At 44.9% G+C, this 68765-nt stretch overlaps 6 protein-coding genes across 9 annotated transcripts in view; 4 read left to right on the forward strand and 2 right to left on the reverse strand.

Moving 5' to 3' along the window:
• Positions 1–16553: 16553 nt before the first annotated feature.
• On the reverse strand, positions 16554–22295 carry LOC115153577 (desumoylating isopeptidase 1). Of its 2 annotated transcripts, XM_029699172.1 has the most exons (7): positions 21833–22295; positions 21593–21614; positions 21348–21417; positions 20819–20928; positions 20561–20683; positions 18372–18489; positions 16554–17902 (listed from the first exon to the last, which is right to left on the reverse strand). In XM_029699172.1, the coding sequence occupies exons 1-6, from the start codon at positions 21921–21923 to the stop codon at positions 18396–18398; spliced, it is 510 nt and encodes a 169-aa protein (XP_029555032.1). In that variant the 5' UTR covers positions 21924–22295; the 3' UTR covers positions 16554–17902; positions 18372–18395. The 2 variants fall into 2 exon arrangements, with proteins under 2 accessions (XP_029555032.1, XP_029555031.1); XM_029699171.1 differs by having other exon boundaries at positions 16554–18489; positions 21833–22294.
• A 750-nt stretch (positions 22296–23045) lies between these two features.
• On the forward strand, positions 23046–27998 carry xrcc6 (X-ray repair complementing defective repair in Chinese hamster cells 6). Its single transcript, XM_029699173.1, has 13 exons — positions 23046–23193; positions 23939–24030; positions 24112–24224; positions 24467–24608; positions 24795–25046; positions 25253–25439; positions 25575–25761; positions 26129–26297; positions 26452–26613; positions 26733–26862; positions 27063–27163; positions 27295–27411; positions 27576–27998. Exons 2-13 carry the CDS (start codon positions 23961–23963, stop codon positions 27773–27775), a joined length of 1830 nt encoding a protein of 609 aa, XP_029555033.1. The 5' UTR covers positions 23046–23193; positions 23939–23960; the 3' UTR covers positions 27776–27998.
• A 2337-nt stretch (positions 27999–30335) lies between these two features.
• Positions 30336–34865, forward strand: LOC115153579 (GTPase IMAP family member 4). Its single transcript, XM_029699174.1, has 7 exons — positions 30336–30607; positions 30976–31053; positions 31274–31324; positions 31492–31542; positions 31735–31785; positions 31887–31937; positions 33766–34865. Exons 1-7 carry the CDS (start codon positions 30490–30492, stop codon positions 34509–34511), a joined length of 1146 nt encoding a protein of 381 aa, XP_029555034.1. The 5' UTR covers positions 30336–30489; the 3' UTR covers positions 34512–34865.
• A 224-nt stretch (positions 34866–35089) lies between these two features.
• josd1 (Josephin domain containing 1) lies at positions 35090–40226 on the forward strand. The gene is made up of 5 exons (XM_029699176.1): positions 35090–35235; positions 35705–36551; positions 36763–36891; positions 39407–39601; positions 39909–40226. Exons 2-5 carry the CDS (start codon positions 36262–36264, stop codon positions 40009–40011), a joined length of 717 nt encoding a protein of 238 aa, XP_029555036.1. The 5' UTR covers positions 35090–35235; positions 35705–36261; the 3' UTR covers positions 40012–40226.
• A 516-nt stretch (positions 40227–40742) lies between these two features.
• cbx7b (chromobox homolog 7b) lies at positions 40743–47824 on the forward strand. Of its 3 annotated transcripts, none has more exons than XM_029699178.1 (7): positions 40743–42807; positions 43718–43761; positions 43873–43938; positions 44102–44168; positions 44312–44663; positions 44809–44897; positions 46477–46604. In XM_029699178.1, exons 1-7 carry the CDS (start codon positions 42739–42741, stop codon positions 46507–46509), a joined length of 720 nt encoding a protein of 239 aa, XP_029555038.1. In that variant the 5' UTR covers positions 40743–42738; the 3' UTR covers positions 46510–46604. The 3 variants fall into 3 exon arrangements, with proteins under 3 accessions (XP_029555038.1, XP_029555039.1, XP_029555037.1); XM_029699179.1 differs by having other exon boundaries at positions 44812–44897; XM_029699177.1 differs by lacking the exon at positions 44809–44897 and having other exon boundaries at positions 46477–47824.
• Positions 47825–50146: 2322 nt separating this feature from the next.
• LOC115152698 (histone acetyltransferase p300) overlaps positions 50147–68765 on the reverse strand; it is a 23796-nt gene continuing 5177 nt past the window's right edge. Inside the window, exons 6-30 of the mRNA XM_029697433.1 lie at positions 68459–68692; positions 67929–68034; positions 67540–67674; positions 66371–66488; positions 66003–66090; positions 65644–65721; positions 65317–65399; positions 64824–65075; positions 64049–64525; positions 63313–63733; positions 62999–63117; positions 62618–62857; positions 61715–61803; positions 61079–61159; positions 59236–59292; positions 59032–59109; positions 58880–58947; positions 58600–58750; positions 57763–57909; positions 57362–57641; positions 56973–57140; positions 56611–56772; positions 56122–56403; positions 53529–55544; positions 50147–53444 (exon numbers count right to left, since the gene is read on the reverse strand). Coding sequence (XP_029553293.1) covers positions 52320–53444; positions 53529–55544; positions 56122–56403; positions 56611–56772; positions 56973–57140; positions 57362–57641; positions 57763–57909; positions 58600–58750; positions 58880–58947; positions 59032–59109; positions 59236–59292; positions 61079–61159; positions 61715–61803; positions 62618–62857; positions 62999–63117; positions 63313–63733; positions 64049–64525; positions 64824–65075; positions 65317–65399; positions 65644–65721; positions 66003–66090; positions 66371–66488; positions 67540–67674; positions 67929–68034; positions 68459–68692 — 7055 coding nt within the window. The 3' untranslated portion in view covers positions 50147–52319. The remainder of the gene's footprint in view (positions 53445–53528; positions 55545–56121; positions 56404–56610; positions 56773–56972; positions 57141–57361; positions 57642–57762; positions 57910–58599; positions 58751–58879; positions 58948–59031; positions 59110–59235; positions 59293–61078; positions 61160–61714; positions 61804–62617; positions 62858–62998; positions 63118–63312; positions 63734–64048; positions 64526–64823; positions 65076–65316; positions 65400–65643; positions 65722–66002; positions 66091–66370; positions 66489–67539; positions 67675–67928; positions 68035–68458; positions 68693–68765) is intronic.

Consider the following 68765-nt stretch of genomic DNA (forward strand, 5'->3'; position numbering starts at 1 on the left):
GGAATCCGGCCTCAAAACCTAAACCTATAGGGGAGGGTCCGGGTGGGCATCTATCTGCGGTGGTGGCTCAGGGGCGGGACGCAGACCCCGCTCCACCCCTGGCTCACCCCACTTTGGTGGCGCCTCTAGAGCGGGGTCCCTCGCCGCCGACCCCGGACTGGGGACCCTCGCAGCGGGCCCCGGACAGGCGGGCGACTCTGGCTGCGCCGGACTGGCGGGCGACTCTGGCTCAGGACGCACCAGGCTGGGGAGACTTGCAGGAGACCTGGCTCTAGGAGCAGGCACAGGACTCACCCTGCTGGAGAGACATGCAGGAGGCCTGGCTCTGGGAGCAGGCACAGGACTCACCAGGCTGGGGAGACTTGCAGGAGGCCTGGCTCTGGGAGCAGGCACCGGATACACTGGGCCGTGGAGGCGCACTGGTGGTCTCAAGCGCAGGATTGGCACCACCCGTACTGGCTGGGTGCCCGCTTCCCCCCGGCAAATGCGGGACACTGGCACCGAGCACACCGGCCTGTGGATGCTAGGCCTCGACACCGTGCGCATCACCCCATAGCACGGGGCCTGACCAGTGAAATGCTCGCCACGGTAAGCACGGGGAGTTGGCTCAAGCCGCACTGGGTTCTCCAGGCGAACTGGGGAAACCGTGCGTGGAGCGGGCGTAGGACTCACCGGGCTGTGGAGGCGCACTGGAGGTCTGGAGCGCCAAGCTGGCACAAGACGTGCAGGGCTGGGGAGGCGCACAGGAGGCCTGGTGCGTGGGGCTGGCACAGTCTTCACCAGACGGCTAGCACGCACCTCAGGACGAGTATGGAGAGCTGACTCAGGTGACATCAATTTGAGAACACGCTCCGTAGGGCGAATGTCGTGCCTCATGCACCAACACAGCAGCTCTCTCATAGCTCTCTCCTCCAATATCCCCATAAACTCCTTCACTATCTCTGCTTCGCTCCCTTCGCTCACCTCCAATTTCACCCGACTGGCTCTGGTTCCATTCTCGGCTCCGCCGACCGTCCCGTGTGCCCCCCCAAAAAATATATTGGGGCTGCCTCTCCTGGCCACGCTGCTTGGTCCCTGGTTGGTGGGTAGTTCTATAACAGCCGTTGAAAGGATGGGACCTAGGTGCAGCGGAGAATGTATTCATCTTGACTTTTAATAGAAAGAATGAACACTTTACAAAATAAACAAAAAACGACTAACAACAGTTCTGTCAGGTTATCAAGAACTAAACAGGAAAATAACTACCCACAAACCCCAACGGAAAAACAGGCTGCCTAAGTATGGCTCCCAATCAGAGACAACAATAGACAGCTGTCCCTGATTGAGAACCACTCCCGGCCAAAACAAAGAAATGCAAACACATAGAAAAAGGGACATAGAATGCCCACCCCAACTCACGCCCTGACCAAACCAAAATAGAGACATAAAAAGGATCTCTAAGGTCAGGGCGTGACACACACAGAGACACTCATACTCTCACTCACACACACACAGTCTTGTACAGCTGACCTTGTGGGGACACACAATTCAGTCCCATTCAAAATCCTATTTTCCCTAACCCTGAACCTAACTCTAACACTAACCTTACCCCATAACCTAACCTTAACCCCAGCTCCTAACCCAAACCCTAAATCTAATTCTAACCCTAACACTAATTCTAACCTTAACCCCCTAGAAACTGTCCCCAGTTGGTCAAATTTTTGTTTGTTTGCTACTCTTGTGGGGATTTTTGGTGGGGATTTTTGGACATATACCAATATCATACTGATAACTGCAAAGTCATGCCATGGCACTGTTGAAAAACGTGGGGATTTCTATGGGAATAATCACTGCCTATGTGTTCATATAGGTTACGAACTGACCCCAGTTGTATTGCCACTGACCATGCAGGGTATGAGCAGAATCTGCCCCTATGCAACTCCAGTGCCCCAATTTCCTTGTGGCCCCTGACAGCATGACAGAGGCTGGGCCAGCAGCACTCATTGATGCAATTAGTGACAGTTTTTTTGACCTAGTTTGCCTGTTCCATTGTTAATTAGCCACACCTCATTTAACACTAAAGGCCACCTTCTCCTTCTGTCAAAACAGCCCTTTGCAACAGACAGATCTGGACTGGAAAAGAAGATTTCTCAATCCCAGTCACAAATGTTAGGAGCATTTAAACAGTTCTCTGTCCGTACAATTGACAAATAAAGTGATCTTAATCTTATTACTCGCTTTTCTCTCTCTCTTTCTCCCTACAGAGCACTACCACCTGAACAATTCAGCATTCTATCCAGGAATGCCTCACCCCCACAGCAACCTCAGTGGACTGGGCCTCAACAAGTACACCTCCCTCAGGGCTGTGGGTAAGGCCACACACACAAAGACATGCACAAACATATGGTCCCACTAACTTACCAACACAAACATCCATTGTACATTCCAGGACAAGCTGATCATAATCCATTGAGTTCCCCTCATGGCAGAGAGATATCATAAATGAAAGCAGATATACTACACGCAATACAGTCTCAGGCCTTTACCAGAAAGATGAGGTCCAAGCCATATACAGGGCATACAGTCTCAGGCCTTTACCAGAAAGATGAGGTACAAGCCATATACAGGGCATACAGTCTCAGGCCTTTACTAGAAAGATGAGGTCCAAGCCATATACAGGGCATACAGTCTCAGGCCTTTACCAGAAAGATGAGGTTCAAACCATATACAGGTCATACAGTCACAGGCCTTTACTAGAAAGATATACAGGTCATACAGTCAAAGGGCCTTTACCAGAAAGATGAGGTCCAAGCCATATACAGGGCATACAGTCTCAGGCCTTTACCAGAAAGATGAGGTCCAAGCCATATACAGGGCATACAGTCTCAGGACTTTACCAGAAAGATGAGGTCCAAGCCATATACAGGGCATACAGTCTCAGGCCTTTACCAGAAAGATGAGGTCCAAGCCATATACAGGGCATACAGTCTCAGGACTTTACCAGAAAGATGAGGTCCAAGCCATATACAGGGCATACAGTCTCAGGCCTTTACCAGAAAGATATACATGTCATACAGTCTCAGGCCTTTACTTGAAAGATGAGGTTCAAGCCATATAGGTCAAGGTCATACAAACAACCACGTTCAAGTTCGTTACTGTAGAGTAGGAACTGAAGTGATGTTATGGTACAGATCGGCAGATCTTAAATTTAGAACAAAGAAATAAAGTTGCACATTCACTGTAATTTTTATTTTGTGACTGAAGCAACGTTATGGTAGTGTGACTGAAGCAACGTTATGGTAGTGTGACTGAAGCAACGTTATGGCAGTGTGACTGAAGCAACGTTATGGTAGTGTGACTGAAGCAACGTTATGGCAGTGTGACTGAAGCAACGTTATGGCAGTATGACTGAAGCAATATTTTGACAGTGTGACTGAAGCAACGTGTGACTGAAGCACCGTTATGGCAGTGTGACTGAAGCAACGTTATGGCAGTGTGACTGAAGCAACGTTATGGCAGTATGACTGAAGCAATATTTTGACAGTGTGACTGAAGCAACGTGTGACTGAAGCACCGTTATGGCAGTGTGACTGAAGCAACGTTATGGCAGTGTGACTGAAGCAACGTTATGGCAGTGTGACTGAAGCAACGTTATGGCAGTATGACTGAAGCAATATTTTGACAGTGTGACTGAAGCAACGTGTGACTGAAGCACCGTTATGGCAGTGTGACTGAAGCAACGTTATGGCAGTGTGACTGAAGCAACGTTATGGCAGTGTGACTGAAGCAACGTGTGACTGAAGCACCGTTATGGCAGTGTGACTGAAGCAACGTTATGGCAGTGTGACTGAAGCAACATTTTGGCAGTGTTTTGGGACAGAACACACCATCCACACTGACAGACTGAAGAGAAACCTAGCAACAGAAAGGGACAGGAACCTCTGTCACTCCACAGTCCACTTTTCAGGGATTGAGGGATGATTCACTGAGCAGAGTGGAATTGAAAGTATTCCAAACCCAAAATGCACTTGGAGTTCCTCTCAGAAGCATTCGCTCCAATTCACTGTAATAGATGTCTCTCAGTGGCTCTAATGAGTATCCAGGCATCACACACATCGCCTGGCAGAGACCTGGAGATGATACACACACTCACACATGTAGACACACACACACACATACACATATGCACATACAGTACCAGTCAAAAGTTTGGACACCTACTCAAGGGATTTTTTTTTATTTAAGGATTTTCAACACTGTAGAATAATAGTGAAGACATCAAAACTATGAAATAACACGTGGAATCATGTAGTCACCAAAAAAGTGTTAGACAAATCAAAATATAGTTCATATTTGACATTCTTCAAAAGTAGCCACCCTTTGCCTTGATGACAGCTTTGCACAATCTTGGCATTCTCTCAACCAGCTTCATGAGGTAGTCACCTGGAATGCATTTCAATTAACAGGTGTGCCTTGTTAAAAGTTAATTTGTGGAATTTTTTTCCTTCTTAATGTGTTTGAGCCAATCAGTTGTGTTGTGACAAGGTAGGGGTGGTATACAGAAGATAGCCCTATTTGGTAAAAGGCCGAGTCCATATTATGGCAAGAACAGCTCAACTAAGCAAAGAGAAACGACAGTCCATCATTACTTTAAGACATGAAGGTCAGTCAATGCGGAAAATTTTAGTGTGACTATCATTTGTTTTTCAACAGGACAATAGGAACAAACACACCTCCAGGCTGTGTAAGGGCTATTTGACCAACAAGGAGAGTGATGGAGTGCTGCATCAGATGACCTGGCCTCCACAATGTTTTTTATTTAACTAGGCAAGTCAATTAAGAACAAATTCTTATTTACAATGACAGCCTAGGAACGGTGGGTTAACTGCCTAGTTCAGGGACAGAATGACAGATTTTTACCTTGTCAGCTCAGGGATTCGATCTAGCAATCTTTCGGTTACTGGCCCAATGCTCTAACCACTAGGCTACCTGCCGCACCCACAATCACCCAACTCAACCCAATTGAGATGGTTTGGGATGGGTTGGACCGCAGAGTGAAGGAAAACTAGCTAACAAGTGCACGGCATATGTGGGAACTCCCTCAAGACTGTTGGAAAAGCATTCCATTTGAAGCTGGTTGAGAGAATTCCAAGCGTGCGCAAAGCTGTCATCAAGGCAAAGGGTGGCTACTTTGAAGAATCTCAAATATAAAATATATTTTGATTTGTTTAACACTTTTTTGGTTCCTACATGATTCCATATATGTTATTTAATAGTTTTGATGTCTTCACTATTATTCTACAATAAAAATAAAGAAAAACCCTTGAATGAAATGGAATTGACCCCAACTATGGTGCTTCATTCGAAAGTGAAAGCTACAATCATCTGTGTGAAAGCGGTATTATGACTCAAACCACAGCGCTCTCTCTCACTCTCTCTCTCTCTCTGCAGCGGACACCGCCTCTCGGGGCTACTATAAGAGCTACCCTTTGATGGACTTCTCCCAGTACCAGGCAGGCCCTTCAGCCTTCCAGCCCATCTCCCTGCACCCCAAAGACAAGTCCTACCTACACCAAGACCACCACCAGCTCTCCTCCCAGCACAACCTCCACGCCCCCCTCTCCATCTCCATCCCCCAGAGCCACCTGGAGAGGTCCTGTTTGCCCAAGACCACCAGCCACCCCCTGTTCTCCAGCTCAGCCTTCAAAGCCTGGGACACCAGTGGACGCCACGTCCAGAGGCAGACCTCCCACCCTGGGCACATTTCGGCCCACCGGCATGCCTACTCCACCAGGAGACAGCACAGTGTAGAGAATTTCCCGGAGCTGTTCAACCCCCCTGTGCCGTACAGCCACCCATCCTCCTACCACCACACCAGGCATAAGAGCTACTCCACCAACAGCAAGACGGAGGTCACTGTCTGAGCACGGAACTCTGAGTTCCCCTGTACATACAGAGACACATAAACAGATACAAATATGTACAACGATGCATCAGCATCGCCACTCTAGTACAATAACTTAACCACAGACATCATTACGACATTGATAAGGCAAGAGAAACACTGTCGCTCTCTGAACACCTCTGAGCCTCAGAACCCGGACACTCTCGGTCTCTATGTCCACCACAACTCTGTGTGGCTCTAAACCTTTCGCTAACTAACTACATCTCTCCGTGCATTACTCTGTGGTCTTGTTCTTCCTCCTATATCCTCTATTTCCCACTCCCACAACAACGCCCCAGCCCCCCTCCTCCACCCATAAAAGCAACGTGTTCAGGCCATTAGAGGGATGATAGCACCCCAGGGCCACATTAATTCAACAGGGACAATGCCATTGTCACGTCAGCTCCAATCAGCCTCTGCTCCAGCGCTGGACAGAGAGAAAGAGAGAGAGAGAGAGAGAGAGAGAGAGAGAAGAAGAATCTTCAGAGGAAAGCCGGATGAAAGGACAAAGTATATTTGTACACATTTATTTTCCCCTGGGGGCGGGGGGATCTGGAGACTGTCTAGCCTGGATGCCAGTCTGTTTTGTCTCTCTTGCCAGCTCCTTATGGAATTGTCATGGCTTGACAATGATAGTGGAGTAGGCAAAAGCATAAACCGATCTGGGACCAGGCTAGAGAGTATTTCTGTGTGCAAGTCATATGTGAAATCAGTGGAAGGAATTCACTGCGACTTCTCGCACCCCAGAGTGGCGGAGGTATTTCTGTGTCTACCCCCTGATGAACGGACAGTAAAAGGGCACGGACTACAGCTCTAGAGGTGTTACGAGACTATTTAAATAGCATGGGAAGCGCCCCATTCTACAAGTGGTGCATATTGGTTGACCAGGACAATGATTAACCACTGAAGGACTGCACTAAGAAGAATAGAGAAACATAACTGCTGTTAAACAGTAGGATACTTTTATTAGGGCCTGAGATACAGGTGCAACTAGGACTAAATGCCACATAACAGGCCTGGGACTGGTAACAGTAATACCTCTAGTCAGTGGCAGTAGTTCTAAAACCAAGACGATGGGACGGAAATGTGTACTCAGATGAATCCACTTCCGGAAGTGGAACGCTAATGAAGGCAATGAATATAACTACGCTCTATACATGAGTCATTTATTTATTTAACCTTCATTTAACTAGGCAAGTCAGTTAAGAACAAATTCTTATTTACAATGACGTAGTCCTGTGTGGCTCAGTTGGTAGAGCATGGTGTTTGCAACGCCAGGGTTGTGGGTTCGATTCCCACGGGGGACCAGTACGGGGAAAAAATGTATGAAATGTATGTATTCACTACTGTAAGTCGCTCTGGATAAGAGCGTCTGCTAAATGACGTAAATGTAAATGTACTCCCTAGTCATGATGATCATGCATTACTACCTCGCACATCTCTTCTCTCTATTCCTCGTCTCACCTCCTCATCATCTCTGTTCCCCCACATCTTCTCTATTCCTCCATCTCATCATTGTCTCTATTCCACCTTCTCTCGATACTTCCTCATATTCTCTCTATTCCTCCGCTCCACCTCATCTTCTCTCTATCCCTCCTCATATTCTCTATTCCTCCTCTCCGCCTCCTCATCTTCTTTCTATTCCTCCTGTCCTGTCCACCTCCTCATCTTCTCTCTATTACTCATCATATTCTCTCCATTCCACCTCCTCATCTACTCTATTCCTCTTCTCTACCTCCTCATCATGTCTCTATTCCTCCTCTCCCCCTCAGCTTCTCTCTATTCCTCCTCTCCCCCTCCTCATCTTCTCTCTATTCCTCCTCTCCACCTCTTCTCTCTCCACCTCCTCATCTTCTCTCTTCCACCTGTCCCCCACCTCATCTTATCTCTATCCCTTCTTATATTCTCTATTCCTCCTCTCCACCTCCTCATTTTCTCTCCATTTCTCCTCTCCACCTCATCTTCTCTCTATTCCTCCTCTCCCCCTCCTCATCTTCTCTATTCCTCCCCTCCACATCATCTCTATTGCTCCTCATCTTCTCTCTCCACCTCATCTTCTCTCTATTCCTCCTCTCCACCTCCTCATCTTCTCTCTATTCCTCCTCATCTTCACTCTCTCTATTCCTCCTCTCCACCTCCTCATCTTCTCTCTATTCCTCATCTTCTCTCTTTTCCTCCTCATCTTCTCTCTATTCCTCATTTCCACCTCCTCATCTTCTCCCTATTCCTCATCTCCACTTCCTGATCCTATATCTATTCCTCTTCTCCCCCTCATCTTCTCTCTATTCCTCCTCTCCACCTCCTCATCTTCTCTCTCCTCATCTTCTCTATTCCTCAACCTTCTCTCTATTCTTCCTCATCTTCTCCATTCCTCCTCATCTTCTCTATTCCTCCCCTCCACCTCCTCACCTTCTCGCTTTTCCTCCTAATCTTCTCTCTATTGCTCCTCATCACTATTCCTCCTCATCTTCTCTCTATTCCTCCTCATCTTCTCTCTATTCCTCCTCTCTACCTCGTCATTTTCTCTCAAATCCTCCTTGCATTCTCTCTATTCATCCTCATCTTTTGTCTGTTTCTCCTCATCTTCTTTATTCCACCTCCTCAGCTTCTCTCTATTCCTCCTCTCCCGCTCATCGTCTCTATTCCTCCTCATCTTCTCTCTTTTCCTCCTCATCTTCTCTCTACTCCTCATTTCCACCTCCTCATCTTCTCCCTATTCCTCATCTCCACTTCCTGATCCTATATCTATTCCTCTTCTCCCCCTCATCTTCTCTCTATTCCTCCTCTCCACCTCCTCATCTTCTCTCTCCTCATCTTCTCTATTCCTCAACCTTCTCTCTATTCCTCCTCATCTTCTCCATTCCTCCTCTCTACCTCGTCATTTTCTCTCAAATCCTCCTTGCATTCTCTCTATTCATCCTCATCTTCTGTCTATTTATACACATCTTCTCTCTCCACCTCCTCATCTTCTCTATTCCTCCTCATCTTCTCTCAAATCCTCATATTCTCTCTAATAATCCTCATCTTTTGTCTGTTTCTCCTCATCTTCTTTATTCCACCTCCTCAGCTTCTCTCTATTCCTCCTCTCCCGCTCATCGTCTCTATTGCTCCTCTCCACCTCATCTTCTCTCTTTTCCTCCTCATCTTCTCTCTATTCTTCATTTCCACCTCCTCATCTTCTCCCTATTCCTCATCTCCACTTCCTGATCCTATATCTATTCCTCTTCTCCCTCTTCTCCCCCTCATCTTCTCTCTATTCCTCCTCTCCACCTCCTCATCTTCTCTCTCCTCATCTTCTCTATTCCTCAACCTTCTCTCTATTCCTCCTCATCTTCTCCATTCCTCCTCATCTTCTCTATTTCTCCCCTCCACCTCCTCACCTTCTCGCTTTTCCTCCTAATCTTCTCTATTTCTCCTCTCCAACTCCTCATCCTGTCTATTCCTCCTCATCTCTCTCTGTTCCTCATTTCCACCTCCTCATCTTCTCCCTATTCCTCATCTCCACTTCCTTATCCTATATCTATTCCGCTTCTCCCCCTCCTCATCTTCTCTATTCCTCCTCATCTTCTCTCTATTCCTCATCTTCTCCTCAACCTTCTCTCTATTCCTCCTCATCATTCCACCTCTCCATCTTCTCTCTATTCCTCCTCATCTTCTCTCTATTCCACCTCTCCACCTCCTCATCTTTTCTATTCCTCTCCACCTCCTCATCCTCTCTCCATTCCTTCTCTCCTCATCTTCTCTCTAGCCCTCCTTCTCTATTCCTCCTCACCTTCTCTCTATTACTCCTCTACCTTCTCATCTTCTCTCTATTTCTACTCTCCACCTCATCTTCTCCCCATTCCTCCTCTAACCCACTTCATCTTCTATATTCATCCCCTCCACCTCATCTTCTCTTTTCCCCCCATCCACCTCCTCCTCTTCTCTCTATTCCTCCTCATCTCTCTCTATTCCTCTCCTCCACCTCCTCCTCCTCTTCTCTCTATTCCTCCTCTCCCCCTCCTCTATTCCTCCCCATCCACCTCATCTTCTCTTTTCCTCCCCTCCACCACCTCCTCTTCTCTCTATTCCTCATCTTCTCTATTCCTACCTTCCACCTCCTCATTTTGTCTATTCCGCCCTTCCACCACCTCCGCTTCTCTCTATTCCTCCTCATCTTCTCTCTCCACCTCATCATCTCTATTCCTCATCTTTTCTCTATTTCTCCTCTCCACTGCCATATATTCTCTCTACTCCTCCTCATCTTCTCTCTATTCCTCCTCTCCACCTCCTGATCTTCTTTCTATTCCTCCTCATCTCTCTATTCCTCCTCTCCACCTCCTCATCTTCTCTATTCCTCATCTTCTCTCTATTCCTCATATTCTCTATTCCTACTCTCCACCTTCTCATCTTCTCTCTATTCCTCCTCTCCACCTCCACATCTTCTCTCTATCCCTCCTCATATTCTCTATTCCTACTCTCCACCTTCTCATCTTCTCTCTATTCCTCCTCATCTTCTCTCTATTCCTCATCTCCACCTCATCTTCTCTCTATTCCTCCTCTCCCCCTCCTCATCTTCTCTCTATCCCTCCTCATCTTCTATATTCCTCCCCTTCACCTCATCTTCTCTTTTCCTCCACCTCCTCATCTTCTCTCTATTCCTCCTCATCTTCTCTCTATTCCTCATCTCTCTCCACCTCATTTTCTCTATTCCTCAACTTCTCTCTATTCCTCCTCATCTTCTCTCTATCCCTCCTCATATTCTCTATTCCTACTCTCCCCCTCATCTTCTCTCTATTTCTACTCTCCTCTCCGCCTCATCTCTCTCTATTCCCCCATCTCCACCTCTTCATCTCTCTCTATTCCTCGTATCCACCTAATCTTCTCTCTATTCCTCCTCTTCTCCCCCTAATCTCTCTCTATTCTTCCTCTCCACCTCCTCATCTTGTCTCTCCACCTCATCGTCTCTATTCCTCCTCATCTTTTCTCTATTTCTCCTCTCCACCGCCATATATTCTCCCTACTCCTCCTCTCCACCTCATCTTCTCTCTATTCCTCCTCTCCACCTCCTCATCTTCTCTCTATTCCTCCTCTCCACCTCATCTTCTCTCTATTCCTCCTCTCCCCCTCCTCATCTTCTCTCTTTTCCTCCTCATCTTCACTCTAATCCTCCTCATCTTCTCTCTATTTCTCCTCATCTTCTTTATTCCACCTCCTCAGCTTCTCTCTATTCCTCCTCATCTTCTCTACCTCCTCATCTTCTCCTCCTCTACCCTTTTCTAATCAAGTTTATATTGTCACATGCACAAGTACAGTGAAATGCCTTGCAGGGTTTTTCCCAACAGTGCAGTAATCAATATCAGTAGTATTATTTATTTTTTAAAGTAAAGTATAACAAAAATAAGAACACAAGAAACTATGTAAGCTATATATAGGGTGAGTTCCAGGGTCAGTAGCTATATACAGGGTGAGTTCCAGGGTCAGTAGCTATATACAGGATGAGTTCAAGGGTCAGTAGCTATATACAGGGTTAGGTCCAGGGTCAGTAGCTATATACAGGATCTTATTGGCAGCCTTGCACTTTTTTCAAGTAACTCACAATTTTCCCAAAAAATAAGTTTAAATTGACCAAAGTATTTGCTCTCTACAATATTCTTTAAATCACTATTAATATTACATAACCTTTGTTTTTTGATTCAGAACTTATATCCATTTAAAATCAGAAACTAAACAGAAATGTAACTGACAAAATGATTGACACCCAAGACGTAATATTTGGAAGCACAGCCTTTGGTCAAAATAACTACAATCAAGCGCTTTCTATAGCCATTGATGAGCTTCCTGCATCTCTGTATAGGCAGTTTGACCCACTCCTCTTGTGCAAACAGCTCCAGTTCTCCGAGATTGCTGTTTTCAGTTCTCTCCACAAGTTTTCAATGGGATTTAGATGGACTCATTGCTGGCCACTTCAGAACAGTCTAACAATTTTCCGGGCCTTCCTCCGGGCCTAATATAGAGGTCCCGGGGACTCAGCCCCAGTGATGTACTGGGCTGTCCGTACCACCCTCTGTAGCGCCAAGCGTTCGAGGGCGGTGCAGTTGCCATACCAAGCAGAGATGTAGCCAGTCAAGATGCTCTCAATGTTGCAGCTGTAGTAGTAACCTTTTGATGATTTGAAGGCCAATGACAAATCTTTCCAACCTGGGGTGGAAGAGATGCTGTCGTGCCTTCTTCACAACTGTGTGCGTGTGTTTGGACCATTTTAAGTCCTTACTGATTTGGACATCGAGGAACTTGAAGCTCTTGACCCGCTCCACTGCAGCCCTGCCAATGTGGATGGGGATGTGCTCTCCCCCCGTTTCCTGTAGTCCACGATCGGCTCCTTGGTCTTACTGACGTTGAGGGAGAGGCTGTTGTCCCGGCACCACACTGCCAGGTCACTGACCTCCCCCTGTAGGCAGTCTCATCGTCAGCATTGTGACGTCAGCAAACATGATGGTGGTGTTGGAGTCGTGCGTGGCCACACAATCGCCGTTGAACAGAGTGTACAGGAGGGGATTAAGCACAGACCCCTGAGGAGCCCCCATTTTGAGGGTCAGTGTGGCGGAGGTGATGTTGCCTACTCTCACCACCTGGAGGTGGCCCGTCAGGAAGTCCAGGATCCAGTTACAGAGGGAGGTGTTCAGTCCCAGGGTCCTAAGCTTGGTGACGAGCTTGGAGGGCACCATGGTGTTGAACGCTGAGCTGTAGTCAATGAACAGAATTCTCACATAGGTATTCCTCTTATCTAGGTGAGTGAGGGCAGTGTAGAGTGCAATTGAGATTACATTGTCTATGGATCTGTTGCGCCGGTACACAAATTGGATTGGGTTTAAGGTGTCTGGGATGATGGAGTTGATGTGTGCCATAACCAGCTTTTCAGAGCACGTCATGATTACAGATGTGAGTGCTACAGGGCAGTAGTCGTTGTGGCATGACGCCTTAGAGTTCTTGGTAACAGGAATGACGGTGGTTGAAAATTACCGTGAATATGCCTGCCAGTTGTTCTGTGCATGCTCTGAGAACGCTCCCTAGAATATCGTCCGGACTTGTGAGTGTTGACCTGATTAAAGACCTTACTCACGTTGGCCTCAAAGAGTGAGATCCTCTCCTCTCCTGCTTTCATCTCTTCCTTCTCTCTCTCAGCTCTCTCATCAAGTCTCTATTCACCCCTTCTTTTGGAGAGCTATTCAATCCCTCATTCACTCCCTCCCGTCCCTCATTCCCTCCCTCACTCATTCCCTCCCCCCATTCCCACCCTCTGTCCCCATCACTTGCTCATGTTCTCTCCAGTGTAACTGATAGTCTTTTGGCCCCCTGCTCTGACAACGGCTCCTCCAAGCTATTTCCTAGTCCAAACACTATCTCCCCACAGCCCCTGGATGCAGGCTTCAGTGTGTGTGTGTGTCAGGGCAGTGGGCTGAGGACAAGGGCATATGTACTCTCACAGCTTCCCCATGAACATGACTGACACTACTAGAGACAGTGCGTAAATGACTCCCACACCAGTAGCAGCTATTAAAGCAAATGTTTTGACTACAAGAACAGAAAACAGACTCAATTTCAGCTAGGTTTTGCATTGACTGCTTCCCCTCAAGTGAGAACCAAACAGATCCGATGCAACGCCAATCCTGTAACATTACAGCCTCAAAACTAATTGTCAGACACACCATCACAACAATGACATATGCTACATAACACAACATGAGTGACCCACAGAGCCCTCCAGGGCAAAAAGAGTGCAATTAGCAGGTAATAAAGAGGGAAGAAAAATGTTGAAGCAATATAAATAGTTCTTAATATTTCAGTACTTAAGTCAATGTTTTAAGCACTGAATGAAGTGCTTTCTATTTTTTCTTGTATGACGCCATGCATTTTTTCCAACCCAATGATGATATCCCCTTATACTTACAAGTAATACTTGTTCTTTATGTTCTGTTGGGATAAACATATGATACATAGTTATCTATTCTTGTAAGCAACATTTTATTTGATGGGCAATACACATTACTTACCGATCATACCAAATTATAGGGAGAAGAAATCAGAAAATCATGTTTTCACTGTATATAATGTAGTGTATTATGTGGAGTTGACATTTTTGGTTTGGATAATAGCTTTATGATCTGTGAAATAGTATATTTAAATTGATAGAGTTTATTGAATTGCAATTGATCCGTCAGACCAGAGTCCACTATCGTGTTACCAAATCAGCTGGAGTTTTTACACGGAATGGAGGCCATTGAAAGCCATGTAAGTACCCAGAAAACACCAGTCTCAATGTCAACAGTGAAGAGGCGACCTGCGGGTTGCTGGCCTTCTAGGCAGAGTTGCAAAGAAAAAGCCATATCTCAGACTGGCCAATAAAAAGAAAAGATTAAGATGGGCAAAAGAACACAGACACTGGACAGAGATATGGCTTTTTCTTTGCAACTCTGCCTAGAAGGCCAGCATCCCAGAGTCACCTCTTCACTGTTGATGTTGAGACGTTTTGCAGGGACCATTTAATGAAGCTGCCAGTTGAGGACTTGTGAGTCATCTGTTTCTCAAACTAGACACTCTAATGTACTTGTCCTCTTGCTCAGCACTGGGGCCTCCTACTCCTCTTTCTATTTTGGTTAGAGCCAGTTTGCGCTGTTCTGTGAAGGGAGTAGTACACAGCGTTGTACGAGATCTTCAGTTTCCTGGCAATTTCTCACATGGAATAGCCTTCATTTCTCAGAATAAGAATAGACTGACGAGTTTCAGAAAATAGTTATTTGTTTCTGGCCATTTTGAGCCTGTAATCGAACCCACAGTTTTAGCTGTGCTAACATAATTGCAAAAGGGTTTTGTAATGATCAATTAGCCTTTTAAAATGATAAACTTGGATTAGCTAACACAACGTGCCATTGGAACACAGGAGTGATGGTTGCTGATAATGGGCCTCCGTACGCCTATGTAGATACTCCATTAAAAAACTTTTTTTTTTAAAGAATTAGCACCAGTCAAAAGTTTGGACACAGCTACTCATTTAAGGCTTTTTCTTTATATTTACTGTTTTCTACATTGTAGAATAATAGTGAAGACATCAACACTATGAAAAAACACACGTAGTTACCAAAAAAGTGTTAAACAATTCAAAATATATTTTATATTTGAGATTCTTCAAAGTATCCACCCTTTGCCTTGATGACAGCCTTGCACATGCTTGGCATTCTCTCAACCAGCTTCATGAGGTAGTCACCTGGAATTACATGATTCTATAATGTAGAAAATAGTCAAAATAAAGAAAAACCCTTGAATGAGTAGATGTGTCCAAACTTTTGACTGGTACTGTATATAAACTGGGTGGGTCGAGCCCTAAATGCTGATGGGCTGAAAGCCATGGTAAAGCAGACCGTATACCATGGGTACGACAAAACATTTTTACTGCTCTAATTATGATGGTAACCAGTTTATAATAGCACTGAGGAACCTTGGGGGGGTTGTGATATATGGCCAATATACCATGGCTAAGAGCTGTGTCCTAGCACTCCGCGTTGTGTCATGTATAAGAACAGCCCTTAACCGTGGCATATTTGCCACATAGCACACACACTCGGGCCTTGTTGCTTATTTATATTCCAGTCTCTGACATTGCTCGTTCTGATTTCTTAATATCTGTATTTTTTTGTATTATGCGTCTTAAATGTTTTTGTATTGCTAGGTATTACTGTACGCTTGGAGCTAGAAACAACCATTTCTCTGTACCTGCGATAACATCTGCGTACATGACCAATAAACTTTGATCTGACATTCAGATTCTACAGTTCCCCTTTGGAAATCCCTGATGTGTTGATGTTGTCTGACTAAGGTTATCTTCTGCTCAGTTGTAGATCCACAGCTCAGGCTGCCTCTCACTGCAGCACAGTAACACAGCTGAAGACAATCTACAGCCTAGTTTGAGACAAATGCAACTAGACCAATGCAAAATATATACCGACTTGCGGCAAAATTATACAGTGCATTATTAAAATGTTTAAGATACTATGACCAAATATATAATTATCTAACTGAAGTGTGATACATGTATGATATTGTGCTGAATAAAAACGTAATAATCAAGGATATATTGGACCAAACAATTATATCAAAGATCAACTACTTATTTGTTCCTGTATGTAGTGTATATGATGTTCTAGTTAGGTTTTTGATGCCACTGACTTCAGAGGAAGGTGAAATACGATGGAACTATTGTAAGACTTTTAAATGTCTCTCAAAGAGACGTTCATAAGTGTTATTTGTATAACTTTCCTCTGTAGCTATATTGTCGACATTGAAAATAACCTGAAACTAGAAAACCACCATCCCCCCCATGTGGACATTCTGGGAATTATCATCAAAAGCACTTGTATTTTCCAGTGTACAGTATCTTACACCATCACATAACGCATGTAGAACGCTCTCCCACTGATCACTGGCTATTTTGGTGAAGGGATAACTTAACTATTAGTTCAGTAAACTACCCGTCCTAGAATAGCCATAGACAGGCTGGTAACACTGCACTGTGGTGTGCATTTCACTGTGGAACACCGTCCTTCTCGATCTTTCTTAAGATCGTCGAGTTAACACAAGACACAGACAACAATACTTATAGAGAAAAGGTTCTTTATCAAGCAGTGGCAAGAGTTTCGTAAAATATAAACGGGATCATTTATATCACCATAGTGGAGAGAGTAAGGATGGATTTTTGGGGGGATATCACAACATTGACTTAACACCAATGTGAATGACTGAATAGATTAGCCTTGATGATACAATAGCTTTAACGATATATGACCATAATGACATTAGGGAATTCATTAAAATATTTAACTTGCAAAGACAGCCTTGTATATATATTATCCACATAAATAAATATACCACAAAAGAAAAATCACTGATAATTAATATCAGGGGAAAAGTGAATAGAGATTGGCATGATTCGTGATATGAAGAGTGATTTTTGTATTCCTATGCCGGACCAACATTAGACTGCACAACATTTCAATCTTAGAGAATTCCTGTATATGGTGTATTCCTGCTCATTTGAAAAGGTATGGGAATACAAACTCTGGAAAGATTCAGATAGAACAATGAGCCAGATATTTCACCGACTGTATAAATGTGAAGCATCCGCTTGGCGTTTCCAGTGAGAGGAAGCCCAGTGGCCGGCAGTGGGAGAAGATGGAACGAGATGGATTTTGGTCGAGATTCTGCTAATTTCTCATCAATGAAACATTTGATCTCAATACAGTTCTGTTCCCAAAACTTTAATCTGTTATGAACAGAGTGGACTAAGTTTCCTAGAATTTACCCTTTGCTAAAGTTTTTAAAAAATGTCACTGTTTAGAAGTGCAAAAGCGAATTGAGTTATTGCACACGCGCACTTCACAGAGTAGGTGTTACCTAGCAGAAATATGCGAATGTATGCTAGAACACGCCAAAAGGATCTCGCTAGCTTGTAACTGGCTCTGCCCACCTCCTTGCTTGTTCTGCCCATTATGACTAATTTGTTCCGATTTGAAACGACCGGCTATGGTATCTTTAGTTATAAAAATCACACATTCAGAACTTTGAGGTCGTCGCATGATGACCCTGAGTGTGTGTGACGATGTATTCAAGGGATGGATAAACCTTGACACAAGACAGTTGGTACGAAGACATGTGAATACGCAAGTTCCCAATACAAAGGCAAGTGCAAATCAGAATTTGGCTAGATTTTATCACCACTTTAGCTGTTTCTCTTTTCCTTTCCTTCTCTCCTAGTGGCAACCCAGTCATATCATGGTAATTAAAAAAGAACAAAACAATATAACAGTAAAATAGCTTAATACTTATTTAGTAAAACATAGAAGGTATGTAAAAGGTACCCTACCCCCACCCGTGTAGGAAAGAGCTGCACTTTCTAGAGAGAAACCTTGCAGCTCTCTAGTTTTACATTCAGCCGATCATGGGATCCTACGGAGAGTAGAAGAAAGCTCCATCTTATTATATACTTACGGCCATCTTGATATCCGTGGACATACTAAAATACAGGCACGGATCAGGCCAACTTTATAGTGGAAAAGGGGAGAGTTAGGTATAATCAAGTTACGGCTGGGGATGGGGTGTGCCAGGCTGGGTTGGTGTTAAGGTATTAAAGAGGTCAGGTAGGGTTAGGTTTCTGCCTGGCCCACTGACTGACATACATCAGGCAGCCCATTTCTGATCTTTTTGTCACTAATGGCTCTTTTGACCAATCACATCAGATCTTTTCCCATCAGATCTTTTTCAAAGCTGATCTGATTGGTCATAAGACCAATTAGTGAAAAAAATATCAGAATTGGGCTGCCTGTGTAAACGCAGCCTAAGGGACTCACAAAAGGTGAGCTGCAGATCTCCCACCCCTCACACACAGACTGTTGGTGTAATATATTACTCTGTGCACCTGTGTAATCAGTCTATCTCTGGTCTATCTCTGGCCATAGTGTCCGTTGAAGGTGTTGCCCCCCTGAGGTGCAATATTGATGGAGTCCAGTAGAGGGCGTAGCGCCTGGCCGAAAGGCCTGTGGGTGACAGAGAGTAGAACACCACAAATTAGAATCTGATCAACGGGGAGTAACATGATGAACTCCATACACAGCGACTTGTGCTTTGAACAAGCTGTCCTGATTTATAACACACACACACACACACACACACACACACACACACACACACACACACACACACACACACACACACAGGTCGGAAGTCTACAAGTCGGAAGTTTACATACACCTTAGCCAAATACATTTAAACTCAGTTTCACAATTCCTGACATTTAATCCTAGTAAAAATTCCCTGCCTTAAATCAGTTAGGATCACCACTTTATTTTAAGAATGTGAAATGTCAGAATAATAGTGGAGAGAATGATTTATTTCACCTTTTATTTCTTTCATCACATAACCAAGTGGGTCAGAAGTTTACACACTCAATTAGTATTTGGTATCATTGCCTTTAAATTGTTTAACTTGGGTCAAATGTTTTGGGTAGCCTTCCACAAGCTTCCCAAAATAAGTTGGGTGAATTTTGGCCCATTCCTCCGACAGAGCTGGTGTAACTGAGTCAGGTTTGTAGGCCTCCTTGCTCGCACACATTTTTTCAGTTCTGCCCACAAATTTTCTTTGGGATTGAGGTCAGGGCTTTGTGATGGCCACTCCAATACCTTGACTTTGTTGTCCTTAAGCCATTTTTCCACAACTTTGGAAGTATGCTTGGGGTAATTGTCCATTTGGAAGATCCATTTGCGACCAAGCTTTAACTTCCTGACTGATGTCTTGAGATGTTGCTTAAATATAGCCAAATAATTTTTCTTCCTCACGATGCCATCTACTTTGTGAAGTGCACCAGTCCCTCCTGCAGCAAAGAACCCCCCACAACATGATGCTGCCACCCCCGTGCTTCAGTTGGGATGCTGTTCTTCGGCTTGCAAGCCTCCCCCTTTTTCCTACAAACATAACGATGGTCATTATGGCCAAACAGTTCTATTTTTCATCAGACCAGAGGATATTTCTCCAAAAACTACGATCTTTGTCCCCATGTGCAGTTGCAAACCGTAGTCTGTCTTTTTTATGGCAGTTTTGGAGCAGTGGCTTCTTCCTTGCTGAGCAGCCTTTCAGGTTATGTCGATATAGGACTCATTTGACTGTGGATATAGATACTTTTGTACCCGTTTCCTCCAGCATCTTCACAAGGAACGCATCTCCTTCCTGAGCGGTATGACAGCTGCGTGGTCCCATGGTGTTTATACTTGCATACTATTGTTTGTACAGATGAACGTGGTACCTTCAGGCATTTGGAAATTGCTCCCAAGGATGAACCAGACTTGTGGAGGTCTACAATTTTTTTCTGAGGACTTGGCTGATTTCTTTTGATTTTCCAGTTGTGTCAAGCAAAGAGGCACTAAGTTTGAAGGTAGCCCTTGAAATACATCCACAGGTATTACTCCAATTGACTCAAATTATGTCAATTAGCCTATCAGAAGCTAAAGCCATGACACCATTTTCTGGAATTTTCCAAGCTGTTTAAAGGCACAGTCAACTTAGTGTATGCAAACTTCTGACCCACTGGAATTGTGATACAGTGAATTATAAGTAAAATAATCTTGTCTGTAAACAATTGTTGGGAAAATTACTTGTGTCATGCACGAAGTAGATGTCCTTACCGACTTGCCAAAACTATAGTTTAACAAGAAATATGTGGAGTGGTTGAAAAACGAGTTTTAATGACTCCAACCTAAGTGTATGTAAACTTCCGACTTCAACTGTGTGTGTGTATATATTTATAGTGTCTACACTCTACATGTGAACAGAGACTTGTCCTCCTTCCATATTTTTATCTTTATTTAGACAGTATTGAAAATAGATTTAGGGTTACAGGTCGAGGAGAGACAGCATGAAAGTGTCAGTGGTGGAATTACATTTACATTTAAGTCATTTAGCAGACGCTCTTATCCAGAGCGACTTATCTTACCCATGTCACTCATGAACAATATGAGCTCGACTATCGCTGTGCCATGCTCCCGCACTACACTAAATGTCTGACAACAGATTATTGTTGCTATAGACAGGGGAGGGGAGAGAGGTGTAACTCACGTGGAGAGTACTTCAGCCGGCAGGTCTGTGATGTGGCAGGGGATCTTGCTGCCAGTGAGGAACTGGGCCACTTCGTTACTGAACGTGTTACAGTTCCACTCAAACAGATGGTATTGGTTCCCCCTACAGATAAAGAAGATGTAAGGCAAAGATAGGAACAGAGTAAAGGGAGAAAGAGAGGGAGAGAGACTGCACATCGCCATTACGTGTGGAGTTGAGATCCACAAGGTTGAGATCAACCAGGTACCACAGCCTCACCTGTACGTGGACTCTCCCAGTGAAGACAGGTACTCCATAAAGATCTCCTCAGTCACCTCTGTGGTGCCCAGGTCTATTATGGAGTTGGGTTGTCCCAGGGACGTTCCGCCCTAAAAACACACAACAAATACAAACAGCTTGTAAGGGGAAAGGGGATGCCTAGTCAGTTGTACACCCAACCCCTCTGAATCATAGAGGTGCGGAGGGGTGCCTTAAATTGACCAGGGAGCAGGTGTTTTTGGGGGTTTAACTGCCTTGCAGAACGGCACATTTTTCCACCTTGCAGGCTTGGTAATTCAAACCAGCAACCTGTTGGTTACTGGCCCAACACTCTTAAGCGCTAGGCTACCTGCCACCTGCTTGCTCAGTTGTCCTCCAATAGCCCATATGCAGCCCCAGGATTCGTTTTGTATCACAACTAACAAGATCTATGCTTGGGGTAACTAACTTAGACTTATGTACACCAATAAGAAAGAGATTTACAGGTCTAGTTTATGTTAGGAAGGAATAGAATAAAACGTTGTCTTACAGGTGGGCAGTTTGTGATGCCATCTCCCCCATAAAAAAACTCCTCTCCATGTACAACTATAGCAGTGTGCCTAAGTGAGAGGAAAAAGGCTACAGTTTATTTCACATAAAGACAGATTCCCAATTAACAGACTTAAAAACACTGGGGGAATATAATATAAATATTTAAAGGTGTACATAACTTGACCTTTGTCCTCACTAAAATAAGGATTTCAATCATTCAAAAAAAATACATAATTTACTCACCATATTCCATCAAGCTGTTTACCTGTGAATAGAACAGAATAGTTGATAACGTTATACATTAAGTTTACATTTTGTAGCGAACTTCGGGTACATAAGATACAGAAATTGATTCTAAATTCAGCGCATAGGCCTAAAATGCATCCTCGGCCTCTGCTCATCAATCCAAACTCTACATCCGCGGGTAAAACAATTTATATTCCAAGCAAAACTAGTTAGCTAACTAACGCGTTAGCAACTTACCTAGCATGAGGGGGCTCAGCTGGCGAGCCATTCCTTTAGATATGTCGTAAACATACAGTTTCACAGCGTACGAGGTGTTATTTGGATCCATAATTCAGCTTGATGGTGTAAAATTAGGTTGAGTGCTGTGTTGTCTTCAATGTGTACGAACTAGCTAGCTAGTGTTATCTAGCTAGCTATCCGACTAGCTAACGTAGTGTTATCTAACGTAACTAGCTAAGTTACTATAGTTCGTTCTGGTTCCGCAAATAGAAAAACAAAAAAATAGTCCGAAATGCCTTATGTTGGGAAAAATAAAAAGGCATATAGTAGCTAAGCTTAATTACAACGAATATCTATCTAATAATTGAGGCAAATTCACGACCGTACGAAGCTCTTAGCTAACATGCTAGTCAGCTGTTGCTGTGTCACTGTGACTCAAAACAAAATAGATCTGTCAAAATTTCCCATACATACATATGGCTTAAAAAACAGCCAATGAATGGATAGAGTGAGACTGGGACACCTGTGTGAAGCTAGCAACAATAAGAATTGGCCACAATAGTGGAATGTGGGGTTCGCGTTCAAAATAAAAGTTACCCATTGCAATATGCAAATAGATACAAATAGTGGAATAATGCCATATTTGGACTAGATCATCCTAAACAAGTTTGGAATATTGATATATAAATTCAACAAAAGACAATAAGTTGTTAATTTGACGCCAAAAAGTTTTTTTTAAGTGTTTCAGCATATTGTGTGCTTGATTTGATTTGCTAGTGCTTATTATAAGTATGCCCCCAATGCAATACGGAAGTCAAATTACATCCACAGTCTTTTTTTGAATGTATATAAAAACATTACAACCTTGTTTGGCACCTAGTCCAAATAGGTATTATTCCACTATTTGTATTCATTTGCATGTTTCAATGGGGGAATCTTATTTTGAAGGGAAACTGCAAATTCCACAATCCGTATTGTGGCTAGCTTCAAATAGTTGACCGTGACGACCTACATCGTCAAAGCGTCTGATAAAATATTATGAAATGGACGCAAGAATCCGTAATAAAATTAAGAAATCTTGTGTTTATGCAAGTGAGTTTTACGATTGATATGACATATTTTGACGATATTTGTTTCATAAATCGTCTCTACCTCAATCGCACAGTAGATGGCGCAATTCACATTTGGCTTTACATGAACCCACCAACATTTTCACCATAGAAAAAGTAATGCGCGTTCAGGTCGCAACTGATGACGTAATTAAACTATGTGACACGACTATGGTCTGATATCAACGCCTGCATCAAGACAAAACAAGGCTTGTAGCTAACTATTTCCACCGAAACCACTTTTGTAACAGCATTACATTCGGCCATAAGGTATGCTTTCATTCGGCTGTATTCTTATTTATGCTGATACGTGGATGCTAAGATAACCATATACCGTTTAGAAACTCTGTGATTATATTATATTCAAAAAGTTGTCTGCCGCCTTATTCCCCGACGCTCCCCCAAATGTTCTGTCTAAACGCAAATGCAGGTGTTGGATACAGTTTTGGAAACATTTGGAAGTTAACTTGAATATAAGTGGGGGAAAAAATTATAAATACAAAAGACTTACCGCATGTAGTTTTGGAAAGTTGCACACGGCTGTATTTTTAAGAAACACCGGAAATGTGGAACGTATTGGTGTAATGGAGATATTGTAGCTGAGGCAGTGTGTGAAAAACAGCCGGGTGCAACTTTGCTAAACAGTAAAATTGTGTTTTGTATTTTAAATATTATTTCTCGCATATATAAAAGTTACATTCCAAAGGTTTACAAAACCTTATCGCAAGAGGGGTATTTGCGTTTAGAGTGTCGGGATTGTGGTTCACATGGGGAGGGAGAGTAGCTGTGGTCCATACTATCAGCTAAGAACCCAAAAGGGGGGGAACTGTAAAGTGGGTATACCCCCCTTGAGTTCTCAAGAACTAACTAGCCACTTACCCAAAAGGTGACTGGAGTACCACATTAAATTGACCCCGACATCATCTGGTATTACCTGATCAGAGTTGTATAACCACAGTTCTCTCACACACTGCGTGTGTGTGCACGTATGTGTTTGTTTCCTTGTTATTTTCAGGGCAAGACTAGTACGTGCCCCAATGGCACAGTGGAACGACTACCACCATGAGGATGAAGATGTGGATGGAGAGGAAAGGGATGAGTCTGAAGGTAAGACCAACATTGGTGATTGAATGGATCAATACTGAATAGAATGGGGGTTAGCATATGTAATGTAATCCCTCTCCACAGTGGACTATAAGAGCACAGGCCGTGACAGCCTGGTGTTTCTGGTGGATGCTTCCAAGGAGATGTTCATCAAGGGGGAGGATGAAGAGCCCTCGCCATTTGACATGACCATGCAGGTAATATTTCTCTCTCGCTGTCTCTAATTCCCTCTCTGCTTTCCCTTACCCTTTCCTGTCCTTTCTTCACCCCCTCCCCTGCCTCTCTCTTTCTCTCCTTATCCCAGACATGATCAAAATGACTGAACTCTTAGCACCATGAAAAGTGACATTACTGATGGCCCTTTCCCACTCCTCTCTATATCTCTGTGGTCCTAGTTAGCCCTCTGACAGTGTTTTATTGTGCTACTCTCCCTCCCTAGTGTGTCCGCAGTGTCTACACCAGTAAAATAATCAGCAGTGACAAGGACCTGGTGGCTCTAGTGTTCTATGGGACGGAACAGAGCAAGAACCCCAGGAACAGTTTCAAGCATGTCTATATCTACCATGACCTGGACTCACCTGGTATGTCCCCCTGGCCTGCAGTTTCAGTGTGTGCTCTGAAAGAGTCTTGGATTCTTCTGGAACCCATTTGAACATTTGTTATTATTCTCTCTGTGTATCTCCAATCTACTTATCTTTACTCTTCCTCCTCACCTATCTCTCTGTCTATCCTTTTCTTTTATCTCCTCCCATCTCTCTCTCCTCTAGGTGCCCGTCGGGTGCAGGACGTGGACGGGCTGCGTGGGGAGAAGGGTGCCCAGGTGGCAGGAGAGACCATGGGCAGTGGGAATACCAACCTGGGTGAGGCGCTGTGGTGCTGCTCCAACCTCTACAGTGACATCAAGCTTCGGCTCTCCCACAAACGCCTCATGATCTTCACCTGCCGAGACACACCACATGGGGGAGACAGCGAGCGCGACCGCCAGGCCCGCACCAAGGCTAGCGACCTCAAAGAGACCGGTGGGTCTGGAGAAAGGGGGAAGGCAGTTGTCAAAGAGAGAGAACATACATAGTTGTATCTCTATGGCAGTTGGCCTCCTTGATGTAACAGGGTTGAAGGGGTTTGAAAGGGGCCGGAAATACATCTTGTTCTTGCAAATGTTTAGTTTATCACAAACAATGTTGGATCAGTGAACTCTCTCTCTCTCTCTCTCTGTCACTCACAGGTGTGGTGATAGACCTGATGCATCTGATGAAGACAGGTGGGTTCGACGTCTCGCTCTTCTTCTGCGACGTGGTGAGCCCCCCCGAGGACGAGGCTGAGCTGGGCCTGCAGATGGAGCCTTGTGGGAAATTGGAGGACCTCAAGAAGAGGGTCAGAGCCAAGGAGATGAAGAAGAGATCGGTCGCAAGGTACAGAGTTTCCCTCATCATTGTTTAGGCGTGGCACTGTGTTTTTATAGGACATGTTTAGATGTTACAAATGTTTAATAAAACTGAACAGGGCCCTGGTTGCTGATGGCTCCTCTCTTGTCCTCTGTGTCTCAGGTTGAATCTGTGTCTGGGGGAAGGGATGAACGTGGCAGTGGGTGTGTACATCACGGCCCTACAGGCCAGGAAGCCTAACGCCATCAAGCTCTACAGAGACAACAACGAGCCCGTCCGCACCAAGACACGCCTCTACCACACACAGACGGGCAGTCTGCTGCTCCCCAGCGACACCAAGAGAGTTCAGGTAACTAAGTGGGAATCTCAAATCAAACCAAAGAAATATATATTTAAAGTGTATCAAAGAAAGTATGGGCCTCCCGAGTGGCGCAGTGGCTCTGTCGCAGCCGGCACCGCTACCGGGACACCCATGGCTTCTGGGTTAAGCGTGCATTGTGTCAAGAAGCAGTGCGGCTTGGCTGGGTTGTTTCGGAGGATGCACGGCTCTCGACCTTTGCCTCTCCCGAGTCCGTACGGGAGTTGCAGCGATGGGATGGGACTGTAACTACCAATTTGGATATCACAAAAAAGGGGTATAAAAAAATTTATGATTTCATATTTCTCATTCTGTCCGGTTACTTTCGGTCTAGATGTGATGTGTGTTGTCTGTATAGGTGTATGCAGGCAGGCAGATAGTGATGGAGAAAGACGAGGTGGATGTGATAAAGAAGTTTTCTGACCCGGGTCTGGAGCTGATTGGGTTCAAGCCCATGGAGCGTCTCAAACTGCACCACCACCTCAGATCTGCTGTCTTCATCTACCCAGAGGAGGAACTGGTCACAGGTGTGTGTGAACCAACCTGTCACTATGATGGGAAGAGAAACGGTGACCAGTCAAAAAGTAATCTAGGAAACGTCAGCCCACGTTCGTCCTCCAAGTTCCATTTTCAGTTCCAACTTTAACCCCTTTCTCACCATGTCCTGTTTTTCCATCCCAGGGAGTGCCTGTGTGTTCACAGCGTTGCTGCGCAGGTGTAGTGTGAGGAACGTGTTCGCTCTGTGTAAATATACACGGATTCGTAACTCTCCCCCGCGCTTCTTAGCGCTGGTGCCCCAAAGAGAGGAGGTGGATGATGGCCAGGCCCAGATTGCGGCTCCAGGTACAGTCATTGGGTCCCACTGCAACCGTGGTCTTGCACAAATGCCACACAATTAAAATACTTTTATACGTTCAGACTAATTGTAGTGACGTGTGTGTGTGTGTGTGTGTTTGTCTCAGGCTTCCATGGCATCTTCCTGCCCTACGCGGATGACATCCGTACCCTGGACACTCCTCAGCTCCCCACAGCCTCCGAGCCTCAGGTGGACAAGATGAAGGAGATAGTACACAAGCTGCGCTTCAAATACAGGTACGGCCCTTTTATTACAGTGGACACTAAACATTATTATTTCATACCAGGATTCACATTTTGAAAAGAGTTAAAGCATAAAACATAACAGTGAAAGCATAGCAGAAAACAAGGGGAACACTATTGTAAACGTCCTAGAATATGACCTGAATGAGTCTTGAGATTCCTGTGTTGTCTGTGTTGCTCTTCCTGTGTGCCAGGAGTGATGCGTTTGAGAACCCAGTCCTCCAGCAGCACTACAGGAACCTGGAAGCCTTGGCTTTAGATCTCATGGCCCCGGAGCACATAGAGGATCACACCAGTAAGATGAATACACACACCATATGCTTCTGATTGGCCCACATGCTTCTTTTTTAGCAGTGCTCAAGCTCGCTTTTTCTCATCCATTCTTTCTGTTCAATCTCTCCTTATCTTTCTCTCTCTCCCTCTCAGTGCCCAATGTGAATATGATGGACCAGCGTCTTGGTTCCCTGGCTCAGGAGTTCAGAGATCTGGTGTACCCTGCTGACTACAACCCAGAGGGCAAGACTGGACCCAAACGCAAACCAGGTGAGTTCTGTATGATCTATAATGTGGTGTATGGTTTACTTGCTTTGTGTCCTGTAGGGGAGATTTGGGTCCGGCCCATGGGGTAAGAAAGAACAGGGTAGTAGCTGGCAGTCTCACTGTTGAAATACTAGTTGTTGTAACATCCTGGCCCTGTGTGTGTTCAGCTGAGGCGGCAGGCGGCGCAGAAAAGAAGCCCAAGTTGGAGATGTCTGAGGACGAGCTGAGGGGTCACGTACAGAAAGGCACCCTGGGTAAGCTGACGGTGCCCGTGCTGAAGGACGCCTGTAAGCAGTTTGGGGTGAAGGTCACAGGGACCAAGAAACAGGAGCTAATAGACGCCCTGACTGCACAGCTCACCAAATGAGGCGTAGATGTCAAAATATGTTGACATCTATGCTGTCTATTCTGGTCAGAGGCACTAGATCGCAGGGTTATTGGTCTATCTTTGGGCTTCCATTTCAAGGTTTCTAGTCTGAGATGTCACTGTACTTCAAATGGAAAGTTTCTCATTTGTGTTGCTAGAATAATATTTGTTTCTTTACATGTTTTAAACTTTAATAAAAAATGAAAAGGAACAATTTATATAATTGTCTGTAATTGCTTCAAATTTGACTTGTCTGCAGTTTTTGAACATAAAAGTAACTGCCTAAATAAAGGAAACATCAACATAGTGTCTTAATAGGGCGTTGGGCCATCACGAGCTGCCAGAACAGCTTCAATGCACCTTGGAATAGATTGTACAAGTGTCTGGAACACTTTTGGGGGGATGTGACTCCATGACAAATTCTATAAATTGGTGTTTTGTTGATGGTGGTAAACGCTGTCTCAGACCCCTCTTTCAAAGTCACTAGCTAGGTTTCCATCCAATTGGCAACAGATTTTCATGTGAATATTCCAAAATCTGCATAAAAACGATGTGCATTTTCCATGAAATTGACTTGTTGCAGATAAAAGCCTGTGCGTGATGAGTTAAAGTCCCATGTACTGAATACATTTTTTTTTTTAAGAACTATACTGAACAAAAAATAAAAACGCAACAATTAACAATTTTACTGAGTTACAGTTCATATAATGAAGTCAATAAAATTCATTAGTAAATAAATTCATTAGGCACTAATCTATGGATTTCACATGACTGGGCAGGGGCACAGCCATGGGTGGGCCTGGGCCAGCCAATCAGAATTAGTTTTTCCCCACAAAAGGGCTTTATTACAGACCAGAAATACTCTGTTTCATCAGCTGTCTAGGTGGGCTGGTCTAAAACGATCCCGCAGGTGAAGAAGCCGGATGTGGAGGTCCTGGGCTGGTGTGGTTACATGTGGTCTGTGGTTGTGAGGCCGGTTGGACTTACTGCCAAATTCTCTAAAATGATGTTGGAGGCGGCTTATGGTAGAGAAATTAACATTAAATTCTATGGAAACAGCTCTGGTGGACATTCCTACATGCCAGAGCATGCCAGTTGCATGCTCCCTTAAGTTGAGACATCTGTGGCATTGTGTTGTGTGATAAAACTGCACATTTTAGTGGTATTTTATTGTCCCCAGCACAAGGTGCCCCTGTGTAATGATCATGCTATTTAATCAACTTCTTGATATGCCACACCTGTCATTTGAGCCAGAGATTGTTACATGTGGACTGTTTTTGTCTTGGTCATTTTTGCCATGCAAGACCAAATCCCTTACTCCCTCCATCCATCTGTCTTTCTGTCCTGTAACACAAATATAATATGCTGTCTAGGCATTGCATAGATTTGGGCTTATTTACCTGACGATAACATTTTGTAGCGCAATTATTAATAGATTGTGTATATAAACACCCTGTTTGAGATGTACTGATGATGAACATATCAATAGAAATGTCAAACACACAAACTGAGTGTGGGGATGGTGGAAGAACATCACAGGGTCATATTTAAATGTACTGATGTACTTCAAATAACATTTTTGCAGGAATCTCCAAGCGAATGATTTTGTGGAAGATTGTATCTCTGCCGGCCTGGGCAAACTAATGAACTATATACAAAAATATTGGGAGGCCAAACATTTTAAAAATAGAAGCCCGTTGACACCATCACAACAGGAAGAAAAAAAAAATGCAAAAAGATTTAAAAAATATAGTATAGCAGAAATGCTCACTACCAGGAATTTAAACACATTTGTGTATACAATTTTCGAGAAACGTTTTGAGTATGGAACATTACTATAATTTTTTATTTCAGCTCATGAAACATGGGACCAACACTTTACATGTTGCAGTTATATTTTAGTTCAGTGAGTGTAAGAACCATCACATCGAAGTAAACTTTGAGTCACGGGATGATATGTCGTGTGGTCCTCCCACTATGACTCAGGAAAGCATGCAGTTTATTTTAAGCTACAGATGAAATAAGTTATGATAAACTACAGAGGGTGGTGAATGTGCATGGTGATGAGCTTGATGCCTCTTCCCAATAAATATCGAGGGTCTTATTCTGGTGACATTTTCGATGATTGGCTGCCATTTGACAAATATTCTCACTCTTACCCATAATAATATCAACGTGTGTAGACTATAGCCTACCCTCACTGTATCTGCAAGTTGTTGGCTAGATTGCACATGCAAAGACCAGAGTACATTAAAATGTACGCGAAAAAGTAAATGTGTGCAATACGTCATCACTGACTGATTTTTCTCCACAAGTCAGTTTGGTGGGAAAAAGCGCATATATTTGTTAGAATATTTGCATTCAATTTGTAGACAATTGGATGGAAACCTAGCTACTGTGGTCTCTTCTTGCCATGGTAGCTAAAATAATGGCCATTTTTCTGCATGACCCTAAGCATGATGGAATGTTAATTGCTGAAGTCACTCATGAACCACACCTGTGTGTAGCACCTGCTTTTAATATAATTTATATACCCTCATTTACTCAAGTGTTTCCTTTATTTTGGCACTTACCTTTATTTCCCGTCCTACTTGTATGATTAGAAAAAAGGCGTGTCTCAGTGCCACTCATTCTGCATTATATCGGTCCTTCAGTTACAATAAAGAACACTTTTGTTCCCGACGACTCCTCAAAGTACTTCCACGTAACGAGAGATGGCGCTTTGGTTTTGGCCAGTAGCATACGGACCGGGTTTACCTGTTAATATGGACCAGTGCGACTGCAAACCGGACAGCGATTGTACCTCAACCTACTGTGGAGATGGTAGCACTGGTAAGAAGGATATTCACACCCGATAAATGTAACTGTTAGCCTATCCGTCCGAGATCTAAAAGTAACAAGTATCATACCGACATTTGCTCCGTCTGTGTAACATGCTGACCGGAGTTTATTTTTCTGTTTCAATCTTTGTAGAGGCCGTTGAGTCCGAAATGTAGGCTACATATTATAAATGTATACAATAACGCATTTAGACTAGAAAATCAATACAAAACACAAAAGTATACCAAGCTGATAAGCCCACAGTTTATAAATGGAAAACAAAAAATATCCCGTTTGAAAATGTATTGGGGTTAAAGGTTAAACTCCTGATAAGTGAAGAACATTGATCAGTCTCATGCTTCACTAATCTTTCCCTGCAGGTCTGTGGTTGGACTTCAACAGTGTTTTGACCGGAGCTCTCACTGTGTTGGGCTATCTCCTCTACAGATTCTCACAGGGTCAGTAGTCTTACACCACAACAGTACTATTTCAGCAAATGCTTTTTTGATGTACATAATGTTGTCATATCTGTAAAATGATCCTCTCTCCTATCTGTATGGTTTTAACATCAACTGGTGTTGTGTATCTGATTTGCTTTATAATCAATTTGTTATGCCACCGTAAATAGAATTTAGTTTGACACTGAGTGAGTTCATTTATCTCTTTGGTCCGCTACAGCCCTCCCAGCTCTGATAAGATGGCCCATCCATCTCTTCTGCACACTCACTGGTACGTCGTCATGCCTGGAGGTTGAACCTTGAACCCTATTGCATTATTCCGCCTGCATATCTCATCTTTCATCAACATTTGAGTATCTTCATCTGAGCAACAGATTAAATGAAATGTCTTGTGGATGAAATGCTATTTAAAACTAAATATTATTCCCTCTGTTTTAGGTCTGTCCTCACTGTGGGGTTGGGTGAGCCACCTGATGGGAACTCTTCGTAGTACGTACCGTCACAATTCTTCCCTTTCTCTTATCAAAACCCACACGCAAATAATCATTAACATGTTTACTAAACTCATCTGAATGTAAATATGCAGTAGATTAATTGATTGCCATCGCAGGTTTTAGGTAATTATAGAGTAATGTATGATGTGGTGGTGAACGATTTGTTAATTCTGTCTTTGTGTGTCAGGCTTACAGTACTTACTGAAGTGGCTGTCGCGTATTTGGAGGTTTATAGTTGGTAAGAGATTGCTAATACCCACCCACCCTATAAATGATGTCTTTGATTCATAACTCTAAAATTGTTGATGATGTATTGATATGGTTTTGTTTGTCAATCAGCTTCATTCTCAAAACTCAGCGGGTTTACTGTTATCATTCAAAACAACTCTGGTAAGTTTCTCCCTCTTTTTTCCCTTCTCTAGTTAATTGCAAGTTCTGTTCCTTTTATACAGTACCAGTTAAAAGTTTGGACACCTACTCATTCAAATGTTTTTATTTTATTTTTACTGTTTTCTACATTGTGGTAGTAGTGAAGACATCACAACTATGAAATAACACATGGAATCATGTGTTAAACAAATCAAAATATATTTTAGATTCTTCAAAGTAGCCACTCTTTGCCTTGACAGCTTTGCAAATGCTTGGCATTCTCTCAACCTGCTTCACCTGGAATGTTTTTCCAACAGCCTTGAAGGAGTTCCCACATATGCTGAGCACTTGTTGGCTGCTTTTCCTTCACTCTGCGGTCCAACTCAACCCAATTGAGATGGTTTGGGATAAGGTTGGATAATTGTGGAGGCAAAGTCATCTGATGCAGCACTCCATCTCTCTCCTTGGTTAAATAGCCCTTACACAGCCTGGATGTGTGTTGGGTCATTGTCCTGTTGAAAAACAAATGATAGTCCCACTAAGCTCAAACCAGATGGGATGGCGTATCGCTGCAGAATGCTGTGGTCACCATGCTGGTTAAGTGTGCCTTGAATTCTAAATAAATCACTGACAGTGTCACCAGCAAAGCACCACCACACCTCCTCCATTCTTCAGTGGGAACCACGCATGTGGAGATAATCTGTTCACCTACCCTGCGTTTCACAAAGACACTGCAGTTGGAATCAAATTTTGACTCGTCAGACAAATACAGATTTCCACCGGTCTAATATCCATTGCTCGTGTTTCTTGGCCCAAGCAAGTCTCTTCTTATGGGTGTCCTTTTAGTTGTGGTTTCTTTGCAGCAATTCGACCATGAAGGCCTGATTCACGCAGTCTCCGCTGAACAGTTGATGTTGAGATGTCGTCTGGTATTTGAACTCTGAAGCATTAATTTGGCCTGCAATCTGAGTCTGGTAACTCTAATGAACTTATCCTCTGCAGCAGCGGGTAACTCTGGGTCTTCCTTTCCTGTGGCGGTCCTCATGAGAGCCAGTTTCATCATAGCTCTTGATAGGTTTTTGCAAACGTTCAAAGTTCTTCAAATGTTCCGTATTGACTGACCTTCATGTCTTAAAGTAATGATGGACTGTCATTTGTCTTTGCTTAGTTGAACTACTGTTCTTGCCATAATATGGACTTGGTCTTTTACCAAATAGGGCTATCTTCTGTATACCACCCCTACCTTGTCACAACACAACTGATTGGCTCAAATGCATTAAGAAGGAAAGAAATCCCACAAATTGCCAAGAATGCCAAGAGTGTGCAAAGCTGTCATCAAGGCAAAGGGTGGCTACTTTGAAGAATATAAAACATATTGTGATTTAACACTTTTTTTGGTTACTACATTTTTCCATATGTGTTATTTTATAGTTTTGATGTCTTCACTATTATTTTACAATGTAGAAAATAGTAAAAATAAAGAACCCTTGACTGAGTAGGTGTCCAAACTTTTGACTGGTACTGTATGTGTAATTTAGTTTCCCATACTGTTCCCCTCTGCTTCACATTTGATAGTGAACCTATGTGTGGAGTCTGTCAGCAAACAGAGGAAATTAGACATTTCTATTATGTTCCTTGCTGCGTCTGTATTCCTGCACAAAAAACAGCCTATCAACTGTCCTTTAGTCTTGTGGGTTGTTTTCCTTAATAATAGAACTAGCACTTGATGAAATCATGACACAAAACCCTGTCCATTCATTGAATTAACTGTTCCACTCATGTCTCTTATGTTTGCTCAGACCAACAAATGTGTTAATTATTTATGCACTCATGTCTATTTATTTTCCAGGGGCTTCTAGTGACAGTCCCCCAGGCACAGAGCCCTCTCCCAGCCCTATTTCCATAGAGCCTGGGCTGAGGCTCATCCTTACGGGGCCTCCTGGTGGCGGTCGGACCTCCCTTGCAGATGCCCTGGTTGGCTGCAGCCTCCCTCAGGTTGGGGGGTCCCTGGGGGCTGTGATGGAGTGTACCAAGCGGAGGGTGGTGGTGGACAGGAGAGAGCTGATCATAATAGACACCCCAGACCTCCTGGGTCCATCTCTGGGTGACAGTAAGAGAGCCTTGGAGACCCTCCGCAGCCTGCAGCTGGCCAGCCCAGGCCCACATGCCTTCCTGCTGGTGCTCCAGACCCCTGGCTCTGGAGATGGGGTGGACCAGGATGCTGCTAGCGCCACCAAGGCCCTCCTGGAGCTGGTCGGCGAGAATGCCACAGGCCACATCCTCATTGTCCTCACCCATGCAGACTGTTTGGGTCCGGGCTCCACGCTAGCCCAGCTACTGGAGGATGATGCTGGAGGCCTCAGAACTGCTCTGTATCTGTGTGGTCAGAGGGCTGAGCTTGTGGACAACAACCCAGACAAGCCGGTGGAGGAGAGGAGGGAGCTGGCGAGGGGGCTGCTGGAGAGGCTGGCAGAGATGAGGGCACTGAGGGGACACTACACCCATGAGCTGCAGAAAAGGGAGGACCAAGTCAGGGAGGAACTGCTGATGGACATGGCCTCTGTGTTGGCACGGAAACTGGGACAGGAGTATTGAGAGTTGAAGAGTAATACTTCATTTTGGGTTTAGGTGCATTTTGACTGTTTGTCATTCTTGGATTCTGGGTTTGTTATTGTCTTTGGGGAATTGATCCTCAGGATATCACTGTCTCTGCATGGATTATTGTCAAGTATGTCAGACTTAGCATGGGCTTGTTGGGTCAATTTGTTTTGTGAAATCAATATCATGTTCTTACAGTACTGCTGTTACTGAACAGTATTTAATCCATGTCAATTTGCCTTCATGTACACGAATTGTTTTCTTGCACACACTTGTCTGTCGTCTACATTTGTGCCATGGTTTCATTTTTTTTTTTTTTTTTTAAGTATTATTAAAGTTGCTTCCAAATAAGTGGAGTGACTCGGACTGTATTTCCTGCTAGTGTAACTGCAAGTCAAGCGGCCTTAAACTTTCATTCAATTTGCGGATGTTTTTGCATAAAATAAATGTTTGGTCTCAACCCATTTTTAGATAACTAAACCCTAGATTTAGTTTTTTGTAGTCTCGAGGGAGTGGAGGGACTACAGTTCGCAGATAGACTGCGTCAGCCCTATGACAAGCAAACAAGCTATTGACGTTTTGCGCATGCTCATATAGAGAGACGGCGCTACAAGGAAAAGGTGCTAAAGACAAAGGACTAAACAACCCCAGGAAAAGAAGCGAAACAATTAATTTAACCAGGATTATGACAACCCTACTACAGTATCGGATGAAGCGAAAGGTAAGTGGCAACAGATAAATATACTAAATATGACGGGTTTCGCATCCATGTTTACGCTATCAAACAAATGGCACGTACAGCCAGCTGTAGAAAAAAACATCTAGTCGTTCTTTGCAGCTGCCTTCCTGTTCCACTGGATTTTAGCTAGAGCTATGGATTTGAATACCAGGTAGATTTTACATATTTCGCTAATCTGTAAATATCACTTGTTTTACAGAATACTAAATGATACCAAGACTCTTACGCCCGTTGTCTAGTTATCAGTTTACTGTGATGCCACAAGCATGCCGCTCTTATCGAGTCAGCTGTTAGTATAAATGTTTACCCTGTGTATTGTGTTCCTTCCTGCTGACCACTGCTGAAAAGACGCTTTAGAAAAACACCTAGTTATCCCTAAATTGTTATCTCAGCATGACATTGATTTAGGTGACAACCTCTAAACATGGATTTCTGCCTCTTCCTCCCTCAGCTGTTTTCTTAAGGAGTCGTCTGTCTACATGTCACAGAGCCTCCTGTATCAGGTCCCTCATCTTTTCCACTGGAGCAAACTCTCAGTGGTGGAGCTGTGGTCCTCTGGGCTCTCTAGAAATGGAAAGAACTCCTAAGCTCTCGTGACACTCAAAAAAAAGTCACGATGACACACATCAGAATGGAGGAAGTTGAAAAAAGAGATGCATACTCATGCTTCTCTTGCTAATTTTTATTTTTCCATAGATGACCCTTGTGGTTCATTCTATTTTTATATTGAAGCAACTGGAATATCAATGTCTACACACCCAACTTTTTCTCCACATAATTCAATCCGGGCCTCCTCACTGAACTTGAACACTGTTTGTTTGCCAGCAGTTTTTATTTTATTTTCTTCCAATCGTCCCTTTTGAAACAGCAGGTGTAGCTGAAGTGACCTGGCCCCCCTCAGTATCACACAGTAGACCCACCTCCCCCTTCCCTTGTCACACGCACGCCCCTACAGCAACTGAAAGGTTGCCATGACGATGGTAGTCGTGTCGGCGTAGCGACAGGGTGATGGGGAGTGCTCCATGTTCCGGGAAGGGGAGGGCGAGAGGAGGGCTGCAGGACCTGGGCTGTATTCCATGGAAGCTGAGCAAGCAGAAAGGGGTGGTGGCACGGGGAGGGGTGGGAGGGGAGAGGTCAGACCTGGGAGAGCATGCTCTCTCGACACCTCCGGCCACGCCTCCACCGCCCATCTACCACGAGAAGCAGCGGCGGGAGCTGTGTGCTCTGCATGCGCTCAATAACGTCTTCCAGGATGGGGCAGCTTTCAGCAGGGATACTCTCCAGGACATCTACCAGAGGTGGGGGGTTAAAGTTGTGTCCTAGGGGAGATATTTCTCTCCTCCATTCTCTATTTCTCAAATTCCTTTCCTCTTTCACCCCCCCTCTCTCTTTTTCTCCCCCCCCCCCTTCTGCATCTTTCTACCTTCTGCATCTCTCTCTCTCTACCTTTCTCAACCTTTTTCTCTCTTGCTTCTTCTGTCCTCATCGCTCTCTTGTCCCTCTCCACAGACTTTCTCCCAGCACTCTGGTAACCCCCCACAAGAAGAGCATGCTTGGAAATGGGAACTATGACGTGAATGTCATTATGGCCGCTCTGCAGACCCGAGGATACGAGGCTGTCTGGTGGGATAAAAGAAGGTATACCTCTGTTCTCATCAAAGCTATATGGCCTTCTTCCATATCTAGTCATTTAACTAACATTTTTATCCAAAACGATGTATGTGGCCCATGCAGAAATGTTCAATTCCACAACAAGCACCATCCAACCCACTGAGCCATTGGAACCATAATGCTATGCTCATTTGTGTTCTCCATCTTGTTTGCTCCTCTCCCTTTTTGGTGCGTGTGTTGTCTGCAACTATGTTAGTCGGCTGAGCAGTGCTCAATTTAGTTCACTTCAATCACTGGCCGTACACCAGCTATAGAGTGGAAAGAGGAAGACTTCTTTACATATCCTCTTCATTCTGAATCCCTGTCGAGCACAAGACAGCTACTCCTGATTACCCAAACAGCTACCGAAACTGATATTTTCAAAATCGAAGCAATTGCGACATAAGTACAGTGCATTCATAGGGGAGAGTGGGGTAAGTTAAGTCATTTTTTTACATTTAGCATCACTACGTCAAGGCAAATATAGTTTTCTTTCTAATAAAGATATCTACATATATTTGAGGATGTTGTGTATCCCTGGAAATAATCAGAATTCATGTAAACATTACAGTTTTGAAAACATAGCTTGGGGTAAGTGGGTGATGGGGCTGGTAGGTCAAAGTTGATTTCATGGAATGGGGGTGTGGTATATTTTACAGGAGGTTGGTGGCACCTTAATTGGGGAGAATGGGCTCGTGGTAATGACTGGAGCGGAATCAGTGGAATGGTATCGAACATGGTTTCCAGGTGTGTGACGCCATTCCATTTGCTCCGTTCCGGCCATTATTATGAGCCGTTCTCCCCTCCGCAGCCCCCTTTGATATATTCAATATATTATAGTGTACAAAATATTAGGAACACCTGCTCTTTTCATGACAGACTGTCCAGGTGAAAACTTTGATCCCTTACTGATGTCACCTGTTAAATACACTTTCAATCATTGTAGATGAAGGGGAGGATTTGTAGATGATTTTTAAGCCTTGAGACAATTGAGACCTGGATTGAGTGCCAGTCAGAGGGTGAATGGGCAAGACAAAAGTTTAAAATGCTCTTGAACAGGGTATGGTAGAAGGTGCCAGGTGCACTGGTTTGAGTGTGTCAAGAACTGCAACGCTGTTGTGTTTTCACGCTCAACAGTTTCCCCATGTGTATCAAGAATGGTCCACCACCCAAAGGATATCCAGCCAACTTGACAACGCTGTGGGAAGCATTGGAGCCAACATGGGCCAGCATCCCTGTGGAATGCTTTCGACACCTTGTAGAGTCCATGCCCTGATGAATTGAGGCTGTTCTGAGGGCAAAAGGGAGGGGTGCAACTCAATATTAGGAAGGTGTCCCTAATGTTTTGTGCACTGTGTATATCTTGAATGTATTCCTACATTCATATATAGATATCTTCGTTCAATATGACTTACCCTTCCATTTCTTCACCAGTTGTCTGGGACAGGGATGTTGTTTCGATGTGCCAATTTGTAGGAAAGTTCTCTGCATTAGAGGCTACTAAGCCCGTGAAACTGGTCCGCAAAATTCCGGATATGTTTATGAAGCTCAGACTCCATGTCATCAGATAAGACAACGCTGCTGTTTTCTTTTTTGTCAATGTACCTCTTCAGTGTCACTCAGTCAACTTGTTTCATCCCTTGCTGCTGCTCCAATGGACACGCACCCTTCTCTCACTTCCTTGGCTGCTTCTTTCAAGAACCTTCCGTTTGTAAACACAGGCATGATGATCTTGAGTTCATAAGCATGACACATTGCAAAAATACTATGCTACTATGCATATTATGCATAGAACTGACTAAATGTAATCATCATTTATATGGGGTGTGGTGGCCAATTGCTCAATTTATCCCAAGGCAAACATTTTGGCTATATTAGCCCACACAGCTACAAGGTTACATGTTCATGCAATGTTAAGGACTGCATATTGTTGCTTATAGAGACCCCAACTGATGTATAGAACAATCTTTGAAGTATCTACTTTGGTTTAGATGCAAGCATCAAAATCATTAGAATTTGTGATTATCTTTTCTTTGGACATAACTTGCTTATCACTTTTCCCATGTGGTTTCTTCCGTCACAGATGCCATGAAATTATGACCTCTTCATAAATATTTGGTCACATGATCAAGTTTGTGTATAGTTATCTAGAAACAAAGGGTGGCTTAAATTACCCCACAGACATCATCATGGATTTACAAAATTACAGTAGCTACTGAAAATCCACTCATGGAAGTCTGTGTGTGATTGTGGAACCTTTATTTAACTAGGCAAGTCAGTTAAGAACAAATTCTTATTTACAATGACAGCCTACCCCGACCAAACCCGCACGACGCTGGGCCGATTGTGCACCGCCCTATGGGACTCCCAATCATGGCCGGATGTGATTCAGCCTGGATTTGAACCAGGGACTTTAGTGACGACTCTTGCACTGAGGTGCAGAGCCTTAGACTGCTGCGCCACTCGGGAGCTCGTGATTGACTTGTGTGTTGTGTTCCTGCAGGGATGTGGGCAGTATTGCACTATCCAACGTAACGGGCTTCATCTTGAACGTCCCGTCCAATCTGCGCTGGGGTCCGCTGCGCCTGTCACTCAAACGCCAGCACTGGATAGGGGTGCGGGAGGTGGGCGGAGTCTATTACAACCTCGACTCCAAACTACGTAGCCCACATACCATCGGAAACCCTGATGAGCTCAGGTACTGTGTGTGTGTGTGTGTGTGTGTGTGTGTCATCCCAATTATCCTGTCCAGTCAGTAGATTGAGTCCATCATAATTTGCGTTGTTCATTTTACATACATTGTGGAGCAGCCAAGAGAGAATGTAATTTGTATTGTCTCCACTAGGTGTTGCCACAGTAATAGAAAATCACAGTCTCATTCCCAAATAATAATCAATTCCACAGCCGCCATCCACAATGATGATTGATCCTTGTCTAACTTCTAATAAATAACAAGCTGACATCTTTATTTTCCTTCTGTTTTTTCGATTCCCTCCACACAACAGGAAGTTCTTGCGTTACCAGCTGAGAGGGAAAAATGGTGAGCTCCTATTGGTGGTGTCTGAGGAGGTGGAGGTCCACCAAACATGGAGGTCAGATGGCTGTTGATTGAATGTGCCCGGCAACCTTTTCTCTACCGGAATAGACTTTTCCCAGTTGTTGCTCAGGATAACAGGCATGGTCCAATCGGGACAGATTGAAGAGCAGGTGGGGTTGTGTTCAGCCAATCACACAGATGCACACCGACCAGACATACTTTTTTTTCTCACACCCCCCATTGCTGGACTCTGGCTGATGAGACCTGAAGCAACGAAGGAAACAGATGAATACAGGGAGGTCATGAAGAAATCACGCTACACAACACTCAGATTTCTAAACATTATGTTTGGTGTTTGGGATTCTAATGTGTTTTTATATATACTGATGACTATTTTTTCATGTTACTTTTGATTTTTTTTGTACGTTTCCAAGTGTGAGAGGCATGTGACTGTGTGTAATACTACCCATCTGTCACTCTTGCTCTTGCTAGCTCTCTCGCTCTCTCTGTGTCCTCGCTCTCTCTGTGTCCTCGCTTTCTCTCTGTGTCCTCGCTCTCTCTGTGTCCTCGCTTTCTCTCTGTGTCCTCGCTTTCTCTCTGTGTCCTCGCTTTCTCTCTGTGTCCTCGCTCTCTCTCTGTGTCCTCGCTCTCTCTCTGTGTCCTCGCTCTCTCTCTGTGTCCTCGCTCTCTCTCTGTGTCCTCGCTCTCTCTCTGTGTCCTCGTCCTCTCTCTCTGTCCTCGCTCTCTCTCTGTGTCCTCGCTCTCTCTCTCTCTCTCTGTCCTCGCTCTCTCTCTCTCTCTGTCCTCGCTCTCTCTCTCTCTCGCTCTCTCTCTCTCTCTCTCTCTGTCCCTCGCTCTCTCTCTCTGTCCCTCGCTCTCCTATCTGTCGTGCTCTGCTCTACTGTGATAGTGTACATCTCTTATTTACCTGTCTGTCTTCCTCTGATCATGTCACTGCTCACAATTAGATTTTTTTCACTCGGACAACACTAAATCCCACCTACTTTTTTTAAAAACGTTTGTACAAACACAGAGCTAATGATGACAGCAACCAATGGAATGCCAAGCACTCCATAGTGTGTCTATTGTGTACATAGACTGTAATATAGTTGGTGAGAAGCACGTTTTCTCAATAGCACAGGAGGACGTGTTTATGTAGCTGTTTTATCCTCTCAGTTGCTTCTGAGATCATCCCTGTCTGTTAGTAGAAAACTCTGCTAGTTCATGTCTTCAAATTAGAATTCCTCTTGGCTGAAGCCATGTTAGGCCCATGTATTGACAAATGGCTATATAAATAAAGTAATTAATTAATTAATTAATTGACAAATGGCTATATATTGTATCATGGTAGAGCCAGGATATGTTCTTGACCATGCGGCCTGACCAGGAAAAGCCACAAACTTGTATTATAGGCTAATCAGGGCCCAGAGTTTTTTTCTGGTTAGATCATGTGGTCAAGAAAAACTCCTGACCCTTAACATGTGCAACTGACCATGGATAAATGGTTGTCTGCAAAAATCCACCAGCCAAATATACAGAATTGTGGAATTGGTACAAATGCTAATTATACCCAAGGTTTCCAGTTATTTGCTGGAAATGCACTGATGTTAGATGTTGATCTATCTGAAGATGCCTTGGCTGTAATGTCCACAATGCTGAGTGTGTTGAAGGAAGTTGGTACGTTTTGAAAAGGAAATTGGAGTCAGAGGGAAAAGGTTGACAGTTGAGGGAGTAACGGAAAGAGAAAGTATGTCTGATCGATGTGTAGAAGAGAAAGGGAAAGTTCGGAGAAACCTGTTAGTTTAGAAATTGAGAATTTTTGACAGCTGTTTGAGAGATTTGGTTGATAGATATTTATCATCACAACAACATATTGTGAATTATTCAAGACTTGATAAGGCCTTAACTTGTTTACTGAGGACACAGACATTATTGTCTACCAAAATAGGAGTTGTTAAATTTTGCACCTGGTGGGCTCAATCCTAAAAGCTTTCGTATTCATCTGAGCATCCAATCACATGATTCATTCAACTGATCATTTAATCATTTGCAACAGTCACTAATCATGAGACAAAACAATGAGGTTGCTGGTCTGAGGATGCCCCTAGGGGACTTCAGGTTGGGAAACCAAACTCACTGGTAGAAAATCCCTTTCAAACCAGTAAGTAGTGACGTAGTGGATTTAGCGTTTTGCCATGACAATCCCACCCACCTTCTCCCTTCTGTTAAAGGGTCCTGGTTGTGTTACTGTTTTCTCTTTTTTCACAGAAATAAAATGCCTGTAATGGCACTTTATATGTACACCTGAGGATGTGGCTTAATTTCTTGAGTGCAATTGTTGGAATTTGGATGGAAAATGGAGCGCATTTATAATAAACCCTACGTTGCCTGCTTTGTTTTCCTACTACTGCTTGTTAGTGTCATTTGCGTGCGCGGACCCATGTTACGGGCGCTTCGCTCGAGCTGAGCGTTGTTTTGGCACTGTGGAACGAAGAGCGCGCGTTTGGAAGTACGGGGACGCGCCAAACGGTGCAGATGTGTCGCAGATTTGAGAAGTCACTGTACGTACGGAGAGCGAGTGGAATGGAGAAATTAATCTGGAACTAAAGCGAAAACAAAGCTCACTTTCTAGAGGGAGGGTTGGGGGAGGAGAATACCATTTTTAAACACGACGTCTAGATATTTGTCATAGCCTATACAGTTACTTTGTAGCGGAGAGCTGAACTAACAGCGGTTATTCTCATCTCTACTAGATCAGTTTATTTCAAAGAGTGAGCAGAACGTTCTATATTGGACCAATGGAGCTGTCAGCGATTGGTGAACAAGTGTTTGCAGTGGAATCAATAATCAAGAAAAGAGTTAGAAAGGTAAGGCGTTCATATTGGAAATAAAACGCATGTACCATAATTAGATAATGACACTTTTACGCACTTAGGAGAATATCCTTTATAGGGTACACTACATTGAAAAGCACTTGTACCAGTAGTCTATTTATATCCAGTATCCATTGACATAAACGTTTAAGGGGGCGTGAGAGTGGGGAGTATCTCTTTAACTTTAACATAACGTAGAGCGTGTTGCAATCGCTTTACACTCCGGGTGCCAGTGGTCTATCCTAACGGAAGCATCATATCGGAACCTAAACATTGCATTCAGTCGTGTGCATTGGCAGAAGAATAGACCACGGGTTATGCAATTATTGCGCATTTGTGAAGAGCTACGCAGTTTCGCTTGAGGAAATGTTAGATACAGGTTTGTGGGTTATTAGGGCGCAAAACGCGGCGGTCTCGTTTGACAAGCATACTGCATGATACGAAGTCCTTGTAAGTGTTGGTCTTGCATTGCATTAAAAGTGAATTCGATTCCGTAAGTGCATGAGTCATTGTCCGTGCAGCAGTGGCGGTTCTAGACCCTTTCAACTGGGGGGGCCAAGCTGGGGCCAGTTGTACTGTTAGAGGGGCCAGTTACATTAGACGTTATTGTTGTCATATCGTTTTCTTCACTGCATTGCAGGCATTAGCAGGCAAAATATCATTTCCCGCGTTGCCACTGTCTAATAAAGGATGTAAAAAAGAAAGAGAGCAAAAATGTGTTATGTAAAAATGATTTTCTACTCCACATTTAGGGGGGCCACAAGGGGGTCCAAAATTGTTGTCACAGGGGCACTATGTGCTTGGAGTAGACTGTGAGCATAGCAATATTACCATCAACATCCTCCCACACACACTCTCCTCTTTCTCCCTGATTGATGTTTGTCTCCAACCTTCTGTGTCACAGGGGAATGTGGAATATCTATTGAAGTGGAAGGGATGGCCCCCCAAGTGAGTATCATCTATGATGTCATTATCATATCCAGTAATCCAGGACCATGAGTCATGCAGAGTATTATTGGATGGACGAGGATGAGTAACCACAGCGATGTCTTTGTACAGATACAGTACATGGGAACCAGAGGAGCACATCTTGGACCAGCGTCTGGTGCAGGCCTATGAGGAAAAGTAAGTCCATGAGACACTGTAGAGCGCATTACGTAGAGGCCTTACCTAGCTAATGAATATGATAGCACTGTAGTAGTAGTAGTAGTAGTAGTAGTAGTATTAATATACTGTAGTAGTAGTAAACTATGCCTGTTTGTACTGACTGACCTTACCATTCCACCAGAGACCAGAAGGACAGAGCTCTAGGGTACCGGAAGAGAGGACCCAAAGCTAAAAGGCTTCTACTACAGGTGGGATGGGTTAATGTTAAATGTATCTTCTCCTGTGTCTGTTTAGACAGAGTAATACTAGTTGGCATACTAACTAAAGGGGTAAGGATGTTGGAGAAACACTGCTACTCTATAAGACATCTTTATTATTCCCCTCTCTGTAGAACACTATTTACACCATGGATCTCCGTAGTGCCCACAAGGCGCCAGAGAAGCCTCCAGCTCGCCTACGTCTCTCCCTGACTCGCTCACTGGACTCTGAGGCAGAGGATCCGACCTACGGGGCCTGTAGACGGAGTGCGCACCCCCACCTGGACCACCACAAAAACAAACCCAGGAGGTCACAGTTCGTGCGCCTGGCCTCTCCCCCTGGTCCCCCTACCCCCACACAGGACCCCACACATGAGGACTGGGGAAGGAGGGAAGAGGAAGATGAGGAGGAGGACATGGAGGAGGAGGAAGCTCAACAGGATGAGTCAGAGCGAGAGACAGAGATGTCCAACGGCATTCTGAATGGTAAGTGTGTCAGTCGGTCACAGGAAGTTTCTATTCTGCCTAATCACCAAATTCACCTAATTCTAGACTATGACACTGCTGTGTGTGTGTGTGTGTGTGTGTGTGTGTGTGTGTGTGTGTGTGTGTGTGTGTGTCAACCTGTTAGTAGGTATAGTACAGGAGGCCCGCTGGGCAGACAACCAGGAACATAAGCTCCCCGATCCCATCCAAACTGGGCACAGCAAACAGACACAAGTAATGGCAAGGGCGAGGGTTGACAATGGGGTTTAATGTATGGCGCAGAACAGTACATGTCAATCTTCCTGGTAGAACACAGATGGCCTATGCATAGCCTACAGGCAATGTACTCATCATGCAGGCAATGCACAGTGCTTTTATCAATCTTTGTCAGTGAGTTCATGATATCAGGAACGAAAGACAAATGAGATACACAATCTAGGTCACCATAGAAACGTAACTTAATAATACGTTTGTTCTTGAATTGCGGTGGCATTTGCATCTCCCAGCTTTGCAACCATGAAAAACACTTTAAAATGACCAAATAGTTACAAATCATACATGTTTTTTTGTTTATAATGAACTAAAACATAACGGATGATGTTTATATTGCAAAACCTTACCTTAATACATTGTATAAAGTACCAAGAGCAAGCAAACTGGTTTGTCCCTGTAGTGATGTAGAGTTGTAGTGATAACTTTTGGGCGGTAAAAACACCTATATGCACAAATATTAATATAATAACCATCACATCGAAGTAAATTTGGAATCACGCGATGATATGGTGTGGCCCTCTCACTACGACTTGGGAAAGCATGCAGTTGATTAGGCTACAGATGAAATAAATGATAAGGAACTTCACAGGGTGGTGAAAGTGCACGGTGATGATGAGCTTGATGCGCCTTTCTAATAATTTTCGAGGGTCTTATTCTGGTGACATGATGATCGATGCTTGACTGCCGTTTGACAAATACAAATATTCTCGCTGTTGTCCATAATAATCTCATCATGTAGACTAGCCTATCTGCACTGTAGCCTATCTGCACTGTAGCCTATCTGCACTGTAGCCTATCTGCACTGTAGCCTATCTGCACTGTAGCCTATCTGCACTGTAGCCTATCTGCACTGTAGCCTATCTGCACTGTAGCCTATCTGCACTGTATCTGTGAGGTGTTGGCTAGAGCGCATGTGCCAAGACCAGAGTAGGCACATTTGCTAATTAACACAACAGTTTTTCATAAAACTAAGTTGAAAATGCGACGCAAACACATGAAATCTTAAGCAAAAAGTGCATTTTGTGTGCACTACGTCATCACGCACTGATTTTTATCCTCAACAACAAGTCGATTTGTGGAAACATACCACTGGAGGGAAAATGTTCATATTTTCTTTACACTGATTCTAGAATATTCTCATGCAATTCTGTCGCCAATTTAATGGATACCTAGTTACTGTGAGCAAAATCATTCAAAATATAACTTTTGTAAATTATGTTTAAATGGTTAATAACCTTAGATGTGTCCATCTGTGGTCTCCATGCCAAAAATTCTCAGTTAACTAGAATGTGTCATTGGTGTTACCATCATTGATGTTACAACTCCTACTGGAGGCACAGTGTTATTTAACCTTTATCATAATGATAAAAACTGTTAAAAGTCATGAAGCTGACATATCAGTTGATTTAGAATGGTAAGATGTACACATACATTCAATACACATGATAGACTTGATGAAATCCCAGCAAACTTACCCTCTCCTGTTCTCTCTCCCGCTTTCCTTTGCTCTCACCCCCCCCCCCCCCCCCCCCCCCGCCAGGGCAGAACAGGGCAGAGGACTGGAGCTCCGTGATTGGCTCAGAGGAAGTGACCGTGTCAGAGAGGTCGGCCGTTTGGAACCCAGTGATTGGCACAGGGGAGGTGACCGTGACTGACGTCACCATAAACTCTCTCACAGTAACTTTCAGAGAGGCCTTGGCAGCCAAAGGCTTCTTCAGAGGCTGGGGCTTAGAGTTCTAGAGTTCGAGAGGTTCTTGAGTTTTATCTTCACACTGTTGGGAATGCAGGAACTATTTTTCTCCTCATACGTTTACCCTTCTTCCCTTTCTGGCCTTGTGAGTGACCTCTGTCCACACTAACTTACTCTTCCGTTCAATAGGCAGACTGTAGTGTACAGTATACATGACTACATTGAGATGGGCATACACTCCTCCTACATCGAGCCGGCTATACACAGTATACTGTATATCAGTGCACTGCATCTGGACTGTTATTATTAGATGTGGTTTAGAGTCTTGTAATGATTTCGAAATCCTCTACAAAATGACTTAATCGGCCTGCATACTTTTCTCCTCTCCTCTCTATGGGTACATAGTGATAATCAAGACATGTTGGATCCCACTAACGCCCTGCGCAACACATGCAGTGTAAACTAACCTTAAAAGTGGAACCAAAACCTTTTTTATTTTATTTTTTACCAAAAACTGACTTGGGAACAGTCTGTTCTGAATTGCACTGTATTTACATCATGATGTTGTCGTCTTTGTGGAATCTCCCATTGGTCAGTGGCTGTTTATCCCACTCCAAGCCGAGGCTGATAGTGTCTTGTGAGTATGACTCGGTAAAATGATCTCCCTCTGCAATCACAATGCAGCAAGGGATTATGGGACTGCCTGAAGTTACTCTTTCTGGAGATATTTTGGGGCTTGTAAACGCGCGTCTGCACGTGCACACACAACAATGCAACACTAACTGCCCCCTCTTTTTGGATGTTTATTCAGCTTATCCTTTGAGCTTGAAGTAAGAGGAATGCTTCTTCCACCTTAACTCCAGGGTTAGGAGAAACAGACTGAAGGGTATTGTCTTTCTAGTCCTTATTTTTCTATATATCGATCTGACTGAATGTAATTCAATGTATTTATTATTTGAAGGAGAAAACTTGTGTATTAGTAAATACTGAACAGATTGTTTTGGTAACACTTTACTTGACACCCAGTGTCATAACCATGTCATAACAGCTGACAACTTGTCATAACACTGTCGTGACATACATTGCGTTATTTTATGGCTGGTTATGACACCTACACTACCGGTCAAAAGTTTTAGAACACCTACTCATTCAAGGGTTTTTCTTTATTTTTAAAAGTTTTCTACATTGTAGGATAATAGCGAAGACATCAAAACTATGAAATAACACATGGAATCATGTAGTAACCAAAAAAAGTGTTAAACAAATCAAAATGACAGCTTTGTACCCTCTTGACATTCTCTCAACCAGCTTCACATGGAATTCTTTCCAACAGTCTTGAAGGAGTTCCCACATATGCTGAGCACTTGTTGGCTGCTTTTCCTTCACTCTACGGTCTGACTCATCCCAAACCATCTCAATTTGGTTGAGGTCGGATGATTGTGGAGGCCAGGTCATCTGATGCAGCACTCAATCACTCTCCTACTTGGTCAAATAGCCTTTACACAGCCTGGAGGTGTGTTGGGTCCTTGTCCTGTTGAAAAACAAATTATAGTCCCACTAAGCACAAACCAGATTGGATGGCGAATCGCTGCAGAATGCTGTGGTAGCCATACTGGTTAAGTGTGCCTTGAATTCTAAATAAATCACAGACAGTGTCACCAGCAAAGCACCCCCACACCTCCTCCTCCATGCTTTACGGTGGGAAATACACATGCAGAGATCATCTGTTCACACACACCTCGTCTCACAAAGACACAGCGGTTGGGAACAAATATCTTCAATATGGACTCCAGACCAAAGGACAAATTTCTATCTGTCTAATGTCCATTGCTCGTGTTTCTTGGCCCAAGCAAGTCTCTTCTTCTTATTGGTCTCCTTTAGTAGTGGTTTCTTTGTAGCAATTCAACCATGAAGGCCTGATTCACGCAGTCTCCTCTGAACAGTTGATGTTGAGATGTGTCCGTTACTTGAACTCTGTAAAGCATTTATTTGGGCTGCAATTTCAGAGGCTGGTAACTCAAATTAACTTATCTTCTGCAGCAGAGGTAACTCTGGGTCTTCCTTTCCTGTGGCTGTCCTCATGAGAGCCAGTTTCATCATAGCGCTTGGTTTTTGCGACTGCACTTGAAGAAAATGTTCTTCTTGAAATTTACCGTATTGACTTGACCTTCGTGTCTTAAAGTAATGATTAACTGTAATTTATTTGAGCTGTTCTTGCCATAATATTGACTTGGTTTTTTACCAAATAGGATTATTTTCTGTATACCTACCTTGTCACAAACACAACTGATTGGCTCAAACTCATGAAGAAATTCCACTTTTAACAAGGCACACCTGTTAATTGAAATGCATTCCACGTGACTACCTCATGAAGCTGGTTGAGAGAATGCCAAGCTGTTAAGGCAAAGGGTGGCTATTTGAAGAACCTCAAATATAACATATTTTGATTTGTTTAACACTTTTTTGGTTACTACATGATTCTGTGTGTTATTTCATAGTTTGTCTTCAATTTTATTTTACAATGTAGAAAATAGTACAAAAACTAAGAAAAACCCTTGAATTAGGTTTTCTAAAACCTTTGACCGGTAGTGTACATAAGTGTCGAAACCCGCAAAACATTCCATTACACCACGGTCTGCCTGTCAAGTGTATATATTTTTTTTACATTTACCATATTCAATGCTTATTGTAATTGCACACACATTGATGTCAGACATGCACCTACCCCAATGTGCTGTTGCTGATGACTGGGATGAATGCAGGAGCAGGACAAGACACCTTTTTGACTGACGACTGACACAACGGCATGTACGTGATGGGCTTATATAATTAGGATTGTCATAATGCTTCTTGACGGTGTCAAAGTGTATTTTCTTAGTCCAAGTAAAGTGACACAGGATGGTCATAATGCTTCATGTCATTGTATTTTCTACAAGTTATTTAAAATATGAGAAAAAAAACATGAAAGAATTAAAGGATAAACTTTCAAGAGAAAGGAAACTTGTTGGCAGGGGAAAAAATGATTACAATAAAATGTTGGTTGACTTGTGGGTGTGATAAAATAACAGCCATAAATATGGGTCATTAGTGTTACATGGTTATGACTGTGTCCATGTAATAACATGTTATGACACTGGGTGTCAAGTGTTACCTATTTTTCTTCAGATTAAACTATGCGCTAATGCTGTAGCCATGACAAGACTCATTTGATATTGCCAAATGTGGTTAGTTGCTTAAATAGTCACTGCTGAGCGAAGACATTTTGCACTTTATTATGGCTTATCTAATCAGAAAATGTAATTTACAAAAACCATTGTCTATAAATTGTCAATGTCAGATTATTTCTAATTGTACTAAAAATAAATGGATGTTGATCTTTAAATTGTTCATTTGTGACTGATTTCTTAATTTATCGGCGGTCATGTGGTCGAGATAATGGAGTAAATATGTTGTCCGTGCAACCAATGTACGATTGGCTGAATCATGTTACTGTAGCTTGTGTAAATAGACGTTACAGGTATTTTTCCAATGGTACAAACATACTTTATTGTACAATTAAATTATTTGCAAAAAAAAATACAAATCAGACCACCAAAATAACTTAAATTTTAAACTAAAGAAAAATGGAGCAAGAGTTGTTTTTTTGCTTCCTTTTAGCACAAGCACCAAAATATGGTAAGAGAAGTGGTCAAAGATTCCATTTGAACACTAAACAAATATTAAATAGTCTTATTTCCAGTCTCTTTCGGAAGAAACACAAACAAAAAGTTCAGTTGCCATGGTTTCTACAGTGATTCAGTATGTATACATTTATATGCATGTACATCTCTTCAAATGGCATGATATACTCAAACCCGCAGTATCAATGACCGCAGTGTCCTTTTGCATCACATCTTTAATACAAAAAAAGTTTAATCTAATTCCTGTAGCTTCAAGTTTTATATATATATATATAAAAAAGAAATTAAATAATATATCTATATATAAAAGACTGTCTTTTTATATAAAATAAGTCAAGATTTTGCCACTTTTTTCCTCCTCCCCCAAATCCCAACCTTTAGAGAAAAATAAGTGAACTTGTGAAATCTTTAATGACCAATTCATTTTCTGACCACACTAATAAGCCTTCTCCTCGGTATTGTGTTGCGCATGTGAATGTGATTGGTTTGAATAACCCCAGTTTGTCAAAAATACAAAGGCGCATTGGTGCTCATATGACCTACACCCCATACTGTACCTTACAGAAACCTCAATACTTTCAATTTGGGAGGAGCCCGAGTTGCTAGGAAACCAAATCAAAAGGAGAAAATCTATAATTGAAAGAGTCTCTGCTCATCCTAGGTTAAAGTCTGTACACCTCAAGTGTATGCTGTTCATTTTATTACAAAAACAGCATTTCATTAAAGTCCAGTTCTTTGTACAGTAATATTAGATTACACTCAAAGGTGCAGGGCAAAAGACTACAAGGGAGACGTGACTAGGAAGAGAGGCGGGAAAGGGCGGCATTGTTGACAAGAAAACAAATATAAAAAAAAACGTTTTTAAAAAAAGAGGAGAGTTTATAGCTAGCAAACCCCGCTACACGTTCCCCACTGCCATATCCCCCGTTCCTCTGCGTTTCATTTCATGAGGGTATGTATGTATGTATGTATGTATGTATGTATGTATGTATGTATGTATGTATGCATGCATGCACAGCCATCATCTATCCGAATCAGCTGGCAACAGGCAACATCCTCAGTAAGTCCATCCATCATTCTGTAGTAAGTGTGGGGGTAAAAGGGGAGTGCACATTCGTGGGAGAGACAAAAATAAATAAAGTTGGGAGACACGGGGGGAAAAGAGGTGCTCGCGTAGAAGATCTGGGCGTCAAAACTGGAAGCTTCCGACCTGAGACCGTCAGTCCAAGAGGGAGATCAGCCAGCCACCCAGTGTTCCAACACCCTCCCCACAACACTGTTTAAGTTTAACTTGGATCCCTAACCCCATTACAAAACCAGAAAAAGTCACAAAAAAAACTCACCTTTCTCAATCCTCTCGGTTTTTGGACAGTCATTTTCAAAAATATATTTTGTGAAATGTAGCAGTCGCAAGGTACATTTACCGAAAAAAAAGTCGCCCTCCCCCCCCAAAAAAGGCAGGAAGATATGTTGTGATGTTTGTTTGTAGATACAGCGAAAATATTGATCATTATAATATATATATTAAAAAAAAAAAATACTTCTGCAAAACAGATACAATCATGACTGGTTTTATGAAGGAAAACAGAACGATAAAAAGGTCCATTGTATTAACTCACTAATTTTCCACCACATTTAAAATCTTAAAAATACTTGTAAAAAAAAAAAAAAGTATAATAATAATTCTGTCCCCAAAAATATTACTTGTGTCATATACTAAGGAAGAACTCTCACATCCAGAAACCCCTTACACCTTATGTACACAATTGGCAAAAATGTTATATATAATATATAACATAAACAGCAATAACTTACCATTCGTTTAATTTATTCATTTATTGACTTGTAGATTTAAAATGTTGCATCTCCCATAGGAAGTTAAGTTCTTTTCATTTATACATCAGAAAAATATTAAATAAAAATAACTTTTAAAACTGCCATCCACCTTCCATTCAATCCCAGCAAGACCCATGAAGGCAGTTCTTCAGACCACTGAGACAGACGTGTAGCAGGTTACATCATGTCTAAACTGTTGTGGTTAATGTTCGTCCCCAGGTCCTGGTTGTTATTACCCAACATGTCCGACTGCCCTGGGCCATGCAAGCCCCCCATCCCACTTATCTGGGACATCATAGCACTGGGGTCCGAACCAAACGTACCCGGGTCCCCAGAGTTAGTCTGTTGTTGTTGGTGTGACAATTGTTGTGGGGTTTGGGAGGCCACCATGCCAGGGTGGTGCTGGGAGAGGTGACCCGGGTGCGGGGAGCCTGTCTGGGTCTGGGGGGAGATGCGGTGAGGGGAGGGCTGGGGCTGCATGCGTGGCGAGGGGCTGGAGTGGGGCGGCTGGGACTGTGGACGAGGGGAAGGCTGAGGAGAACGCACCTGGTTGCTGAGAGATTGACCGCCCAGAGCCTGGCCCTGGAGGTGGGGGTGTGGGGACTGGGCCATCTGCTGCTGGGGGCTCATAGGACTGCCGTGCTGGGCAGGCGAGCCCCCTCCTAGGTGCTGCTGCTGGAGGAGTCTCTGGTGGAGGGCCTGCTGGAGAATGGCATGGGAGGACTGGGGCTGGGGGGGACCACCTTGGCCTTGTTGGGGACCCTGCTGCCCCTGTTGGAGCTGCCCAGGCCCCCCACCCCCACCATCCTGTTGCTGCATCTGCATCTGGTGCTGCAGCCTCTGCTGCAGGGCTGTGGCTACCTGCTGGGACATGGTTCCAGGGTAGCCCTGCCCTTGCTGGCCCTGCCCTGGACCCGGCTGGGGCCCTCCTCCCCCAGACTGGGTCTGGCCAGGTTGACCAGGCTGGCCCTGCTGCATGAAGCCCTGCTGGCCCTGACCCTGCTGCTGCTGTTGGGGGGGCTGCTGGAACTGACCATTGTTACTCATCTGTTGTTGTTGCTGCTGTTGTTGTTGCTGCAGCTGCCTTCGCATCAGAATCTCTCTGAACTGGGGAGTAATGTTGGACATTGGGGTGCCTTGGCCTGGCATACCACCTTGTTGTTGTTGCTGCGGTTGTTGCGCTGCCATTTGCTGCTGTTGCTGCAAACTCCCAGGCAAGAGGGGGCGCTGCTGCAGTTGCTGCAGCTGTTGCTGCTGTTGTTGCTGCTGTTGCTGCTGTTGTTGCTGCTGTTGCTGCTGTTGTTGCTGCTGTTGTTGCTGTTGTTGTTGCTGCTGCTGCTGCTGTTGTTGCTGCTGCTGCTGTTGTTGCTGTTGTTGCTGCTGCTGCTGTTGTTGCTGCTGCTGTTGTTGCTGTTGTTGCTGCTGCTGCTGCTGCTGCTGCTGTTGTAGTTGCTGCTGTTGCTGTTGTAGTTGCTGCTGTTGCTGTTGTAGTTGCAACTGCTGTAGCTGAGCCATAGTGGGTATATTTCCTCCTCCCTGGCCCATGTTCATACCTGCCTGGGCCACTCCAGGGTTTACGTTGACCTGCTGACCATCCATAACAACCTGGTTACCACCAGGCCCAACTCCTACCCCACCAGGGGCCCCCTGGAACCGCACGACTCCAGGCCCCCCTCCTGGGCCTCCTCCCGGTGCCCCAGGCACTCCTGGACCTCCCTGGTATCGGGCGGCTCGCTGCTTGATGAAGGCAGCCATGAGGAGGGGGTTGGAGCGGAGGATGTTGAGGACCTGTTGCTGCTGGCCGGGGGAGCTGGGAGAGCGGAGGGTACGCAGGAGGTCCTGTAGAGCTGCCTGGGGGAGGTTTCCTGTCCCCACCATTGCCGCCGCCGCCCCAGCCACACCGCCTTGAACTCCCATCAACCCCATTAACCCCCCTTGCCCTGCCTGTTGTTGTTGCTGGGACTGACCTTGCTGTTGTTGCTGCTGCTGTTGTTGCTGGGCAAGCTGCCGCTGCTGCTGTTGCTGGGCAAGCTGCTGTTGTTGCTGCAGTGTCAGGTGACCCATCTGTCCCATCATGCCTTGCCTTTGCTGGGGGGTCATCCCACCAGGGCCTCCCCACTGCTGTTGGTTGGGGTTCTGAAGTCGGGCCTGCTGCTGGAGCTGAACCTGAGGGGGGACCTGGGACTGCTGCTGCATGCCTCCGGGCCCCACCACCATCCCCTGCTGCTCCATCAGGGTCCTCCCTGCCAGACCCTGGCCCTGGGGCCCTACCATGCCTGCTGCTGGGTGGGCCATGCCCTGCATCTGGGCCTGGGGGTTCTGGTGGAGAGGGGGGATCATGCCTCCACCCTGGGCCGCCTGCTGCCTCTGGAGGGCCTGGGCCTGGGCCATCTGACGCTGGGTCTCTGCCACACGCTGGATCTTCAACGCTATCTCCACTGCTGCCGGAGGAGGCCCCTGCTGCTGCTGCCCCTGGGGCATGGAGCCCTGACTAGGGTTGGTCTGCTGCTGTGGAGGGGTGGCTGGACCCAGACCGGGTTTACCCAGGGACTGGTGGAGGGGCGAGGCTCCTGGAGGTCTGGGGGTGTAGGGGGGCAGACCTCCTGGGTGCTGCATCTGCTGGACATTTGGAGACTGGCCCTGTTGCTGCTGTTGGAGCTGTTGTTGGACCATCTGTTGTTGCTGAGGAGAGTTCATCATTCCCCCTCCCCCCTGCTGCTGCATCTGCTGCTGGAACTGGTGCTGCATGTGGTGCTGCTGGGGAATGCTGCCCTGCTGCTGCCCTGGGGGGCCCTGGCCCATCCCCTGCTGGGGCATGTTCCCCTGGGTGGGGGTCTGAGGCGTGGGGGGCTGCGTGCCCACAGACATGGGGGTGCTGGGCCCGGTGGTGCCGTTGTTTCCCGGAGATGGTAGTCCACCGTTTCCCCCCGGTCCCGTAGGTGGCTGACCCACCCTCTGCATGCTGGCCATCCTCCTCCGCAGCATCTGGGCCTGCTGGAGCCGATGCTGGAGCTGCTGCTGCCTCAGCTTGTGCTTGATGTTCAGACAGAATGGTACGGGACACTTGTTCTCCTGGCAGTGCTTGGCATGGTAGCAGCAGAGTGCGATGAGCTGCTTGCAGATGGGGCAGCCGCCGTTGGTCTTGCGCTTGCAACCTTTGGTGTGCTGCACCACGCGCTTCATCTTCTGGCAGGACGGCAGGCTGCAGTTGGCATTGCGACACTGGCAGGCGTGGACCAGAGACTGGATGCAGCGCTGGATGCTGAGGCGCCGCGAGTCCCCGGGGTTGGCGATGGATGAGGAGGCTGCGTTGTTGCTCTCGTCATCCAGGCCCAGACCCAGCTTCTCCATCTTGTGGATGTGGCCCTTAGTATTGTAGCAGGTGATGCACAGGTCATAGTCCTGGGATAGAGAGGGGAGAAAGCATATGTGTTGGTTACTACTCCACACTTTACTCATCAATTTATAAGTTCAAAAATGTATGTAGCAACTAAGGATTCTAGTTTTAATGTCCTATAGGCCTAGGCTACTTGATGTATTCACCATGAATGACGTGCAACTCTCCACAGGTGCATCATCTCAACCATATTAGGCTTCACAATCATTTGTATAGTGCTGGTGCCATTTGCTCAATATTGGATGAGAAATAAAATGTTATACCCTGAAAGCTTACTCTCCTCTCTTTGATAATGGTAGTTGCTTTAAAAACAGTGTTTTTCCACAATTGCAATGTGTAAATGTGGCACAATGGACATATACTTGTGCTTATCTCTCCCCCTAATTAGTGTGCACACAGGAGAGGCAGTGAAACAGGGACAGGGCATCGAATTTGTTTTAGAAAATAAAACATTTAAAAAAAGATGTAAGCAAAATTGCTTTGGTAAGAGGAAGGCAATGTCTAATTTTCAGTTTATCGTCCCAGCTTTACCCATCCCCTCTTCTTCCCTCCTCCCCCTCTAACCCTCCACCAGCCCCTCACCTCGCAGACAGTGCAGTGGTAGCGTGTCTCCACATGGCCCTTGCACTCATTGCAGGTGTAGACGAAGCGGTCCTGGCTCTGGTTGTGGAGCTCCACCAGCATGCACATGGAGCTCCACTTGGACCTGCGCAGCGAGCTGAACTCCAAGTGTTTGTCCCGGGCTAGGGTGAGGAAGGCGTCGCGCCCATCCATCAGGTCGCAGGCCATCAGGCCGTCGGGGTCCGTGATAGGGCCCAGCGTGTTGGACATGGGCGCTGCTATCAGACGGATCACAAAGAATACCTGGCGAGGAGAGAAGGGTTAACAGAGAAGAGTGAGAAGATACTGTCTTAGTGGAAAGTATTTTTGTGTTTGCGAAAGTGTCTCGTTCAGCCAGTCCTAAAATCTGATTCTCACCAATTTACTCCAAGGGAGCCTGATTTACTACCTAATGTTTGTAACTTATGTTCAGAAATTCTTTAAAAACATTCAATGGTCTCTTCCTCCTACCTCTTTGTGCTTCTCCATGCTGGCGTAGAGTTTCTGAGAGAGGTCATTGGACACGTTGGGCAAGCCTGGCTTCTTCTTATTGGCTCGGCTCATACTGCTCTTATTCTTAGAAGTCTTCTTGTTGTTCTTCTTCTTGGCGTTTTTGCTGTCGCCCTTCGTGGCCTGGAAGTGTGGGGAAGAAGGTGAATTATATACACAGTAGTAACCATTTTTGATTTAGATCAAATGTAGAAATGCAGTTCATACAAGCATCAATTTAACATTTTGTATTTAAAATTGAATCAAATGATCACATTGAAAGATCAAAAGACCCATAAGAACACACGGCAATGTACCTTGTAGTAAATACCTATCCCACTTACATCTACGCTCTCGTTGGAAGTGCTGTTTTCCTCTCTCTTCCTCTCCTCCTCCTCCTGCTCCAGCTCCTTGATGCTCTCCTCCAGCACGTTGGGCCAGAAGTCCCCCTCAAAGTACGGCAGCTCCTTGGCACTGGTCAGACGGTCTTCCGTGGCCTGCTTGAAGATGTCCTGAGAGAGGGAGAGAAAGGGATTAAACCTCCACTCGTCCTGCTTTATGTAACAAATGCGTAACACCAAAACATGAGCAGTGATAAAAATTGTGCTCCTTCTCAGAAGCCAATCCATGACTCTGTCGTTGTGCGCTCAACCCTTCCACTTGTGGATGGAGCCATTTAAAATTCGAACTCTGTCCCTGCATGGACCCCTCAAGCCTTCCTCAAGACTCTTACCTTGAAGTCGTGCACTATGCGCTCCGCCACAGCCTTGTCCAGCATCTTCCTATACCACTCCTGTAGCCTCTTGGGCTTGGGGATCTTCTGGTCCATAGGGTGACAGTGGAAAATGTAGTCGTCCCCTTCACTAGGTGGGCACGCCCAGATGTGACCCGTCGTGTACCCCAGCTTCTTGACATACTCCAGGTAGCCAATGAGAATCTCATGGTAGACACCAGTCCTCAGAGAACGAGGCTGGAAGAAGTGAACACTGTCCAGGTACGAGATGTACACTCGTCTGGGGTAGACAAGTAGGCAGAGAGAGAAAGCGCAAAGATGAGGTCCAGTCCTTTGATGCATGTACATAAAACTGCTCCCAACTGAGTTAAGATAAAATTGACCCTTAACAGAACCATTACCTCTGATTGGGAGGAGGGCAGTCCGAGCCGTACTCCTGTACATGCATGCCGAAGAAGCAGACGTCAGCGCCATCGATGTCCTCAAAGGCAAACAGGGCTTTCGTTCTATATGGGAACGACTCACACATCTCCCCAGTGTCCACAAACCTGGAGACACGACAAGAGTGAGACAACTGATGCTACAATGCATGCATCCCAACAGGGTTAGGTAGGTTACTTTCTAAATGTAATCCGTTAGTAACTAGTTACGGTCATCAGTAACGTAACTTTCGGATTACCAAAACTCAGTAACGTTATCGGATTACTTTGATACTTTTAGATTACTGTCCCCTTAAGAGGCATTAGAAGGCAAAAAGGATCGCCGACTTGTGATCAGACACCTTCTCAATGTTGAATTGAATTTCATTGAGGAAACCGAAAGGTGTCAATGCATTTGTTCTCAAACATCCTTTCTGAATTCAAAAGTAATCTAGTTCTCAAAAGTGTCTAATATAACGGCAATATTGTTGCTTTTAACTTAACTGATTACATGTAATCAGTTACTCCAACCTTGCATACCAATATCTTCAAAACTTCACCTTTCAGAGAGTGACTGTTTCTCCATCTAACAATTCCGAAAAAAAAAAAAAAAACTCAAATTGAGAGAAAGAAGTGATCCAATCCTCTCAGATGTACACAATTGCCTAGTGGCTATGGGTTGATTTTGGCTTCAGCAAATTACTACATTAACCGCACTTGTTCCACCACTACAGTTATCCCTTTCTCCTGTTCTATTTCTTCAGGGTAACACACACACACACATAACACCCCCCCCCCCCCCCCCCAATGGTCCCTTACCTGGACTTCATGCCTGGTTTGACCTCCACCACCTTGTCAGAGACGTGGACGACTCGAATGGTGACGTCACCCGACTCAGGGTGGCTCTGACGTTTCAGGAAGTCATTCACCCTCGTCTCCAAATAACAGCCCAGCTTAGTGTGGGGCAACCCTGGAGAGAGGGAGGGAGATAAGCTTAGTTTAGTTACAAGTAAGCTAGGTAAAGAGGGATGAACTATATCAAAATGGACACAGGTAAGTGATATTTTGATTATTTTTTTGTAAAGACATTGGTACTTACTTTTGGCGGCATACTTGTTCTCTCTACGTGTCTTATTCAACTTCTTTAAGCAGCCATCACAATTAAAACTGGTAGGAGAAAGTTCATTAGAGAAACCAGACTCAAACTCAAACTGCCTCATCTTTCCTAGGTTACAGGGCAGACAGACTTACCCTAACGGCCAGATAGTGTCGTTGTGCAGGACACAGATCTGGTGCATCTTACGTCCACAGTCCATACATTCCACAAGCCTGCAGAGAGGAGCCAAATCAATCACTGCGACTGCTTACAACTGCACAACTACATTGCGCTCACAATGCAATCACAACATGAATGCAATTACTCAACAAGATATTTACTTCTAATGGTGGACTTACAATTCAGGGTCCAATGTGTCATTCTTCTTCTTCTCAAACTGATCTTTACCGATGGAACTGAAGTGAGAAAGAAGAAATGCCACCCCCAGTCAACATCCGCAACCAGGCCACACCCAGTCAAAAGCCTCATGAGTTTTTTATAAAAATGGAAAAAGATGGATGAACCACAGCCTAGGTGGTTCCCAACCTTCTTTGAAAGATTTTACTGAGTAACAGTTCATATGAGGAAATCAGTAAATTGAAATAAATTCATTAGGTTCTAATCTATGGATTTCACATGACTGGGAATACAGATATGCATCTGTTGGTGAAAGATAGCTTAAAAAGCAAAAAAGGCCTCAATCTCGTCATGATATTTTTGCACATTCAAGTTCCCAATCGATAAAATGCAAATGTGTTCGTTATCCGTAGATTACGCCTGCCCATACCATAACCCCCCCATCAGCAAACCGCTCGCCGACATGCCGCCATACACATGGTCTGCGGTTGTGAGGCCAGTTGGAAGTACTGCCAAATTCTCTAAAACGATGTTGGAGGCAACTTATTGTAGAGATATTAACATTTAATTATCTGGCACATTTTAGAGTGGCCTTCTTGTCTCCAGCACAAGGTGCACCTGTGTAATAATCATGCTGTTTAATCAGCTTCTTGATATGCCACACCTGTCAGGTGGATGGATTATCTTGGCAAAGGAGAATCGCTCATTAACCGGTAGTAAACACATTTGTGCACAACATGAGAGATAAGCTTTTTGTGCGTATGGAACATTTCTGGGGAGCTTTTATTTCAGCTCATGAAACCAACACTTTACATGTTGCGTTTCAATTTTTTGTTTAACTATTGCCATAGCTCCTTACTCATTATAAAAAAAATATATATATTCAAAATTAAATAAGGTATTTAGTTTTGAACGTTTGAGCTAGAGGCAAGTGGTTTTCTGCATTGTAAAGGTAAAACACAGACACGAAGCCATGCTTGTGTGCATGGAGACGTGTTACTTAGCTGTAGTGCCTGGGCTAAACGGTTCTCACTGGCAAAGTCAAATGACTTTGCTGGTGATGAGTGCCCCTCAAATGATACAAATGTAACAGCCTGAGCACACCAGACTTGAAACGACAATACAGATGTAACAAAGTGCTATTCAATGTATTTATCTGATCTCCACTGGTGCTCCCAAATCAAAATTCCATGTGAATTGAACAGGTCACGTTTACAAATGAGTGCTAAATTATTTTTAAATTAGGTAAAGTTTCACGGCACAAAACGAGCACTCCTCAAGGAACACCACCGTGCCAGAGCACACCGGATGAAAACCACTGGTCTAACCTTTACAGGGTTTCCCAACCCTCTCCCCCAACCATTAAATACGTCAAACTCTAAAATCACCACAAGTTTGGAGCATTGGATTCTCTGGCTGTGGCCTCATCCAACATTTCATATAGAAAGTTTAAGACTCATGAAACCTGCCAGATATCCTGGCCAGATTTTTTAAATACACCGTGTTTTCATCCCAATCTTGATTTACTAAAGAGATGCTGCAGAACAGATGTAGGGCTAGAGGAAGACCAGTCAGAGGTGAGACAAACAATAACAGCGGCAGTACAGATGTACAATAAAACCAATTACCTACTGCAGAAGACAGAATACCACAGAAAACATAGAAATGGAAGGGAGACATTCACAAAATATTACCAATAACAGCAAATGGAGGTACTTTAAGCAGATATGAGGGAGAAGCTTGGCATATGAGGAGTCAAATAATAAAAGCCTAAATATAAAATCAAATGTACGTTAAAACTAAAAGATAAGTTGAGGGAAGGCTAGAGGGTAACGTTCTACTCACGTCGGAGGCTGGGAGGGGTCGTCTCCTAGGGACACGTTGTCCCCCTGGATTTCGTTGAAGCACTTCTCACAGAAGTGGTACCTGTCAGCAAGAAGCCCAAATTTTGGTGAACTACACCGTTCCCCAACAGCACAGCCAATCACAGAGAAGGCACGGGGAGGCAGCCACCAATCAGGGCAAGGCATGGCAGGACAGGGCGGGAGCAAGCACGCAGGAGGAGCGCAGAGCGGGCGGGGGTCGTCATCAGAACAGCCAATCATGATTCAGTATTGAAGGGGAGGGAGGGGTTTGGAGGCGCATGATTGGATCAGACAAAAGCAAGCCAACGCAGATGTCACAGGCATTGACGACAGAGGGAGAGGACCGAAAGGGTTGGATGGCGAGGAGAGGGAGGACAAGACAACAGAGCAGAAGGTCGAGGCAAAGCACAGATTAGCATTTGGACATGATGAGCAAAACCACCACAGCAGCGACAGAATCAACTGGAGGGGAAACATGGGACAATGCAGACACTGAACAGATATGAAAATGAAGTGGCAAACCATTTATTTCCATAGAAACACAATTCAACATAGAATAACTTTTCTATTGATCACCGTGTGTGAGTCACTCAGATTCCTCCCCCCCTCTCCATACCTGTTCTGGTAGCTGAAGTAGGCAGCGTCCCGGGGTATAGTGCACAGCTGCTTCCCATAGCAGCACAACGTCTGGGGAGAAAACTCCAACTGAGGGAGGAGAAGAAAGGAAGACAGGAAAGAGAAAGGTAGAGAAATGAACACTTATTAAACGCAAACTACATTTTCAAAATAGTTTGGCCCTTCAATACCAGGAGGAATATAATATTTGTACAGAGCTTTTCAATACAGGTAAAAAAAGAAAGTGCTACCCATTTTACAAATGTAAGTACTATCAAAAAGACTGGAGCAAGGAGAGTGAAAATAGATGGCTAATTAAAAATCTGCTTTTTGTTGTTACGCATTGCCAGGAGTTTTACCAGGGAAACATGATCATGAGCACCATTAGACCATCTACAGCCTCTGCCCAAAGCAATAGAAAAATGTTTTGGCGTCATCATGGGTCACTTGGTTAGGCCAGAGGAATGTGTCAGTCCTGGCTTACATGGACCTTCAGGCTCACTGTCACAGTACAAGACAACAGCTGTATGAGGTTGAGCCCCGACCGCCACACCGCTTTGCCTCGTTTTCATGAACGGAGACGCTCAAGTAATCCCTGTTGACCACTTTGCTTAGCCCATTCAAGAGGTTATGCTCAATATTAAAAAAGTGTTGAACGTTAATATGGCGGTGTTATGCCAACGCTGAAATTAGCCAAGCCTCGTCTCCATGCACAGAATGGGATGTGAAACTAACGACGTAATAACCACATCTAGCCTGACACTATAAGTCACACACCCTAATAACCAACCACACAAACGCATAACCTCGCATCACACTCCCATTTCACCTTCCGGCCACAGCAGTAGCCCAGGCCCTTCATCCCGGGGTCTATCTCCTGCTTGCTTCCCTCCCATCATCTCACCTTCCTGCCGCAGCAGTAACCCAGGCTGACCATGACGGGGTCTATCTCGGCCTCGAACACCTCAGCCAGCTTGGAGCAGTACTTGTAGACACGGGACGTCTTGCGGTTGTATAGCCAGGCATTGTTTAACATGACCCAGATGTCGTCCACATACTGCCAGGGTTCCTGGTACTGACCCGTGTCAAGCTTCCGCTTTATAGTGGACAGGTCCATGGGGGTCTTCACTATGTCAAAGTAGTCCTGGGGAGGGAGAGAGGTATGGTCAAGTTAAGGTTGCTTTATTATTCCACAGAGGGGGAAATTGGTTTGGCTAGCTTCACATGTAAAAAGCACATTTTTGATGGAGCATTAACTGAAACAGTGTGAATATGCAGTACATACAGGTATGCCAAGTAGGTGAGGGTCCACAGGCTGTCTGAAGGGCAGAGACTCTGGGTCCTGTCTGTATAGAGATTCCAGGGTGGGAATGAGGGCCTGGCGCAGCTCCTCTGGCTTAAAGACTGAGAGAGGTAGAAGGAGAGGAGGAGAAGAGGTGAAAGGAGTAGAGGAGGAAGGAGAGGGGTAGAGAGACAGGTTAGGGTTCAAGTCGGATTCAGAAACAGATAACTGCATACATTTTTAGAAGCAGGAACATAACCACACAGAGTATAGAAACAACTCGTACACATCCTATCACAAAATAACATAGTCCTTACTCTTCCTCTTGTTCTGGGCACCAGACGGTGTACCAGGGGACTCAGATCCCTTCTCTTCCTCTTTTGGCTCCTTCTTCACCTCCGGCTTCCGGTCTTCAGTCTTCACCCTGTCTTCACTCTTTACCCCCACCAACGACGACGTTTCCATGGGAACACCTTTGCCCCCACACTCCTCTTTCTTCACCCCCTCCATTTTAATGGGTTTGTTCTCCAACTTGACGTTGGATAACTTCCCCCCCTTGGAGCAGCCTTCCTCCCCGTCGTCCTCCTCGTCCTGCTGCTGCTTGACCTCCGTCTTGGGGTCCACGGAGGCTGAGGCATCCGAATGGGAGGCCTGCTGGGAGGCTGTGTCCACACTGCTGACCGATGCTGGGGTCAGAGCCTGACCGTCCTGGGATTGGAAACCACCCTTCTGGGACATCTGGGGGGGGGGGGGGGGGGGGGGGGACAAACAGGACACTGGTTAGAAAATAATTGGTATTACAAGAGAATGCAACAACCCCCATGGGAGTTAGTGAAGGCGAGGAAATTGACAGGTAACTGAGTGCAGTAAGGTGGGTGAGAGGAAGTTCCAAAACAAGTCATTAGTACATTGGCTGTTAACTGTTCCATTTTGCAGCTGTATGTCAATGTTGTGATCACTTTTGTAAAACTGGTACTGAATCAATGTACTATTCATACAACATGTTGGAGATATTAGATCATATAGAAAAGTACAGCTATAAGTCAATCTCACCGGAGTGCGAGGCGTGCGAGGGAGCTGGCCTCCATGGGGGTTGGGGGTTGTGGAGGGGTGACCAGGGTGCGATGGGGTGGTGGACCCCGCCCCCATCCCCTGCTGCATGGGCTTGTTGGAGCCTGGCCCCTGGCTGCCGGGCCCTAGCTGCTGCTGAGATCCTGGGGGGGCCAGCTGGGACGGGTTAGGGGTGTGGGGCTGGGGGGTCTGTGAGCCAGCTAGCCTGGGTGGCGTTTGGTGGGGTGTGGGGGTGAGACTGCGGGCAGGGGAGGGCGAGCTCTGGCGCATGGCCGCGAGGTGGGGGATGGAGTTGGGCTGCTGGGGGTTGTTGGACAGGGGCAGGTTGGACAAGGGGCCTCCACCCACACTCTGGGGACCCATGGGCCCCACCGAGGGGACACCACTACCCCCTCCGACCGAGCCGGGCCCGGCTAGAGGGCTGTTGACGGGGAGAGGGGAAGGAATGGGTATCTGAGTCTGTAAGGAGAGATGAAGCATTTAGCATTAACAGTTCATACATTATTCAGACATTAACATACATTATGTATGACAGGGGCATCCCTCCAGTGAACCTACATGGGGAAACAATAGTGTAGGAAGGAGGGTTTCACTTGTGCATGTGCAGATGTGTGGGAATGTCTTAGCGATTGTGTTGAGTTGGTTTGGTGATATGGTTCACAATTAAAACCAATCTGTCCTTCCGTTTCCTGCATCTACATAGGACTTTGAGGGCAGCGACAGACCATATACTTCCACTTTTCCCCACCTCTCTCACCTGTGCCATGCCTCCCTGGTTGCCTTGCTGGTTCATACTAGGCTGTGCCATGCCTCCCTGGTTGCCTTGCTGGTTCATACTAGGCTGTGCCATGCCTCCCTGGTTGCCTTGCTGGTTCATACTAGGCTGTGCCATGCCGGGCTGACCCGTGCCGAGGCCTGGACCTAAGCCTGGGAACTGTCCCTGGGGCAGGTACTGGTTCTGGAGCTGGCCCACGTTGGGCTGGCTCATCCTGGGGTTCCCCATGCCCATCTAAAGGGGACACAGACTTTGGTTTAGAACAGAGCTCATTAGTCCTTTCAGACACTTTGATACTAGGGACTACTCCATGTGTTGAATCAATGTATACGTTAGTGCTATGACAAGATACGGTTCCTCTTGCATCAAAATACATCTATAAGATCAATTGAACACTAAAACTTTTGTATTTGGGCATAATGCTCTTTTCAAAACAGCGCCCATTAAGTGAATATATAAAAAAAAGAGTACTGACCTGGTTGATGGGTGTGAGGGGGAGAGGAGGGGTCGACCTCTGACCCATAGACTGCATCCCCATCTGGTTGAACTGGTTCATACCTGAAGAAAACATGCACGAGGATGATCATATAAAGAAAACGCATTTAGGCGCTTATGCATCTAAACGTGCTGCGTAACATTGGACATAGTAAGCAGGATGGCTCAAGGCACACTAACAAAGTTACAGAATAAAATATTGTTAACATGAGCCAAATATAGTTTAACTTGAGAGGTTACTACAAGGTATAACACCACTAAAAACAGCCCAATGTCTGTTTGGCGACCCCTCTCCCCATGGACTCACCTGCAGGGTTCTGCATCCTATTAACCATCTGGTTGGGTCCACCGGGCCGCACCAGAGAGTGGTCAGGGAGGGGACCATCTGTAGGGGTGGAGAGGTGAAAAGATGGAGAGAGAAGATGTATTGCCTCTGTTGCACTCTAAAGAATATGTGTCCTGTCTGAGAATCTGAATGCAGTATGCACATCTATTTGTGATACTACATGTGTGTCCTGTCCACTCAGTGAGAGGCAGTGGCTATAGCTGGCCCAGGGCCCTACACCCTGTAGGGGGCATGCCAGCTGGCCCAGGGCCCTACACCCTGTAGGGGGCATGCCAGCTGGCCCAGGGCCCTACACCCTGTAGGGGTGGGCACCAACATACCCTGCTTCTGGAGCCGCGTCCGCCTCTTCTCCTCCAACTCCTTCTGGATCTTATAGATCTTCTCAGCCAACAGGTGGTAGTACTCCGCCTGGGAGGAGGAGAGAGACATGCAAGGAGAAATTATAGAGTGAAGGAGACAGCGAGATGAATGAAGGTTAGGATGATAGAGGGGTAATGATGAGAAAGGGGAACAGCGTGAGGGAAAGAGGGTGAAATGAGTTATAACATACTAGGAACAGACAAATACACAAAATGAGAGAAATTCTGAAGTGCATTTGTATTCCACAGACATTTGTATCGTCTAAGGGTTGCCCCCCTCTCAACAGGAACTCAGTGAAAGTCTTCACTCAGTCAGTGTAACAGCTTACCCTGCTGTTGGCAGACTCGTACATGTCCCCCTCCACCTTCCTAGCATACGCCACTAGGTTCTCCATCCGCCTGTCCTTCAGAGCAGCAGGGTCTGGGGTCGGGAAGATGGCTTGCACCCTACACACACACACACACACACACACACACACAGAGAGAGAGACAAGAGACTAAGGAAAGTGGGGGGGATATGAACGAGAGCAGGACGCAAATCACATTTCAGTGCAAAGAAAACCGGTTTGTTAAATCATCTCTATGGGACAAAATAAAAGTTAAGAGGAACAATAGGGGAGATGCAGCAGGGAAGAGTGTTGAAAGCAGACAATCACACCTAGCTAGCTGTGTCTGAGCTGGGAGACAGTGGGGAGGTGCTTAGATGTGGTGAATGTGGTCAGTGTGTTCTGTCATAGTCGTTCTGCGCTGTATGAAAACCCAGAGGATGTGAGTTTACTGTGAAACTGTCTGCGGCCTGTTCTGCTGGTACATTTACCACAAATAGCTCTCTTCATATTTCCTATTTGTCTAGCAATTCAATGTTCCGTGTTCTTACAGGATACCCATCTATGACATCAGACAGCATTAGCTGCATTGAAACGGGGCCTAGTTTTTGGCTTTGTATACAACTAATTGAACCAAATTCAAATGAAAGAAACTGCTAAACCAAAAGCCAAATTTAGCAGGATGTCTTCATTATCCACAAATTAGAGACCCTTTAGGCTCACACGCCCCACTATAGGCTCACACGCCCCACTATAGGCTCACACGCCCCACTATAGGCTCACACGCCCCACTATAGGCTCACACGCCCCACTATAGGCTCACACGCCCCACTATAGGCTCACACGCCCCACTATAGGCTCACACGCCCCACTATAGGCTCACACGCCCAACTAATTTTTATTTCACCAGGTTGGCCAGGCGAGAACAAGTTCTCATTTACAACTGTGACCTGGCCAAGATAAAGCAAAGCAGTGTGACACAAACAAACACACAGTCAATAACACAAAAAACAATAGAAAAATCTATGTACAGTGTGTGCAAATGTAGAACAGTGTGTTCTGCTATAGGCTCACACGCCCCACTACAGGCTGTAACTCTTTAGCCATATAAGAGTATTTTAAGCCCTCATCCAGAGGCTCTTGTCCCTCCATTCCAGCTCAAAGTTACTTACAGTTTGTGCACCAAGTGGTTCCTCAGGTCCTGGGTGATGTCCTCGTGCCAGCTCTTCCTCATGCCCGCTGCCGAGGGAGGGGTCGCCGTGGGCATGCATCCCATGTTACCCGCCCCGCCCGCATCACTCATCAGACTAGAACACACAGAGAGAGAACAAAGTTAAATTCAAATTCATCACTGTAAAATTATTTATTTTTTATCCAAAAAAAAATCACAACTTTGAGCGTTTGATAGCGCCTTCCTGGAGTGTCAGGTATGGTCGATGGGGTTTGCACTTCAGGGACTATTCTATTGGTTCCATTGCGCCGGGCATGCTCAATCAAGCACAGATAGAAGTATTGAAAAGAAAGCTAATAAAGTATATTTGAAGGCAGGTCTGCTACTCACCCCTGGGAGTTCATGTTAAGGTGTAGCATGGTGTCCTGTAGCAGGCTGGCCTGCTGGTTCTGGGGTGAAACACCCACACCTCCATTCACTCCCATCGGGTTACCCCCTGAGAGTGTAAGAAACATTAACACACAGTCAATATTGAACATGACCTTTGTTTTTATTCTAAGAGCCACCAACAAACACTACTTGTAAGTCAATGATAGAAATGACTCCCCCTGTGCGTTTTATTTGCAAAAGACTTGATAAAAAAAGGCCAACTTGACAAATGTTGACAAACAAAACGTGCAGAGATAGGTGTGTGTGTGTGTGTGTGTGTGCTGGAGTAATTCCCATTAAAGTGGAGAAGAGGGGGAGTTAGGGAAAGCAGCAGTATAACCTTACTACTGTGGATATTGACTGGTTACAGCTTCAATCCCCAAGAGGACATGCACACGGTTGCTGTAGTACATCAATTATTTAAACCAGTAAAAAAATATATATATATAAAAAAAAAAAATACATTAGACTGGACTAACTAAACAGTTTACCCATGGGATTGAGCGGCCTCATGCCCGGTTGGCTCTGCAGGCCCTGTGAGGGCAGAGAAGCCTGGTTGGGCTGGCTCTGCAGGCCCTGGTAAGTGAGGCCCAAGGCAGCGTAGGCCCTCTCGATGGAGCTGGGGTCGATCTGGCTGGGGGGGTTGAGGTTTGGGGCGCTGGGCTGGCCTCCAGGCACTGAGCCCAGGGAACTACCCAGACCTACACCAGCACCTCCTAGCAGAGCTGTAGAGACAGGAGGGGCAGATCTATCGGTGTTAATATTTCTGTCCTCTAGGACGTATGCTATGAACACCTA

Source organism: Salmo trutta, chromosome 18, assembly GCF_901001165.1.
Source record: "Salmo trutta chromosome 18, fSalTru1.1, whole genome shotgun sequence".
In the NCBI taxonomy this organism is placed as follows: domain Eukaryota; kingdom Metazoa; phylum Chordata; class Actinopteri; order Salmoniformes; family Salmonidae; genus Salmo; species Salmo trutta.

Excerpts from the sequence above, each read along its gene's own strand:
- cbx7b (XM_029699177.1), top strand. The coding sequence starts at position 42,739 with ATGGAGCTGTCAGCGATTGGTGAACAAGTGTTTGCAGTGGAATCAATA. Across the intron at positions 42,808-43,717 it reads TCAAGAAAAGAGTTAGAAAG|GGGAATGTGGAATATCTATT; the intron begins GTAAGGCGTTCA and ends TCTGTGTCACAG. Across the intron at positions 43,762-43,872 it reads TGGAAGGGATGGCCCCCCAA|ATACAGTACATGGGAACCAG; the intron begins GTGAGTATCATC and ends GTCTTTGTACAG.
- josd1 (XM_029699176.1), top strand. The coding sequence starts at position 36,262 with ATGGGGAGTGCTCCATGTTCCGGGAAGGGGAGGGCGAGAGGAGGGCTG. Across the intron at positions 36,552-36,762 it reads CTCCAGGACATCTACCAGAG|ACTTTCTCCCAGCACTCTGG; the intron begins GTGGGGGGTTAA and ends CCCTCTCCACAG. Across the intron at positions 36,892-39,406 it reads GTCTGGTGGGATAAAAGAAG|GGATGTGGGCAGTATTGCAC; the intron begins GTATACCTCTGT and ends GTGTTCCTGCAG.
- LOC115153579 (XM_029699174.1), top strand. The coding sequence starts at position 30,490 with ATGGCGCTTTGGTTTTGGCCAGTAGCATACGGACCGGGTTTACCTGTT. Across the intron at positions 31,054-31,273 it reads CCTCTACAGATTCTCACAGG|CCCTCCCAGCTCTGATAAGA; the intron begins GTCAGTAGTCTT and ends GGTCCGCTACAG. Across the intron at positions 31,325-31,491 it reads TCTCTTCTGCACACTCACTG|GTCTGTCCTCACTGTGGGGT; the intron begins GTACGTCGTCAT and ends CCTCTGTTTTAG.
- LOC115153577 (XM_029699172.1), bottom strand. The coding sequence starts at position 21,923 with ATGGATCCAAATAACACCTCGTACGCTGTGAAACTGTATGTTTACGAC. Across the intron at positions 21,418-21,592 it reads AAACAGCTTGATGGAATATG|GCACACTGCTATAGTTGTAC; the intron begins GTGAGTAAATTA and ends CCTCTCACTTAG. Across the intron at positions 20,929-21,347 it reads GCATCACAAACTGCCCACCT|GGCGGAACGTCCCTGGGACA; the intron begins GTAAGACAACGT and ends GTGTGTTTTTAG.
- xrcc6 (XM_029699173.1), top strand. The coding sequence starts at position 23,961 with ATGGCACAGTGGAACGACTACCACCATGAGGATGAAGATGTGGATGGA. Across the intron at positions 25,440-25,574 it reads AAGAAGAGATCGGTCGCAAG|GTTGAATCTGTGTCTGGGGG; the intron begins GTACAGAGTTTC and ends TCTGTGTCTCAG. Across the intron at positions 26,863-27,062 it reads AAGCTGCGCTTCAAATACAG|GAGTGATGCGTTTGAGAACC; the intron begins GTACGGCCCTTT and ends CCTGTGTGCCAG.